Source organism: Macaca nemestrina, chromosome 6 (assembly GCF_043159975.1).
Source record: "Macaca nemestrina isolate mMacNem1 chromosome 6, mMacNem.hap1, whole genome shotgun sequence".
Taxonomy (NCBI): Eukaryota; Metazoa; Chordata; class Mammalia; order Primates; family Cercopithecidae; genus Macaca; species Macaca nemestrina.
The window spans coordinates 56643474-56715562 of record NC_092130.1 but is presented as its reverse complement, the minus strand read 5'-3'; the positions used below and the strand labels follow the sequence as shown (position 1 = coordinate 56715562).

The window sequence follows — 72089 nt, the reverse complement described above, 5'->3', positions numbered from 1 at the left end:
ATGAAGTTGGAAATACTGTTAAGAAAAAGGCAAGGAAAGTGAACTCTAGTTATGGGAAGAAAATCTCAGCTTTGGGAAGATGCATTTTCTTCTTCCCTTCCTACCCACAGTGCAAACAGCGGTCATTACTGTCTGTCTCTGTAGTATCTATCAAATGGATGAGGAAGAAAGAAAACATCTGAAGTGACTGATTAGTCATTGGGGATAATTTGTGCAACTGCTTGGCTGTAGATATGACTTTATCATATCTTTATCATGTAGATAATTTTGTTCATCCTTGGGCAAGTTGCTTAATAGTTGTGAGACTGAGTTTCCTTACCTGTGAAATGAAGATAATTAGACACCAAGATTACATAATATTCATTATATTTAATTAGAGCAGTGACTGGCACATGGTAAACACTAATAAATTCTATCTATGAGAGTAGGGTCAAAATTAATACATAATGATTGATGTGTGTGTGTGTTTTAAGGTAATTCTATTATCTTTAATTGTAATTTTTTATAATTCCATTTTGTCCTCTACTCTCCCAGTCTGTCTTGACCAGACAACTTATTCCTTTTTTCTAATTCCAGTATTTTCAGTCCAATCAGTGCGTTTGCAGTGACATTAAAATATTATTACAATAATAGTTCAATTTCTATCTAAGCTACTTTTGCATACATTCTCAATCTTTCATATTTTCTTTATTTCTCCCTTATGTCCTTTTACTACCACTCAAGAGTGGTCTATTTTCACAGGACAGCTTACATATTATTCGTCTGCTCTTGTTTGGACTTGGGCATCAGTCTGTCACTGTGTTACCTGCAGTGATGTTCCGTGGTGTACCTGTTCCCTGAACATCCTGAGCTGGTATCCACCAAGGTGTGGTGCATATTGGCAATTGGCTTTTGCCTCCAATTGCAAAAGCTCTGAACTTTGCAGCTACCACCTCCTGACCTCATATATCTTCCTGTTCACCACCTCCCATAATATTTCTGCCCCCTCTAATTGTTGTTGTAGGTGGGGTACTAAGAACTCTTGATTATTCTTTATATATACTTCTAGAGTGGAACTCTACGTAGTTGTCCTGACACCCATCTGCCCTCAGCTATTGCTTACTCCATCTCTCTCATGTTGAATACAGCATCACGTTAAATGTGGGACTTTTCTTATTTTACTTTATTTTACTTTAAGTCTGGGATACATGTACAGAACGTACAGGTTTGTTACATAGATATATATGTGCCATGGTGGTTTGCTGCACCCATCAACCCATAATCTAGGCTTTAAGCCCTACATGCATTAGGTATTTGTCCTAATGCTCTCCCTCCCCCTGCCCCCCAACCCCCTGACAGGCCCCAGTGTGTGATATTCCCCTCCCTGTGTCCACATGTTCTCACTGTTCATCTCCCACTTATGAGTGAGAACATGCAGTGTTTCATTTTCTGTTCCTGTGTTAGTTTGCTGAGAATTATGGCTTCCAGCTTCAGCCATATCCCTTCAAAGGACATGATCTCATTCCTTTTTTATGGCTGCATAGTATTCCATAGTATATATGTGCCATACTTTCTTTATCCAGTCCATCATTGATGGGCATTTGGGTTGGTTCCAAGTCTTTGCTATTGTAAATAGTGCTGCAATAAACATACATGTACATGTGTCTTTATAGCAGCATGATTTATAATCCTTTGGGTATATACCCAGTAATGAGATTGCTGGGTCAAATGGTATTTCTAGTTCTAGATCCTTGAGGAATTGCCACACTGTCTTCCACAATGGTTGAACTAATTTATACTCCCACCAACAATGTAAAAGCATTCCTATTTCTCCACATTCTCTCCAGCATCTGTTGTTTCCTGACTTTTTAATAATCACTATTCTAACTGGTGTGAGATGGTATCTCATTGTGGTTTTGATTTGCATTTCTCTGATGACCAGTGATGATGTGAGCTTTTTTTCTTATGTTTCTTGGCCACATAAATGTTTTCTTTTGAGAAGTGTCTGTTCATATCCTTCACAAACGTGATACTTTTCTAAAAGGGTTGCTATCGGCCTAGGTTAGGAGAGAAGGGCACTAGCCCTACTATTTATCAATTCAGGCCTCAGCTATCTGGGTGTCTCTCCCTCCACAAGTTTTTATTTTTCCTTCTGAGCTGTGAGTCAGGAACCTTGAGTCTGGATATTTTCTCTCTTGCCTTATGCTCAGTCCTCCTTTTCTGGCCCCAGGAAAGGCTTACTGGGTCCAATGTGGCACCATGCTAAGGACTTGACCCTGGGTCTTTGATTACTACTGCAACAGAGAAATTAGTATCTTCCATGGCTGTGCTCATCAACAGAAAGAAGCAGCACAAGTTGAGGTTCTGCCTCTGGCCTTCCAAATCACATGTGGGTGTGTCTACTTGGTAGAGACTGGGTCATGGAAGGAGCCCAAGCTATGCCAGTGCCTGGGAGCCCTAAGCTTTCCTGCCCTAATTGTCAGTGGAGTATATTCCAAAAGAGTTGGGCTGGAGTTGTGAGACAAATTCTACAATTGTTGCCACAGGGAGGAAAGTTAAAACATCTGTATATGCAGCATGGTTGGCTAGAATTCTTGTTGGAGGTTGAGGATGCAAGAAAGAGTAAGGTTTTAGAAAGCAACTGCTATTTGCTCTCCTTTTAGTTTTTTTTTTTTTTTTTTCCTAAAAGGTGGCACTAATTAAATATTCATGAACGTAACTTCTCCTTTGGATTAGAGCAGGAGCAAATCTTATTCAAAGTCAAATAGTGGAGATGACCTGGACCTTAATGAATAACTTTTACATTTATTTGCCTCAAACAGATGTTGATTAAGCAAAGTTTGATTCCACAAACATTTATGGAACATGTATTTAAGGCTCTCTGGTTGGTAATGAGAGGCTTTACATTTCTTCAATTATTCTTATAAGGCCATTAGATTCTGCAGTCGGATAAGAAACTTACGGGAAAGGAACTATTTACTTATCAAACTTGCAGAGATGAGGAGGAAAAAAATAATACTCTAAGCAAATAGCATGTGTGTAAGAGCTAACATTAAGGGTTTGGCACATTAGAGAGCAGGCAATGCTGTCATTCCAAGTTTCCATTGTTGTGCTTGTTGTGCTGTATGAACTCCATGGTGATATCTCTTCAAGTCATCCCCACAATGACCCACAGCAGAAAGAGGAAATCTTTTCATTCTCTAGCATCTGACTCATGAAATTGAAATGTTATTACCTTATTTGTGGCTTTCCTCTGCCAGGGAAGAGGCAGCCAGGTTCTTTGAGCTGTTTGCTTATGTCTAAATCACCTGTTTTCTGGCACTTAGGAAAAACATTCTTTTGCTTCCTGAAACACTGGTCCTAAATGTATTTGCTCCACAACATGGTCATCTTTGAGAAAGAAAGACTATTTGATTTGCTGAATGAAATGGCTGGGATTCTCATTGCATCTTGGTATACAGAGGCACATATTTTAATACTGAATTATCCAGCCTCCTGAAACATAACCCATTGTGCCTGCCTGGATCTATTTTATTCCACTCATATTAGTGCGGTTTTGTTGCACTTAGTTTATTCATCACTGCAGTGTAGAAAGTAGAGCGGGGTGATGATGCTGTTCGGTTAGGGAAGAACCAAATACAGATCTTAAGGGACTTATTCCATTCAGAACAGATTTTCTGGTCTAGTTGTCCTAAAAAAAATTGTGGACAGTATACCATTTTAGAGGTACAATAAGTAGTTTTCAATGGGCAGTCCCTCCACCCTGTGGCTGAAGCCCACTCTCTTTATACATGAGAGAGAATCTGAAATTTGGTGTCACAGATGACATCAGATGCATTCTTGCCTGTTGTAGGATTTTGCTGTTTCTATCATCTGTATGTGTCACATGGGTTATTTTTGTGCCTGACATTTCCCCATAAGACAAAGTTTTCCCATGTAGGAGATTCTCTGGTTTCAACTCTTATGGATTATGTGTTCTAGAAATCCTGGCAGTGGTTAACTTTTCTGTTTTGCTACTCTTTGCTTGTTCTGCTTGTGGTGCTGCTTTCCTGATGCTTGAACTTCATGGTAGGTCTCCAGGTATGTTTTACATCAGTGCCACATGATTTGAAGCCAAGTCTGACAAAGTCCAAGTAAGTGAAGAATTGAAGTTATAATCCTGATAGTTCAGGAAGCAGAAAAATTGCCTTAATCTTTTAGAGTAAATACTTGGTTCCAAGGGGATGTAATTATTTTTGGTCAGTTTACTTTTTTTCCTCTGTTACTTAAGAATCTGCAGTTTAGGGGTTGACCCATACTGATTCTGCCTTTCTGGCATCGTGCACATGCCTAGAAATTCTCAATGGAATACATTTCCAAGGCATAGAGTGAAATGAAGTGTTAGAGATTGTGGACTAGAAGAGCAGACTGAGTAATACGTAATCAAAATTCAGTGTATCTATTAATCTCCAAGTGGAAACAAACCTACTTAGTATATGCATGAATGCATGAATTCAGTTTTCAGTATCATAATGGATTTAATGTGACTTGGATAAGAAATTTTTGCTTGGAGCCTTGGTTTTTCCACTCAAGATACTGATATACTCTGGATTATTACATGGATATTCTGAGGATTAGTTCTTAAATGATATTTTACCTACCTTGCATTCACAATTTATATTACAGCTGAAAGCCAAATACAGCCAAGAGTTTGATAAACAACCAAATTAAGTAAGAGTACCTTGCACTTTTCATAGGAACATCTTCCAGATTCTCCCATGGGGGCTATCCACTACCACTTACAGGATGGCTTCTGTTTTCTAAGCTATAGTCCATTAGGGGGTACAGATTTCCAGTTGGTAAAAGAGTTCCTGCATTCAGACATATTGGCCACAGGAAATTCATAATAAGAGACGGGGAGGAAAGGGGCAAGAACAAGATAAGAAATGAATGTGAATTTAAGAAGTATATATGTCTGGGCTGATTTGGATATTCCACAGATGTTAAGGGCATTATTTCATTCTTGCATGAAGGTACAGAAATTGGTATTCATCATAACAGTCCCAAATCTACCAATAAGATATCACATTATGTCTGATGTCTTTTGAATTAGAACATAACATTTATTTTTGCAAGTTTTTTGATTTTAAAGTAAAAATCAAAGCTTTTTGATATGCAAAGGGCTATACTCTCTATTATGTGGTATTTGGAATAGCTCTTCTTCCTCAAAAAGGAGGTTGGAAGCTGTAGCTGTGGGTGGCGTTTGACTTATAGATGTGTGGATGCAGTGGAATGATAATGGAAGCTTTGAGTATGTCAGTCAGTCCTAGCTCTAGCCCACATCTGTGTCAGTAGAGAAAGAAGACTGCATTAGGGCTACATCTGAAAGAAAGAATAGGAGTTTTCCGTATATTCACAAACAGCCCAACAAAAAACAAACTTTCCCTCCTAATTCTTTTTCTCATTAGATTAGCTAGAATTTAATTTTCTGTAAAAGCTAAGAAAAACTATTAGATTTTATTTTGAATTTTATTAATTTCATTTACTCAAAGCTAAAATAGCTATATCCTCAAGATTACAAAATGAATGGAAAATAGCAAAAGCAATTGAAAGAATACAATTCGAAATAATCCAAAGTTTTTTTAAAGGGTTGTTTTTAATGATTAAGGAAGATTAGAAGCATGGAAAATTCCAGAATTAAAAAAATCCAAGTTCTGAATCCAGCTGGGGTGAAAGAAATGTAATACCCAGAAATTCTTGACCTTCATTGGTGCCTTATTCTTTTTGACCAGAGGTAGAGTGTGAGGAGAATGGGAGTGGCAAAAGTTAGAATGGGGGCTGTCCAGCCAGCCAGTTGCACCAAACCTGATGTGTAGATGAGTGGGGTGGAAGATACTGTGGCTTATTCTCTTATTATTTGAAATAAAGAAGTAGGCTGATCATTAAATGTTTTATTTAAAAATAAAACTTGTAAGACATGAGAAATATTCTAGTTTTGTCAAATTATGTGCTCTAAATTCCTCCCAAGTAAATGACTTCATGTCCCTAAAAGACGGATATTTGCCATCAGGGACCTCAGGACTTAGAATGCTTTTCTCTGCTTTCCACATTGATCTCTTCCCCACTGAGTTAGCTGCTGCTTCTATGCTTGTGCTTCACGTTTTGTAATTAAATGAATTCCCAGGAAAATATCTAGGAATTATTTATGCTATAGGCTAAAACTAAATAAATACATTCAGTCATCAGCCAGGAAGTCAAAGGACATGGGACTTTCTAACTAATTCATCCTCACTTCACATGACATAGATTCATAAAGACCAAGGGTTTCTAAAGTTGGGGAGGAGAGTAGGGTGGGCGCGGTGGCTCTCGCCTGTAATCCCAGCACTTTGGAAGGTTGACGCAGGTGGATTACCTGAGGTCAGGAGTTCGAGACCAGCCTAGCCAACATGGCGAAGCCGTGTCTCTACTAAAAATACAAAAATTAGCCGGGTGTGGTGGCACGGACCTGTAATCCCAGCTACTCTGGAGGCTGAGGCAGGAGAATCACTTGAACTTGGGAGGCGGAGGTTGCAGTGAGCCGAAATATTGCCACTGCATTCCAACCTTGGCGACAGGGTGAGGCTCCATCTCAAAAACAAAAACAAAACAAAAACAAAAACAACAAAGTAGGGGAGGAGAGTGTGAGCATCCCAGGCAGTGCTCAGGATAATCCATATTAGAATACACCCACATACACACACATATGTGTGCGCATATAGACAACTCCTATTTTAAATTTTAAATTTACATTTCTTTCTTCATTATTTTATGATTTTATTTTTTGTAGAGGTGGGGTTTCCCTACGTTTCTCAGGCCAGTCTTGAACTGCTCAGCTCAAATGATCCTCCTGCCTCAGCCTCATCCACTCAAAATGCTAGGATTACAGGCATGTGCCACAGTAACCCCCAACCTAAATTTTCATTCTGGGTGTGCTTTTATAATATACATAATATGTTAGCATTTTGTATATGTGTATAATATTTAATATATGAATAAACATATGTAGTGGGGCTTATAATCCAAAATAGCTTTTTCCTGATCAAACTATAATGTCAATATTTTGGAGATTATTTATTTATATGATCACCTTCACACTTGTCCATAAAGCTATCCTTGTTTTTCAGTGTAGTTCTTACTTAATAAAATTATTCTTTATAATTTCTCCTTTTGATGTCTCTATTCTCACACTCCATCATGGTCAAATGTGTTCTATGTCAGACAGGAGGTAGTTGGCAAGAGATTCTTAGTTGGGCTCTGGGGTTTTGGCCTCAGAGACTTCCCCTTACTTTTTTGTTTTACATCTCAGTTATGCCTTTAAAAGGATGTCAGTTACATGTCACCCAGTATTTTCAGAAAGTTTTAAAAAATATATTATATGTTGTAATTCCAAAAATCGAGTATATTATATTTCAATCAGGGTAAATGCCTTCTCATTACTCTTCTATTGTTTTAACGTACAGTTGAATGAATTTTTCCTTTTTACTCTTTTATTCTTAATTCATAATTATTGTTATCTATTCATTCTTCCAGGTAAATTTAGTATTAATTTTATCAAGTTCAAAAAGAAATTACCATTGAGAATTTCATTTTGGGTGGATTAGTACTATGGATACTACACACCCTCAGATGTAACCATATGGTTACTACACACTTTCAGATGTGTGTAGATGTGTAGTCAGCTGTTTCCTACTGCTCCCAGCTAGAGAGTTACTCAGTCTCACATAAATTAAAAATTTCAGAATCATCATTTTCTGTAGCTCTGGTACATATATTTATAAGATGAGAATATTATGAACATTGTCAAATGGATAGAAAAGTTGAACTAATTTCAGGGTAAACTCCCAAATACATCTTCCTTGGCTGTATCTTGTTTTAGAGATTACTTGCTTTATTACATGCCTATCAATTCTTCTGTCAATCCATCAAATCATAGCTTATTTTTTTGATGCATGGCAAGGTAAATTACATGTACTTATATACTTCCCTGTTAAAACTTCATAATGCATTTTATTAACCAGAATTCAATACTTGTTTATGGCTTTTATTCTTTGAATTAAAATTTAGACATAATTAAATGCACAAATCCTAAGTGTCACATTTACGAAGATTTGAAAAATGCATGTATGATCCTCTATCAAGATATTGAAAATTAACATTATCCTATACATTTCCCTCATACTAAAGAAGGATATTTTTATATGTCTCATTTGCAGAGTTGCAACACACGAAGTGACTCTGTTGAGAAGGAATGCTTTTGGCTGCAAGGAACAAAAAACCTGGCATATGAAAATATCAAGTGGAGTTAAATCTTGTCATATAACAAGAAATATGGAAATGAGCAGCTGTTGATATTAATTCAGTGACACCATGATATCAAGGATGATGTTTCTGGAATTCTCCCGATTTCCTTTTAAGTCTCAAGTAGCTGCTCTAACTTCTGGCATCATTCAAAAATATTTATTCATTTATTCAACAAATATTTATGTTCCAGGCAATGTTCTGATGCTCTGGATAGAGCAACAAACAAAAAAAGCCTATCTCCAAGTAGGAATAAAAAGGAAGAGGAAATCTAGGCCTGATTGTTAATTTAACCATGAAGGCAAAAGCTTTCTGAGAGCATCTTTCAACCCTTTGGCAGAGTTCCTATTTTTTTTCTCATTAAGCAGTAGGAAAATATGAGTATTTTCGAACCTCTATCCTATGAGGGAATTTGGAATAACTGTGGAGTCAGTCCATCAACACTGTCTGTCACAGGAACATTCAGAACAAAGTTGTGGTCTACTCCGTCTCCTTGCAACAATAAATTGTATCAGTACTTATGGTAGCATTCAGATGTCTGTTCTCCCTTAAGTTTCTAAAGTAATGAACTTTATACTCAATTTCTCCCTAATGCCAATAGTAAGAAAGTTACCAAGGATCCTCAGTCACTGGTATGTGGTCTTGTGTAGGAAAATAATCCTGAAATGGGAGTTAAGAGACAGGGTTTTGAAGTCAGTCTCTCACTCACAAAGTGTGAAAATGCAGGTGAGTTTCATCATGCCTTTGGGTATGAGGCTCCTTGGCTGTGGAATGTTGACTTTCATGCTTCAACTTCGGGGTCACATGAGGTAACTTCTGCAGAACAGTCAATAGATAAAGCACCTCTCTATTGTAGTAATGCAGATATTTGTAAGGGCATTCCATTTGCAAAAAAAGTACCTCAGCCATGCACATGCAGGATGAAGAATTGTCCATTAAAATTAGGTATTTTCATTTTCAGAATGACAATGTATAATTCCTTTTTTTTTTTTTTTTTTTTTTTATAGAACAAATGGACTTGTAAAATGTTCTGTGTACTCTTTACTCTTTGGTCTTTTTCTGGCTGAAACTCACTGTTACCTTCTCCCCTTTCATAGTAGGCAGAATAATGGCCATCATAAAATGTCCATGTCCTAGTCTCTGGAACTCGTGAATATGCCATGTTACATGCCAAGAGCGGAACTAAGGTTGCAGAGGGAATTAAGATTGCTAAGTCAGATAACTGATATGGAAAGATTATTTGAGATGGGTCCTTATAAGTAAATGAGGGAGGCAGGGGAGTCAGTGTCAGAGTAATGTGAGGTGGGAGAGACTTGACTGGTCACTGTTGGCTTAGTAGGTAGAGAAAAGGGCCACAAACCACAAAGTGCAGACAGCCTCTAGAAGCAGGAAGAGGTAAGTAATGATTCCCTTCTAGAGGCTCCAGAAGGAATTCAGCCATGCTGACTCCTTCATTTTAGCCCAGTGAGACCAATTTCAGATTTCTCGTATTCAGAACAGTAAGATAAATCTGCATTGTTTTAAGCCACTAAATTTGTGGTAATTTGTTATAGCAGCAGTAGGGAACTGATACACTTTTCCATATTACTATGACAGATGAATTAACATAATAAAGCTAAGTAGAAACTGGCACAAGTAGGATCACATAAGCCAGGGAAAACATAATGGCTGCATTTCAGCAGGCTAGATAATTTAATATTAGAATATATGTTTTTCTACATCAAGACACAAAGGGACATCAAGCCATCACTTCTAGAGAATCAATAGGATCATTCTTCCTCAAAGAAAGACTGTGTTGTGGAGAAAATGCATTATAAGGCCAGGGTTTCAGGAAGAGCAAGGATGCCTTTCCTTTTTTTTTTCTTTTAGACAGAATCTTGCTCTTGTTGCCCAGGCTGGAGTACAGTAGTGCAGTCTTGACAGACTGCAATCTCTGCCTCTGGGGTTCAAGTGATTTTCATGTCTCAGCCTCTGTGAGTAGCTGTGGCATAGCCACAGGTGTGTACCACCATGCCTGCCTCATTTTTGTGTTTTTAATAGAGATGGGGTTTTGCCTTTTTGGCCAGACTGGTCTTGAACACCTGGTCTCATATAATCTGCCCCCCTTGGCCTCCCAAATTAATGGGATTACAGAAGTGAGCCACTGTGCCTGGCCAGATGCTTTTCCTAAGTGTTAGAAAACAAGTGAGTTAGGCATACATGAACTGCCCCAGAGGACTTGTCTGGTTCTTCCATGATAGCGGAGGAGAGCCAAAAATAAGATAATAAGATACCAGAATAATGAAATCAAAATGTAAACGTTGTCTCTTTTTGGCATGGGTCATGGTAGGAATGATTTCAAGCTGAGTCATGTGCCACAGAAGGACAACAAATGAAGACTTGGAGTCACAGTGTTTTCATTTTCTGATCTTTCCAACTCATCATGTATGCTGTTATATCCCTGCTCTTTGCTTTGGGTAGGTTCCCCCCTCCTGTCTGCAATCTTGAGAAATAAATATTTCCTTACAAGTTTTCTTTTAGGCTGTTGAATATTTGTTTTGATAAGAATAATTGAAGACATGGGAAACCCTTCATTACATTGCTGAGTGACTTAAATAGAGTACACATTCCATAAATATTTGTTGAATTGAACTATGTTTAATCACCATCTGTTTAAGGCAAATCAATGGAAAAATTATTCATTGGTGTCCAAGTCACTTCTTTTGTTTGTCTTTGAATGAGAGAGACTCAGGCTGTAGCCTAGGGAAGAAATTATGTTCAAGAATAATATTATCTTCTAAGTCTCATCTTATAGAAAAGAAAATATCTGAAAAGGGAATTATTCAAATGAATTCAACATTTCCAAATATTAAAACAAATGATAAGTTATTACACAGAGGTTGGTTTATGGTCATTCTTTCCTTTTTATTTGGGTTGAAGATGTGAAATATGGGGTTTAGGTGTGTGATTGTAGCTGTGTTCTGGAGCTGGCGCACACCGCTGGTGAGACTCAATTGTACACATCCCTTCCCAAATCTCTGTTCATGATGTCGCATTGCTAACTTGAAATTGGTCATAGTGGAATTATTTACACAAGGGAAATAAATAAATGCTATAAATCAGGATATGCCCCCCCCACAAGATGCTTTTGCAACATTTATCAGCTCACAACTGGTAATACACCGTTCCTGAATAGACCATATGCTGGGGGAAAGGTAGACCAAAGAGGGTTGATTTTTTTTGACAGAGGGATGAGTACAGCAAATCATTTTGATTCTATAAATGGCTGTTTTTAAGGGGTTCATATTTCTCTCTTAATCCTAGAATGTAGTCCTCATACCTCGGGTGTGACCATTTGGGTGCACAGAAATTCCAGCCCCTCTAACATGGCTGGGGCCTTGAACTCTACCCCTGTCTCTCCAGCACTAAGAGGCGGCTCAGCTGGTGCTGACGTTTTTTAACCTGCCGGCTGCTGTTTACTTCTGGACTTGCTGCAGCACAATCCTGTGCACATGCAATTTAGTGTCAGCTGACTACAAAAGAGGAATTTGTTTGTAGATTTTGAGATTCTTTTCTCTGTGGTCCCTGTTCCTTGAGTCTTTGCCCTTACATTTTAATCTCTTTCGCTGCCCTTTGTTGGAGATCGGCTCTGCCAGCCCAGTGAGACCACTGCTTCTGCTTGGGCTCCATTGATTCTTCAGCTCTGTAAACTGGGAAACGTTTTTAGGAGAAAAAGCCAAAGTGATTATGAAGTTCATTTCCCGTGTTTCCTTTTGCTCAAGGAACATGCAGTCCCCTAAATACCGCCTGCAATGACTGCTCTGTAATGCCTTCAAGTAATTTTTAAATATGTTGTTCAGCTTTCATAATTGCATTGGGCATGAGAGTTAGCCCAGTATCATCTACATTGTCACGGCCAGAGCTAGAAATTTGAAGGAAAACTTTTAAGTCTAGAAACATTGTCAAATCTTCAATAAAACTTATTTCAAAATCCATTCGGTGTTTGATAATCACAGTTGAGGGCAGTTTTCACTCAGAAAAGTTCAGTCTTGGCCCTGAACAAAAAAACATAGGAACAAAACTTTACCATGCTAAACCATGGAACTGCTGTATGGTATGATAAGTGAGGCAATTTGACTTCTATGCTGACAAAACAAATGCCACCAACAATGATTTTGTATAATTTTCATGGGTCAGAAAGTATTCTTCTTTGGACTTTTGGAAAAACAAATTAGAAGTTGAAAAACATTCTTAGCTCCTGGACCCTATGAAAACAGACCGTGGGCATGGTTTGCCAAGTTGTGGTATATTACTAAAAAATTTAAACTTTCATTTTGCAACTCAGAAGCCAAGAACTGAGTCCTTTAGCTGAGTGCACCCTGTCTTTAGATACCAGACATTTTAAGTTTCTTTCCCTGTGTCTCAGTTATAAGCTCTGTGATCTTGGACAAGTTACTTCTCTGTGCTTTCCCTCACTGGTGAAATGGAGATAATAGTAGTACTTATAGCTTAGGGCTATGATGATTAAATGATTTAATATGGATAAAGTAATGATGTAGTTTCCCTGGCTACCTTGAGAACTGAGTGCTGGGAAACCCAAGGAGAAATAATAGAAGTTAGAAACAACTCATCAATTAATATTTCATAAGTATTATCCCACTAACATAATTATTCTTTTTCAATATGAGCATTTATAGCTATTAATTTCCCTGTAAGCACTGTTTTAGTTGTAACTTGTAAGTTTTGGTATGTTGTGTTTTTTATTTCATTAAAAATATTTTCTAATTTTTCTTGTGATTTCTTCTTTAACTCATCGGTAATTTAGGAGTATTTAATTTGCATATTTTTGTGAATTTCCCAAGTTTGCTTCTGTTAGTGATTTCTGTTTAATTCCATTTTAGTCAGAGAATATATTTTGTATGATTTCAGCCCTTTTAAGTTTAGTTAGGCCTATTTTATAATGAAGCATCTTGTCTAATCTGGACAATATTCCATGTGCTCTTGAGAAGAATGTGTATTCTGCTATTGTTGGGTGGAGTGTTCTGTAGATGTCTGTTAGGTCTAAGTGGTTTAGAGTGTTAAGGTATTCAATAGCCTTATTGATCTTCTGTTCAGTTGTTGTATCCATTATTGAAAGTGGTAGTGTTGAAGCCCCCAACTATTATTTTTGAATTGTCTCTTTTTTTTTTTAATTCTGTCAGTTTTGCTACGTGCATTTTGGGTTTTGGTTGTAAGATGCATATGTATTTATAATTATCATGCTTTGCTGATGGATTAACCATTTTATTATCATGTCTTTCTTTGTCTCTGCTAACAGCTTTTGTCTTAAAGTATATTTCATTTGATTTTAGTATAGCCAGTAACTCTAGCTCTCTTTTGGTTCTTGTGTGCATAGTATTGTATTGTTTCCCACCCTCTTACTTTCAACCTTTTTGTGTCTTCGGTCTAAAGTGTGATCTCATATAGTTGGGTCATGTTTTTTCTTTTTTAATCCATTCTGCCAATCTCCACCTTTCAACTGGAATATGAAATAGTTCCCTATGGCTTCTATAACAAATGACCACAAATCGGTGGCTTAAAGCCACAGAAATATATTCTATCACTGCTCTGGAGGCCAGAAATCAGAAATCTAGGAGGGTCATGTTCCCTCTAGCTCTAGGGGAAAATCTGTTCTTTGCCTCTTCCAACTGGTGACTATCAGCATTCCTTCACTTGTGGCCATGTTATTCCAATCTTTAATTCACCTTATTTTGGAGTTTGCCATTGCTTCCTTCTCCTCTGCCCTTCTTCCTCTTCTGTTTCTTTTAGGCATACTTATCATTGGAATTAGGGCTTACTTGGGTTATCCAGGATAATCTTGCCTCGAGATCCTTAATTATATTTGCAGATACCTTTTTTTCCCCCAAATAAGATAACATCCAGATTCTGATAATTAGGGCCTAGACATAACTTCTTGGGGGGCCACTGTTAAACCTATTGCAGTTTGTACTCTGGCTTCCCAATATTCATGTAACATCTCACATGCAAAATACATAGAGCTCCTTCCAACATCCCTCAAAGCCTCAACTCATAGCATCAGTCGCATCTAAATGTCATCCACTCAAAGTTACAAGTCTCATCTTCTAAATTATCTTAACCAGGTCTGGGTGAGACTCTGGGTATGAACCATTCTAGGGAAAAATTCTCTTGTTATTTCCTTTACTATATTTTTTGATTTGTTTTCTTAGTGATTGCCCTGGGAATTAAAATTAATATCTTAACCAGAAATAGTGTAGTTTGCATTAATACCGACTTAATTTCAATAGTACACAAAACTTTGATCTAATATAACTTCATTTTCTCCCCACTTATTTGTGTGATTATTATCAGATTACATGTTTATATACTATAATCACCTAAATACAGTTTTATAATAATTGCTTTATACAGTTGTCCTGTAAATCAGATAGAAGAAAAACATTATAAAAATATATTTGTACTGTCCTATATTTACCTATGTAATTACCGTTACCAGTGTCCTTTGTTTCTTTGTGTGAATTCAAGTTGTACTCCTGTGTCCTTTCCTTTAGCTTGAAGGAATCTCTTAGTGTTTCTTGAAGACTGGGCCTCATAGTGATTAATTCTCTCAATTTTGCTTATTTGAAAATATCTTAATTTCTCCTTTATTTTTGAAGGATACTTTTTCTGCATATAGAATACTTGGCTGACTATCTTTTTCTTTCAGGGTGTTGATTTTGTCAACCCACTCTCTTGAGGCCTCTAGTTTCTGTTGAGAAATCGGCTGTTAATTTTATTGATAATTCCTTGTATACCGTGGGTCATTTTTCTCTCGCTGCTTTCAAAATTTTTTTTCTTTGTCTTTGTCTTTAAGAGTTTAATTATGCTTTGTTTAGGTGTGGATATCCTGGAATTTATTCCACTTGGAGTTTACTGAGCTTCTTGGGTTATAGATTAATGTTTTCAGCCATTATTTCTTCCCATACTCTTTCTGCCCCCTTCTCTTTTTCTGTTCCATCTGAGACTTCTTTTAGGCATGTCGGTATGCTTGATGGCTTCCCAGAGATCTCTGAGGCTCTATTTATTTTTCTTCATTATTCTTTCTGTTTCTCAGACTGGATTGCCTCAACTGACATATCTTAAAGTTTGCTGATTCTGTCTTCTGCCAGAATAAATCTGTTGTTGAATTCCTCTGATACATTTTTTATTTCAGTTATTGTACTTTTCAACTCCAGAATTTCTGTGTTACTTTTATAATTTCTAATTCTCTATTGATATTTTCTATTCTGTGAGATATTGTTGTCATTATATGAGAATTGTTGTCATTCTTTCCTTTAATTTTTGAATATATAGATCTCATTTTTTAGACCAGTTTTAGGTTCATAACAAAATTTAACAGAATGTACAGTTCCCATATACAAACCTCCCCACACACAGCCTCTTCTACTATCAACATCTCACATCAGAGTAGTTACATTTTTTATAACTAATGAACCAGCACTAACACATAATTATCACTCATAGTTTGGATTCACTCACAGTGTTGTACATTACACAGGTTTTGACAAATGTATGACATGTACCCACTATTACAGTATCATGCAGAATAATTTCACTGCCATAAAAATCCTCTCTGCTCTGATTTATTCCTCTCACCTGCTAGGAAAGTGGAAACCACTGATTCTTTCTATATCTCCATAGGTTTGTCATTTCCAGAATGCCATAAAGTTGGAATCAAACAGATATAATTGTTTTCAGATTAGCTTCTTTCACTTAGTTATATGCAATTAATGTTTTGATATGCTTTGACTGTGTCCTCTCCCAAATCTCATCTTGAACTGTAGTTCTCATAATCCCCACGTGTTGTCAGTATTTCACTTAATTATATGCAATTAAGGTTCTGATATGGTTTGGCTGTGTCCTCACCCAAATCTCATCTTGAGCTGTAGCTCCCATAATCCCTATGTGTTGTGAGTATTTCACTTAGTTATATGCAATTAAGATTCTGATATGATTTGGCTGTGTCCTCACCCAAATCTCAACTTGATCTGTAATGCCCATAATCCCCAGGTGTTGTGGGAGGGACCTAGTTGGAGGTAATTGAATAATGGAGGCAGTTACCGCCATGCTGTTTTTGTGATAGTGAGTTCTCTTGAGATCTGATGGTATTATAAGGACTTTTCCTTCACTTCACTCTGTACTTTGTTGCTGCCACATGAAGAAAGACATGTTTGCTTCCCCTTCCACCATGATTATAAGTTTCTTGAGGCCTCCCCAGCCCTGCAGAACTGTGAGTCAATTAAGCCTCTTTTTTTTAGAAAATAAACTACCCTTGGATATGTCTTTATTAGCAGTGTGAGAATGGACTAATACAGGTTCCTTCATGTCTCATCATGGCTTGACAGCTAACTTCTCTTTAATGCTGTATGATATTTTGTTTATATATATTGTAGTTTATTTAACCATCCACCTACTGAAGGATATCTTGGTTGCTTCTGAGTTTTGGCAATTATGAATAAAGCTGCCATAAACATCTGGGTTCAGGTTTTTACATAGATATAAGTTTTCAACTAATTTGGATAAATATCAAGGAGTGTGATGGCTAGATTGTACAGTAAGAATCTGTTTAGATTGTAAGAACTGCCAAATTCTTCCAAAATGGTTGTACCATTTACATTTCTGTCAGCAATGAATGAGGATTTCTGTTGCTCCACATCCTTGTTAGCACTTAGTGTTGTCAATGTTTTGGATTTCACCATTTAATGATGTGTAATGGTATCTCAGTGCAGCTTGGATTTGTAATTCCCTGATGAGGTATGATGTCAAGTCTCTTTGCATATGATTATTTGACATCAATATATCTTCTTTGGAGAGATATCTGTTCAGTTATGTGGATGTTTTTCAGTCTAGTTGTTCATTTTGTTGTTGAGTTTTAAAAGTACTTTTGTATATTTAGCACAATAGTCCTTTATCAGATATGTCTTTTGCAAATATTTTATCTCAGTTTATGGCTTGTCTTCTCACTTTCTGGCTTTAATTATTTTTTAAAATAAATTTTATTGTGCATATTTAAGGTACACAACATGATGCTATAAGATATACATAGTAAATGGTTACTATAGTGGGACAGATTAACACATGTGCCATTTCATATTGTTACCAATTCTTCCCCCCATGGTAAAAGCAGCCTTAATCTTAAATATAATACACTACTATTAATTATAGTCCTTATGTTGTACATTAGGTGCTTTCAGTTTATCCTACATATTGCTACTTTGTTTACTGTAATTGTTTAAACACTGGTTTTTTTAGTCCTTTTAACATATTCATAGTAGAAAGATTTTTATAAGTTTGAAAAAAATTATTAATTTCAAATTAAAAATTTGTGACCAAATTAAGTGAAAGTAGAAATACATCTAGACATATTCTGACAACATTTTGAATTTGTATGACTAAAAAAACCTCCTTCAAGTTTCCAGACAGAAAAAATAATTGGTCCCGTATTCTAAGGGGCTCATAGAAAGTAATCCTCAATATTCCCTGCAACGCAGAATGCTGGAAGATAATAAAGCATCTAACCAAAGAGATTTGGGGCAAAAGTCTATGCTTCAAGTATTCTATTCCTAGTGAATGTGTTATTCATATGTATAGACAATAGAAAGACATTCTCAAATATGCAAAGGTTTGGGTGATTTACTATTTACCCATCCTTGAAAAATGTACTTGTGCTTCTTGCTGCTCAAACATAATGCATCAGCATCACCTGGGAGCTTGTTAGCAATACAGAATCTCAAGCCCCACCCCAAGATCTCCAGGTAATCAATATGCACATTAAAGTTTGGGAAGCACAGTCCTAGCTGATTAAACATAAAAAGAAAAAAGTAAAACGTGGAGAAGTCTGACTATAAAAAAAAAGTATCCATTGATGCCAATTAAACATATAAAGATGTCCAAATAATCTTAGTGCTTTAAAAACCATCACTGAAAAATGATATATAATAATGTAATAAAACAAAACTTTGTATTTAAACCTGCATTAGGCCTTTTTTGTGTGTGTTGCTATAAAGAAATACGTGAGGCTGGGTAATTTATAAAGAAAAGAAGTTTAATTGACTTACAGTTCTGCAGTCCGTACAGGAAGTGTGGTGCTGTCATCTGCTCAGCTTCTGGTGAGGGCCTCAGGAAGCTTCTAGTCATGGCAGAAGGCAAAGAAGGAGCCAGAATGTCACATGGCAAGTGCAGGAGCAACAGAGCAAGGCGGCAGATGCCATACACTTTTAAACAATTAGATCTCACACGAACTGAGAACTCACTTATCAAGGGGATGGTGCTAAACCATTCTTGAGGCACCCCCCACCATGATCAAATCACCTCCCACCAGGCCTTACCTCCAGCATTGAAAATCACATTTCAACATGAGATTTGAAGGAGTCAAATATCCAAACAATATAAAAGTCCTTAGGTTTTATTGGCTAGGGATTTCTATATAGTTTGAATGCTTGTCTTCTCTACCTCACTAGGGAGATGAGTATGATGTGGAAAATAAAGATGGCACTAAATTGCTTGCCTTTATAAGGGTGATGTCATTTCACAAAGGAAGTGGTGTGCAGTGCCTAAGACAAGATAATACATGAACCTATTAGCTATGGAAATTAAAACAAATAAATGAAGCTAGTATTTAAAAAAAAAACTTTAAGATAGGATTGAAGAAGGGTAAGCAATGATTTACTATTAGTACTTTGTGTTTCTATTGGCAATGTCTGTTCTCTCTGGGAAAGGTCATATCTTGACTCCTTTTTTTTTTTAATGCAACAAAATGGGAATTACAAAGAAAATGAAACATAGAGAATGGTCAATGAATTGTGTCAGTTTCTTCCCTATAGATTGCAAGGCCAAGTATTAGAGGACGACTTCCTGTTCTTCCCACCCATTCCTGAAGATAGATTCTACACAGGTTCAAACAGTCTGTGGGCAGTGGCTGGCGGGGTCAACGGCAAAGGGGTTTTTCATGCAGGCAGCAGCCAGCTGCCACCAACTGCAGGGATAACCAGTGAATGATCTACTCTGGGAGTTGGGGCAGGAACAAGTGGAAAATAGAACATGGCCGATTTTTAAAATTACTTTCTTCAGAGTAGGTAGTATGAGCCCATGTTTGCAAATTCTATTTGCCTTATTTTAGGTACAAAGAAACAAGTTTCATCTAATCTCATTTTATTTTATTTAAAAATCAATGTTATAAACATTTTACTTTTGTGGGAAAGTAGAGAGGTCAACATTGTGGGCATCTACATATCTACCAATCAGATTTGTTAAACTTTAAGATTTTACATGTTCACTTCAGATATATTTTTTAAAAACCTCAAATCATTACGGTAAGAGTTTAGGACTGCTGTGTTAAATAAAGTTTATGAGAGGCTATTGTTTTGGACTAGCCTCCTGTACTAGGCCCCAGCAGACTATGCCAAACCATAGTAGAGTGACTTATGCTATGTGCCACATAATCAAATTGAACTTTGAAACAGGCCAGTTTTCCAGACAGCTGGAGATTCCATTCAACCTGAGTCAGCATAATAAGGAAGTCCCCTGTTTTAACCCTATTTGGAAAGTAACTTCAAAATAACCAATCTACTTTTTGTTCTTTGATTATGCTTGCTTCTGCTTTTTCTGCCTATAAAGACAACCTGTGCTTGGCTCATTGGAGTATTCATTCTGTTTTATAGATAAGAGTGTTGCTAGATTCTAGAATTGCAAATAAAAGCCTATTAAATCCTTAAATTAAATTTGTTGTAATTTTGTCTTTTGACAGTTGAATACTCCTCCCCAGTCCTATTCCCCTGTCCTCCATACAGAAATAACCACTATCATGGATTTGAATTTGATGTCTTTTATTTTAATGGTTTTTAAAAGTACTTTTGGTACAAATCTATATTCCCGAATTGGTATATTTTTGCAGATTTTGAAAACTTGCTGTACTGTATGTGTTTTTCTACAACTCATTTTTTCTTTTTCTTTTTTTTTTAAAATTTATTTATTATTATTGTACTTTAAGTTGTAGGGTACATGTGCATAACGTGCAGGTTTGTTACATATGTATACTTGTGCCATGTTGGTGTGCTGCAGCCATCAACTCATCATTTACATCAGGTATAACTCCCAATGCAAACCCTCCCCCCTCCCCCCTCCCCATGATAGGCCCCTGTGTGTGATGTTCCCCTTGCTGAGTCCAAGTGATCTCATTGTTCAGTTCCCACCTATGAGTGAGAACATGCGGTGTTTGGTTTTCTGTTCTTGTGATAGTTTGCTAAGAATGATGGTTTCCAGCTGCATCCATGTCCCTACAAAGGACGCAAACTCATCGTTTTTGATGGCTGCATAGTATTCCATGGTGTATATGTGCCACAGTTTCTTAATCCAATCTGTCACTGATGGACATTTGGGTTGATTCCAAGTCTTTGCTATTGTGAATAGTGCTGCAATAAACGTACGTGTGCATGTGTCTTTATAGCAGCATAATTTATAATCCTTTGGGTATATACCCAGTAATGGGATGGCTGGGTCATATGGTACATCTAGTTCTAGATCCTTGAGGAATCGCCATACTGTTTTCCATAATGGTTGAACTAGTTTACAATCCCACCAACAGTGTAAAAGTGTTCCTATTTCTCCACATCCTCTCCAGCACCTGTTGTTTCCTGACTTTTTAATGATCGCCATTCTAACTGGTGTGAGATGGTATCTCATTGTGGTTTTGATTTGCATTTCTCTGATGGCCAGTGATGATGAGCATTTTTTCATGTGTCTGTTGGCTGTATGAATGTCTTCTTTAGAGAAATGTCTGTTCATATCCTTTGCCCACTTTTTGATGGGGTTGTTTGTTTTTTTCTTGTAAATTTGTTTGAGTTCTTTGTAGGTTCTGGATATTAGCCCTTTGTCAGATGAGTAGATTGCAAAAATTGTCTCCCATTCTGTAGGTTGCCTGTTCACTCTGATGGTAGTTTCTTTGCTGTGCAGAAGCTCTTTAATTTAATGAGATCCCATTTGTCAATTTTGGCTTTTGCTGCCGTTGCTTTTGGTGTTTTAGACATGAAGTCTTTGCCCATGCCTATGTCCTGAATGGTACTACCTAGGTTTTCCTCTAGGATTTTTATGGTATTAGGTCTAACATTTAAGTCTCTAATCCATCTTGAATTAATTTTCGTGTAAGGAGTAAGGAAAGGATCCAGTTTCAGCTTTCTACTTATGGCTAGCCAATTTTCCCAGCACCATTTATTAAATAGGGAATCCTTTCCCCATTTCTTGTTTCTCTCAGGTTTATCAAAGATCAGATGGCTGTAGATGTATGGTATTATTTCTGAGGACTCTGTTCTGTTCCATTGGTCTATATCTCTGTTTTGGTACCAGTACCATGCTGTTTTGGTTACTGTAACCTTGTAGTATAGTTTGAAGTCAGGTAGCGTGATGCCTCCAGCTTTGTTCTTTTGACTTAGGATTGTCTTGGAGATGCGGGCTCTTTTTTGGTTCCATATGAACTTTAAAGCAGTTTTTTCCAATTCTGTGAAGAAACTCATTGGTAGCTTGATGGGGATGGCATTGAATCTATAAATTACCTTGGGCAGTATGGCCATTTTCACGATATTGATTCTTCCTATCCATGAGCATGGTATGTTCTTCCATTTGTTTGTGTCCTCTTTGATTTCACTGAGCAGTGGTTTGTAGTTCTCCTTGAAGAGGTCCTTTACATCCCTTGTCAGTTGGATTCCTAGGTATTTTATTCTCTTTGAAGCAATTGTGAATGGAAGTTCATTCCTGATTTGGCTCTCTGTCTGTTACTGGTGTATAAGAATGCTTGTGATTTTTGCACATTAATTTTGTATCCTGAGACTTTGCTGAAGTTGCTTATCAGCTTAAGGAGATTTTGGGCTGAGACAATGGGGTTTTCTAAATATACAATCATGTCATCTGCAAACAGGGACAGTTTGACTTCTTCTTTTCCTAACTGAATACGCTTGATTTCTTTCTCTTGCCTAATTGCCCTAGCCAGAACTTCCAACACTATGTTGAATAGGAGTGGTGAGAGAGGGCATCCCTGTCTTGTGCCAGTTTTCAAAGGGAATTTTTCCAGTTTTTGCCCATTCAGTATGATATTGGCTGTGGGTTTGTCATAAATAGCTGTTATTATTTTGAGGTACGTTCCATCAATACTGAATTTATTGAGCGTTTTTAGCATGAAGGGCTGTTGAATTTTGTCAAAAGCCTTTTCTGCATCTATTGAGATAATCATGTGGTTCTTGTCTTTGGTTCTGTTTATATGCTGGATTATGTTTATTGATTTGCGTATGTTGAACCAGCCTTGCATCCCAGGGATGAAGCCCACTTGATCATGGTGGATAAGCTTTTTGATGTGTTGCTGAATCCGGTTTGCCAGTATTTTATTGAGGATTTTTGCATCGATGTTCATCAGGGATATTGGTCTAAAATTCTCTTTTTTTGTTGTGTCTCTGCCAGGCTTTGGTATCAGGATGATGTTGGCCTCATAAAATGAGTTAGGGAGGATTCCCTCTTTTTCTATTGATTGGAATAGTTTCAGAAGGAATGGTACCAACTCCTCCTTGTACCTCTGGTAGAATTCAGCTGTGAATCCATCTGGTCCTGGACTTTTTTTGGTTGGTAGGCTATTAATTATTTCCTCAATTTCAGAGCCTGCTATTGGTCTATTCAGGGATTCAACTTCTTCCTGGTTTAGTCTTGGAAGAGTGTAAGTGTCCAGGAAATTATCCATTTCTTCTAGATTTTCCAGTTTATTTGCGTAGAGGTGTTTATAGTATTCTCTGATGGTAGTTTGTATTTCTGTGGGGTCGGTGGTGATATCCCCTTTATCATTTTTAATTGCGTCGATTTGATTCTTCTCTCTTTTCTTCTTTATTAGTCTTGCTAGTGGTCTGTCAATTTTGTTGATCTTTTCAAAAAACCAACTCCTGGATTCATTGATTTTTTGGAGGGTTTTTTGTGTCTCTATCTCCTTCAGTTCTGCTCTGATCTTAGTTATTTCTAGCCTTCTGCTAGCTTTCGAATGTGTTTGCTCTTGCTTCTCTAGTTCTTTTAATTGTGATGTTAGAGTGTCAATTTTAGATCTTTCCTGCTTTCTCTTGTGGGCATTTAGTGTACAACTCATTTTTTCTTACAACGTTATGTTTCTGAGGACTTTCCATGTTAATGTGACCCCAATTTATTCATTTTAACAGTCAGAGTTTTCCATTGTTGAATATTCTGTGATATATCTAGTCCCTTGTTAATAAGCCTTTAATTTGTTTCCCATTTTTTTGCTCTTGCACAGTGCTGTGAGGAACATTATTATGCAGTTCTTGTGTATGCATGTAAGTTTCTCCAGAGGAATAGGGTGTAAGCTCAACATCTTTAAGTTTACTTGTTATAACCTAATTGCTCTATAAGATATCTGTACCAATCTTCTCTCTCCCAGGTGGTATATGAGAAGTCCTATTATTCTACAACTTCAACACTTGGTATTATCTGACTTTAAGATGTTTGCCAATTTAATGGGTGTAAAATTGTATCTCATTGCTGCTTTAATTGGTAGTTTCCTTATAACTTTAGGAGTTGAACATTTTTTCATAAGTTTATTTACTATATTCCACAGAAAGAGGGGGGAGATAAAAGTCACTTAACATGTTCAACAATGATATTTCATCTCTTATTCTCTCCTTTTCAGACCTGGATATTGCCACATAATATTTGTTTTTAAATGACTAGGTGATACATCAGTCCCCAACTTTTTGGCAGCAGGGACTGATTTCATGGAAGATATTTTTTCCACAGACAGGGGAAGGAGGAGGATGGTTTCAGAATGAAACTGTTCAGATCATCAGACATTAGACTCTCATAAGGAGTATGCAACCTAGATGCCTCACATGTGCAGTTCACAATAGTGTTTGCACTTCTATGGGAATCTAATGCCACTGCTGATCTGACAGGAGGCAGAGCTCAGGCAGGAATGCTTAAGTCATCCACCACTTACTCAGTTACTAACAGGGTGCGGACTGGTACCAGTCTGTGGCCTGGGGGTTGGGGACCCTTGATGAAATGGATTCCATAGTATCTATTACTTACCTGAAACAATTTTTCCTTTTTGGTAGAACAGATGGATTCATGTTGCTGTTGTTCTTGTATTCTTAGGCATTCTAAGGTATCTGTGACCTTTCAGAGACATGGACTGTCTCTTGGAAAGAAGAGAGAATAACACTAAACACTCTTAGCATGTCTTGATTAAAGTCCCTTTGTTTAGAAATCATGCTTATGTTCTGGTGTACACCAGAAACACCATTCACATTTTCATTAATTCACCAATAAATTTAAATAGCTACTATTTAAGGGGCATAAATACCTTAAAAAAAATCCAGTTGGAAAGACTTGCTTTAATCAAACATTTCCACCCAATGAGATAACTGCCATGATGTCTGAGAAATCAGCATCTTATGAGGAGCCACAGCATACTAGTTTAAATGGCATGTTTCCTCTAGGTACACATGGATGTACATCCCTTCAAGTACATCGTAGCATAAAAAGAGGCACGTCACTGTGCAGGCCAAGCTGCTGCTGCAGCCACTGATGTACCTGTTAGAGGGGCCACCCAATGGGAGGAGGATGGACTGGGCATGAAGAGCCCTGGGCTCCTATCTTGTTTCAAGACAATGTAATTATGACACAAATAATGTTCACAGATTTTAAGTCAACAGTAAGTTGCCCCACCCATTGCAGCAAATGACATTATTTCATCCCCTCAACAATCTTGAGGCAAGAACCTTCCCTTATCACATGCCATGATGAAGTGTGAGCTCCTCTGAGACTTGCTTAACTCTTCATATCCCTCCAGTATCTTCTAAAGAATCAGGTTTCCCTCCTCCCTTAACTCTTCAGATGACCTTCTTAAATCTTCTTATGAGTTTTGTAGAGTAAAGGTTTGTGTTTTATCTTTTCTGTTAATAAACTAAGAGATTGCTGAGGGTAAGAATTTGGTGTTATTCACCTTTCTATCCATGGGTCTAGAACAGTGTCTGGAGCCAAAAGAGAGCAGACACTGTGAAGTGAAATGAAGTGGAACCTTGCTTTGGTCTCCTGAATCTTTTAGGTGGGCTACACCCACTTTTGTGTGACCCACACTAGGAGTCTATGATTAATCAGCTTCCTTTCATTCCAATTTATACAGGTGGTTTTTCAGTTTTGTTTTTTATCTGCCCCAAAAGTTTGAATGTTTATAGAAATTGGTAGAGTAAGCATAAATGTCAGTTCTAAAGAGTGACTATTTAAGGCTCCTAGCTTTATCCTGGTCTGAGTCATTGGCTAAAAATGTCAGGACAATTTATAACATTAAATGAATGGTAAGTTCCAAGTGATAATATCAAATGACATGATGAAAATTGAAAATTTATTAATATATCAGAACTTGTCACCAGAGCTAAGATCTGTCTAAACGATTTGGATTTGTCAGTCTGTCTCTCTTACTGCATTTGTCTTAGGTCAATTCTCTAAATACACACTTCCTGGGATGAATCTTGTGATGCTGGTTATCAGGACTAGTAGCGTTTGAGATCCCTACTCAGCAACATTTTACTGAGTCATTCACTGTGACGGGTGAGAATGGTACTGCCGAGTAGTGATTATTTTTAGACAGGCAGCTAGATACTAGACATACATCAATGTTCAGGACACTCAAAAGGTAACAGTAAATAGGAAGACATTTAATTCTCCTTTTTTTTGCTGATGTGATATTTTTGTTGATGGATTATATTTCTGGGAGAAAGGAGGTTTCTAGATAAGTAGTACATTCTTTCAAATTGAAAAATATGAAATGTGTTAAGAGTTCCTAGGGACTTGACTGAATAATCAGTTCTAGGAGCTTTGTCTGTCTATAAGACCCAAATTTGCTTCCCTGCAAGAGGGTATTGGTCCTTGGAGCCTACAGGAAGGAAATGTTGACAGCAGCGCTTAAATCAGTGTGTCGTTCTTTACTGCAGGCATTTTCGCCTTGTAGAGACATCATGGTCATGCTGTTGTACACTTTTTTTCTTCTCCCTCATTGTAGATTACATTTTCCAGGTGAATAGAATTGAAGCCCTCAGATGATATAACATCCCTGTGAGAAATTATGTAGCTAGTATAGAGACCTATTCCCAAACAATTACCAAATAAAGCAGCCTTCAGAGCCTGCCATTACACTACTGTTGCACTCAGTCAGGCACAGCCATCTGTATCATTTCCTAGGCAGGAAGCACATCATTTTTAGTGTCATGCTGTGGCCCCTTGTGGCAGATAGACTTTGGGTGTAGGGCCTGAAAAAGTCTTTTTTGCTACTTTGGCAATAGCTTATCTTTCATATGCCAAACCGTTTTTAATGAGGGAGTGTGAGTGGTTAACACATGCTCTCTTCCCTTTTCTTTTGGTATTTATGAAGTCAAGAATGCTGTAGCGGTTTGGTTTTCTGTGTGCTCATGGGGATACATATTTTGGTAAGTGCTGACACCTTTTTTCCCCCAGAGTAATCCATTGTCTCCTTTTTGCTTACCTTGCTACACTTTCATTTTTAATACTCTGGTCACTCTTTCAAATGCCTCAGGCACGGAAGTTGCCGGTTCAGTGGGAATGGGGAGAGGAAGAAATTTATAGAAATGTTTTCTAGGTTGTATTTATGAATTTATTGGTGGTATATCATATTTCCAATAGATGGAGAGTTTCAATATTTTTTAAAATGTCATTTTGATATTTTATTCTAAGCAGCAAGCCTAAATCAGGATTTTGTAAAAAAGGAACACTTGAAAAAAAATCTCTAAAATAGAACATTAAGAAGCCTAGCACAAATTCACTGATGTGATAGATATGTTTATTTCTGCATAAAACATAAAGTAAAACTCACAGAAGCTTAGCTCATTTGATAAAATCATATTTGTTTAACAGCAATTTATTTTCTTTCAGCGTCTGCCAACAATTTACCCAATGAGATATTTAATTAGAACAGGTAAATGTTGGCCGGGCGCGGTGGCTCAAGCCTGTAATCCCAGCACTTTGGGAGGCCGAGATGGGCGAATCACGAGTTCAGGAGATCGAGACCATCCTGGCTAACACGGTGAAACCCTGTCTCTACTAAAATACAAAAAAAATTAGCCGGGCGAGGTGGCGGGCGCCTGTAGTCCCAGCTACTCGGGAGGCTGAGGCAGGAGAATGGCGTGAACCCGGGAGGCGGGGCTTGCAGTGAGCTGAGATCCGGCCACTGCACTCCAGCCTGGGCAACAGAGCCAGACTCCGTCTCAAAACAACAACAACAACAACAACAACAACAACAACAACAACAGGTAAATGTTAATTCACTCCCAAGAACTTGAGTCATCACTAAGTGAATGATTTTGTTCACCTCTTTGGTAATTCAGAGTCCTAGTTTGTGCCTCTAGTAATCCAGAATGCTGCTGAATACTTGTGAAATGTTCCCAGCATGGCAGATGCAGCTAGTACCCTTGCTATAAAGCAAATAGGCCATGCTGTGAAAAGATACAATCATACAAAAGGGAAACAATAGGAAAAAGTTACCATCTGAGCAACCTTATGTACCATGTCATTGTGTTACATGCATTACTGTGTAGACAATTCATTTGACCATTTTATAGATGATGGAACTGAGGTTCAAAAAAGGTAAATAATTGGCTGAAGAATGGGAAGAGAAAAAGCAAAACCCTGATCTTCTGATGCCAAAGCCCTCACTCATTCTTTGTTACACCGTTTCCAGAGCCAATTCTGTTAATGGAGAGGTAGAGCTGCAGTTCAAGACGCATATTATTTTGCATTTACAATTAGTTTCCAGTGCAATGAAAGAAGTAGTTCCATACCCCTCGACATTTAAGTTAAGCATCTGTAAGGAGGGAGGAAGACATTTTTAGGAATATTTTCTAGGCTATATTATTTATAAATTTATTTATTAAACTTGTTATTTTCCCAGTCGGTGGAGAGCTTCAGTATCTCAATTGTTATTTTGAATTTTCTAGGGAAAAAAAAATTTAAAACAACTCTTAATCCTCAACTAGAATTAAGACACATGAGTATTCCCCTATAAGACAGAATTTATGCAAAGCATGATCTTTTCAATCTTTGTATTTGAGGATAAAATGTGACTTCTGGCTGGGTGCGGTGGCTCACGCCTGTAATCCCAGCACTTTGGGAGGCTGAGGCAGGCGAATCACGAATGCAGAAGATCGAGACCATCTTGGCTAACACGTTGAAACCCTGTCTCTACTAAAAAATACAAAAAATTAGCCAGGCATGGTGGCGGGCACCTGTAGTCCCAGCTACTCGGGAGGCTGAGGCAGGAGAATGGTGGGAACCCGGGAGGCGGAGCTTGCAGTGAGCCGAGATTGCGCCACTGCACTCCAGCCTGGGCGACAGAGTGAGACTCTGTCTCAGAAAAAAAAAAAAAAAAAAAAAAAAAAGGGGGTGACTTCCAACAGTGTGAACTAAATCTGGCACTTACTTCTGGTATGACTTTTCTGTCTTTCCAGTCTGATTATGTACTGACTCTTACGAAAATGAATCAGCATTTCTCTCAGCTGACATTGATTATAAGGGGTTCTAAGTAAAATTGGGCCTTGGCTATTCAATAACATGTTAGATGCTGTTTTCTGGATGCTTTTATGATTGTGTTAATTTATCATCCGCACTATTATTGTTATGTAGGAACTTAAGCATAAAATGCACAAGAAAATTTTGGTTCAGAAATAGTAAGTGATGATGGATAGCAAATAAGTGGTAAACATTGAGTGACTTTATTTAAAAGAAAAAAGAATTTGAAGCATGTTTACTTCAAAATAAACCAGAGAATTATGCCTATTTTTTTCCTCCTAGGTGTCTGTGCTAATCTTAACATTTGCAGTTGCATCACATTCATTTTTAATTGGAGCATTAAATAAAGATAATTAGTTTTAACTGGAAATTAAAATGAGGCTTTAAAATTTATAACTTTCAGATGCCAGGTTTAAAAAAATCTCCCCATTAACTTTTTAAAATATATTCTCTTTGCCATTCTCCAACAGAAAATTTAGAATCTAGAGTTTTGCAGCCTGCAGATAAGAATGTTAGATTCTAAATCTGAATGCGAACATGGGAACAATGAAATTTTAAATGCATTTGGTCTCCAAATTTAATGTGTTGTCAACAGGAAATGTAAGAATGAATTATATTGAATATCTCTGTATTCAGAGATTTAAACTCATGTTTAGATCTACTCTATTCACTTTAGGCTCTACACAAACATTAGTCAACTTTCAAGAACTATGTTGTAATGTAATACAAGACAAGTAGAAACTGCAGTACATTTACTAAGAGAAACAAAAAGGTAAACCTCAATGAACTTGGTTCTTGGGAAATCATTTAATTTTGTCTTCAAGTCTTCACAGCCATGCCCATCAGCATCTAGTCATCCACTCTTCTGGGAATTCCAGGATGTGGAAGAACATGCTGAACCATCTCCAGAATCAGGAGTTAGAAAAAGAAAGATAAAATCATTGTATAAAGGAGGAGGGAATAAGATGGTGGAATAGGAATCTACACTGTTCATACCTTCTGCAGGAACATCAAATTTTAACAGCTGAATACACAGGAAAGCAGTGTCTCAAAAACCAAACATCAGGTGAACAATCACAGTACCCGGTTTTAACTTCATATAATGGAAAGAGGCATTGAGGAGGGTGGGAGAGAAGAGATACTCTCAGATTGCCAACACCATCGCTTCCCCATCCCCCAGCAATGGCCATGCAGCATGGAGGATCTGTGCATTGAGGGAGGGAGAGTGTAGTGACCGGGGAACTTTACATTGAACTCATTGCTGCTCTGTCATAGCAGACATCAAAGATGTGCTGGGTTCAGCCAGTGTCTCTACGTAGAGGGAGCTTTTGGACCTGACCTAGCCAGAAAGGAATTGCCCATTCCATCAATTGAAACTTGAGCTTCTTGGCAAGCCTTGCCATTGCAGACCAAAAGTGCTCTGGGGTCCTAAATCTTGAAAAGCAGTCTAGGACCCAAGGACTGCAATTCCTAGGCAACTGTTAGTGTTGAGCTGGGCCAAGAGGACTAGGGTTGCATGTGACTTAGGGAGATACCAGTTGGGCAGCTAAAGGAGAGCTTGTACCATCCCTCCCACAATGCCCAGGCAGTGAAGCTCACAGGAATAAAAGTATCGTCCCTCCACTAACAAGAGGAGAGCAAAGAATAAAAAGGATTTTGTCTTACATCTTGGCCACAATAGGATAGGGCACTGGGCAGAGTTGTGAGGTCCCCATTCTAGGCCCTAACTCCTGGATGACATTTTTAGACACACCCTGGGCCTGTTGCCTTGAAGGGCCCCATCCTAGCAGGATTTATCACCTGCTGAATAAAAGGCCCTTGGGTCTTGAAGAACCAGCAGCAATGCCCAGGTAGTATATGGTGGACTCTGGGTTCTGATATATACTGACTATGGTAACCCAGCACATTCTCAGCTGTGGTGGCTACAGTGAAAGACTCCTGTTAGAGAAAATCAGAGGAAAAAGTGAAGAGAAATTTGTTACACCTTAGGTACCAGCTTGGCTACAGTAGGATAGAGTAGCAAGCAGTCTCTTGGGTTCCCTGAGTCCAGGCCAAGGCTCTTGGACAGCATTCTAGACACCTGTTCTGGGCCAGAGAGGACCCTACTGCCCTGAAACATGAGTCCCAGGCCTGGCAGCGCTCACCACAAACTGATTGAAGAGCCGTTGGACTTTAAGTGAATGTTAGTGGTAGCCTAGAAGAACTCCCCTGCCATGGGATGGGGGTGGTTGTACCCACAGGGAGTGAAGTGTGGGAGGAACTTTATATTGTGATTTGAGTGCCAGTATAGCCACAGTAGAATAGAACATCCAGCAAATTTCTCAGGTTTTTGGTTCTAATCCCTAGCTCCCAGACAGCATCTCTGGACCTGCCTGGGGGAACTTGCCACCCTGAAGAAGAGGACACAAACATGGCTGGCTTCATAAACTGCTGATTGTAGAGCTCTAGGGCCTTGAGTGAACATAGATGGTAGCCAGGTAGTTGTTATGTTGGGCCTTGGGCAAGACCTAGTGCTGCGCTGACTTCAGATTTGACCCTTCATAGTCCCTGTGGCAATGGCCACAGGGGTGTTTGCATCACCACACCTCAACTTCTGGGTGGCTCAGCACAGAGAGAAGGACTCCATTTGTTTAGGAGAAAGTAAGGGAAAATAACAAGAGTTTCTACCTGGTAAGCCAGAGAATTCTTCCAGATCTTATCCAAGATCACTAAGGTGGTACCTCTATGAGTCTGTAAAAACCACAGTGATACTGGGCTTGTGGTGCTTCTCTAGAGTTGAAAAACGCAGTTGACATACTGAAGAATGCATCAGAGTCACCCAATAGGGGAACTGATCAAGCAGAAGAATTAGCTTGAAGACACACACCATTTGAAAATATACAGTCAGAGGAGACAAAAGAAAAAAAGATACGAGAATGAAGCATACCTACAGGATCTAGAAAATAACCTCAAAAGGACAAATTTAAGAGTTTTTGGGCTTAAATAGGAGGTAGAGTGAGGGGTAGAAATTTTATTCCAAGGGATAATATCAGAGAACTTCCCAAACTTAAAGATAGATATAAACATTCACGTACAAGAAGGTTATAGAACATCATGCAGATTTAACCCAAAGAAGACCACCTCAAGGCATATAGTAACCAAACTCCCAATGATCAAGGATAAAAAGAGGATCCTAAAAGCAGAAAGGAAAAAATAATATAAAATAGAGCTCCAATACATCTGGAAGCAGACTTTTCAGTGGAAACCTTACAGGCCAGGAGACAGTGGCATGACATATTTAAAATGCTGAAGGAAAAACCTTTTACCCTAGAATAGTATATCTGGTGAAAATATCCTTCAATCACAGAGCAGAAATAATGATCTTCCAAGACAAACAATAGCTGAGGGAGTTCATCAACACCAGAACTGTCCTACAAGAAATGCTAAAGAGAGCTCTTCAACCTGAAAGAAAAGGATGTTAATGAACAGGAAGAATCCAAAGGAACAAAACTCACTGGTAATAGTAAACACACAGAAAAATATAGAATATTGTAGCACTATAATTGTGGTGTGTCAACTATTAAGTAGAAAGACTACATGATGAACCAATGAAAAATAACTACAACTTTTCAAGACAGTACAATAAGACATAGAGAAAAAAAGTTATAAAGCAGGTGGACAAAGTTAAAATGTAGAGTTTTAATTGTTTATGTGATCAGTGTTAAGTTGTCATCAGCTTAAAATAATGAGTTATAAGATAGCATTTGCAAACCTCATGGTAACTTCAAATTGAACAACATAGATACACAAAAGGCAAAAAGCAAGAAAGTAAATCATACCAACAGAGAAAATCACCTTCACTAAAAGGAAGACAGGAAAAGAGGAAAGAAGGAAGAGAAGATCATAAAACAACCAGAAAACAACAAAATGGCAGAAGTAAGTCCCTACTTAGCAATAATATTGAATGAAAATGGACTAAACTCCCTAATCAAAATATATACAGTGGCTGAATGGATTAAAAAAATAAGACCCAATAATATGTTGCCTAAAAGAATCACACTCATCTATCAAGATACACATATACTGAAAGTAAAAGAATGGAAAAGAGATCCCATGCCAAAAGGAACCCAAAAAGAGCAGGAGTAGCTATACTTATATTAGACAAAATAGATTTCAGAAGAAAAACTGTAAGAAAATACAAAGAAAGTCATTATATAATGATAAAGGGGTCAATCCAACAAGAAGTCATAATTTTAAATATATATGCACCCAACACTGCAGTGCACAGATATATGAAGGAAATACTAATATTATTAGAGCTAAAGAGAGAGCTAGACCTCAAGACAATAATAGCTGCAACTTCAACACCCCACTTTCAGCATTGGAGAGAGCTCCCAGACAGAAATTCAACAAAGAAACATGGAATTTAATCTGTACTATAGAACAAAGGGACCTAATAGTTATATTACATTTTATCCAAAGCCTGTAGAACACATTCTTCTGTCTAGCACGTGGCTTACTCTCAAGGATAGAGCACACATTAGGTCACAAAACAAGTCTGAAACCATTTTAAAAAATTGAAATAATATCAAGTATCTTCTCTGATTACAATGGAATAAAACTAGAAATCAACAATAGGGATTTTGGAAAGTATATAAAAATATGGAAATTAAACAAAAATGCTCCTGAATGACCAGTGAATTGATGAGGAAAGCAGGAAATAGAAAAATTTCTTGATACAAGTGATACCATAACCTATGAGACACATACCAAAACCTATGAGACACAGCAAAAGCAGTACTGAGAGGGAAATTTATAGCTATGTGTCTATATCAAAAAAGAAAAAAAACTTCAAATAAATAATCTAATGATATATCTTAAAGAAGTAGAAAAGCAAGAGCAAACTGAACCCCAAAATAGTAGAATAAATAATAAAGATCAGAGCAGAAATAAATGAATTTGAATTGAAGAAAACGGTACAAAAGATCAACAAGTTTGTTTTTTTGAAAAGATAAACAAAATTGACAAACCTTTATCCAGACTATGAAGATAAAAAGGGGAATAGACCCAAATAAATCAGAAATGAAAAAGGAGAAATTACAACTGATACCACAGAAATTCAAAGAATTATTAGTGGCTACTGTGAGGAATGATATGCCAATAATTTGGAAAATCTAGAGGAAATGGACAAATTGTGGGATAGAAGATCAATGCACAAAAATCAGTAGCATTTCTATATGCCAACAGTGAACAATCTGAAAAAGAAATTTAAAAATGTAATCTCATTTACAATAGCCACACATAAATACCTAGGAATTAACTTAACCTAAGAAGTGAAAGATCTCTACAACGAAAACTATAAAAACACTGATGAAAGAAATTGAAGAGAATACAAATAAAGGGAAAGATATTCCATGTTCATGAATTGGAAGAATTAATACTTTAAAATCTTCATACTACCCAAAGTAATCTATAGATTCAATGCAATCCCTATAAAAATACCAATGACATTCTTCACAGAATAGAAAAAAATAATCCTGAAATTTATATGGAACCACAAAAGACCCAGAATAAGCAAAGCTATCCTGAGCAAAAAGAACAAAACTGAAGAATCACATTTCCTGACTTCTAATTGTAGTATATAGAGCTATATTAACCAAAACAGCATGGTAGTGGCATAAAAATGAGACACAGACCAATGGAGCAGAAGAGAGAAACCAGAAACAAATCCATACACCTACAGTGAATTCACTTTCAACAAAGTTGCCAAGCACATATGTTGGACAAAGGACAGTCTCTTCAATAAATTTGGTTAGGAAAACTGGATATCCCTATATAGAAGAATGAAACTTGACCTCTATCTCTTACCACATACAAAAATCAAATCAAGATGAATTAAAGACTTAATTATAAGACCTCAAACTATGAAGCCACTACAAGAAAACTTTGCAGAAACTCTCCAGAATATTGGTCTGGGCAAAATTTCGTGAGTATTGTCTCACAAACACAGGCAACCAAAGCAAAAATGGACAAATTTAATCATATCAAGTTAATCTTCTGCACAGCAGAATAAACAACCAACAAAATGAAGAGACATCCCAGAAGATGGGAGAAAATATTTGTAAATAACCCATCTGAGAAGAGACTAACAACCAGAACATAAAAGGAACTCAGATAACCCTATAGAAAAAAAAATTCAATTAAAAATGGGCAAAATATTTGAATAGACATGTCTCAAAAGAAGACAAATGTCAAACAGGCATACAAACAGGTGCTGAATATCACCATTATAGAAATGGAAATCAAAACTGCAATGGGATATCACACCCCAGAGATGATAAAATCTCCATTAAAATGGCTTTTATCCAAAAGACAGGAAATAACAAATGCTGGTAAAGATGTGGAGAAAAGGGAACTCTTATACACAACTGTTGGCAATTTAAATTATTCCAGCCACTGTAGAGAACAGTTTGGAAGTTTCTCAAAAAACCAAAAATAGGGCTACCATGTAATCCAGCAATCTCATTGCTGGGTGTGTACTCAAAAGAAGTGAAATCAATATATTGAAGAATTATCTGTACTCCTGTGTTTGTTGTAGTACTGTTCATGATAGCCAAGATATGGAAGTAACCTAAGTGTATATCAATAGATGACTGGATAAAGAAAATGTAGTACTTGTATATAATAGAATACTACTCAGACATCAAAAAGATGGCGTGTTGGTTTGCAACCAACATGGATTGAACTAAAGGTGATTATATTAGCTAAAGTAAACCAGGCACAGAAAGATAAATATCACGTGTTCTCACTTATTTGTGGGACCTGAAAATTAAAACAACTGAATTCATGGACACAGAGAGTAAAAGGATTGTTACTAGAGACTGGGAAGGGTAGTGCAGGCCTAGATGGGAGGTGGGGATTGCTAATGGGTTAAAAAAAGAATGAATGAATGAATAAGACCTACTATTTGATAGCACAAATGCTTGAGGAGATGGATACCCTATTCTTTATGATGTGATTATTTCACGTTGCATGCCTGTATCAAACCATCTCATGTGCTCCATAAATATATACACCTACCTATGTATACACAAAATTAAAAGTTAAAAACATAGAAAGAATAAATATTAATTAGTATTTAGTAGCACAATAGGGTGACTATAACCAAAATAATTGTAATTTTCTAAATCAACTAAAAGAGAATAATTGGATTGATTGTAATACAAAGGATAAATGCCAGAAGGAATAGATACCCCCTTTGCCATGATGTAATTATTACACATTTTGTTTGTATCAAAATATTTCATGTACCTCATATATACATGTACTATGTACTCACAAAAATTAAAAGTAAAAAATTAAAAATCCTCATATATGATATGGTTTGGCTGTGTCCTCACCCAAATCTAACTTGAATTGTATCTCCCAGAATTCCCATGTGTTGTGGGAGAGACCTGAGGGGAGATAACTGAGTCATGGGGGCTGGTCTTCCCCCAACTGTTCTAGTGATTGTGAATGGGTCTCACTAGATCTGATGGGTTTATCAGGGGTTTCCGCTTTTGCTTCTTCCTTATTTCCTCTTGCCACCACCATGTAAGAAGTGCCTTTTGCCTCCTGCCATGATTCTGAGGCCTCCACAGCCATGTGGAACTGTAAGTCCAATTAAACTTCTTTTTCTTCCAGTTTCAGGTATGTCTTGTCAGCAGCGTGGAAATGGACTAATACAGGAAATTGGTGCCAGTAGAGTGGGGTGTTACTTAAGATATCTGAAAATGTGGAAGTGACTTTGGAACTGGGTAACAGGCAGAGTTTGGAACAGTTTGGAGGCCTCAGAAGAAGACAGGGAAATGTGGGAAAGTTTGGAACGTCCTAGAGATTTGTTGAATGGGAACGGTTTTGCCTAAAATACTGATAGCAATATGGACAATGAGGTCCAGGGTCAGGTGGTCTCAGATGAAGAAGGTAAAGAATTTGTTGGGAACTGGAGCAAAGGTGACTCTTGTTATGTTTTAGCAAAAAGACTGGCAGCATTTTTCCCCTGCCCTAAAGATTTGCAGAACTTTGAACTTGAGAGAAATGATTTAGGGTATCTGGTAGAAGAAATTTCTAAGCAGCAAAGCATTCAAAAGGTGACTTGGGTGCTGTTAAAAGCATTCTGTTTCAAAAGGGAAACAAAGCATAAAAGTTCAGAAAATTTGCAGCCTGATGACGTAGTAGAAAAGAAAAACCCTTTTGTTTTTTGAGAAGAAATTCAAGCTGGCTTCAGGAATTTACATAAGTAGCAAGGAACCTAATGTCAATCCCCAAGACCATGGAGAAAATGTCTCCAGGCCATGTCAGAGAGCTTCATGACAGCCCTTCCCATCATAGGCCCAGAGACCCAGGAGGAAAAAATGTTTTGTGGGCCAGGCGCAAGGTCCCCATGCTGTGTGCAGCCTAGGGACTTAGTGTCCTGTGTCCCAGCTGCTCCAGCCATGGCTGAAAGGGGCCAATGTAGAGCTTTGTCTGTGGCTTCAGAGAGTGGAAACCTCAAGCCTCAGTAGCTTTTACATATTGTTGAGCCTGCAGGTGCACAGAAGTCAAGAATTGAGGTTTGGGAACCTCTACCTAGATTTCAGAAGATGTATGAAAATGCCTAGATGGTCAGGCAAAAGTTTTCCCCAAGGGCAAGGCCCTCATGGAGAACCTCTGCTAGGGCAGTGTGGGAGGGAAATGTGGGGTTGGAGCCCCCACACACAGTCCCTACTGGGGCACTGCCTAGTGGAGCTGTGAGAAGAGGGCCACTGTCCTCTGGACCTCAGAATGGTAGATCCATGGACAGCTTGCACCATGTGCCTGGAAAATCTGCAGACACCCCACACCAGTGAAAGCAGCTGGGAGAGAGTCTGTACCCAGTGAAGCCATAGGGGCAGAGCTGCCCAAGACCATGAGAACATACATCTTGCGTAAGTGTGACCTGAATGTGAGACCTGCAGTCAAAGGAGATAATTTTGGAGCTGTAAAATTTGACTGCCCCACTGAATTATGTACTCTCATGGGCCCTGTAACCCCTTTGTTTTGGTCAATTTCTCATGTTTAGGATGGCTGTATTTACCCAATACCTGTACCCCCATTGTATCTAAAAAGTAACTATCTTGCTTTTGGTTTGACAGGTTCATAGGCAGAAGGGACTTGCCTTGCCTCAGATGAAAATTTGGGCTGTGGACTTTTGGGTTAATGCTGAAATGAGTTAAGACTTTGGGGGACTGTTAGGAAAGCATGGTTGGTTTTGAAATGTGAGGACATGAAATTTGAAGGGTCTAGGGGGTGGAATGATATTGTTTGGCTGTGTCCCCACCCAAATCTCAAGTTGAACTGTATCTCCCAGAATTCCCACATGTTATGGGAGGTATCCAGGGGCAGGTAATTTAATCATGGGGGCCGGTCTTTCCCGGGCCATTCTTGTGATAGTAAATGGATCTTGTGAGATCTGATGGGTTTATCAGGGGTTTCCACTTTTGCTTCTTTCTTTTCTCTTGCCCTTGCCATGTAAGAAGTGCCTTTCACCTCCCTCCATGATTCTGAGGCCTCCCCAGCCATGTGGAACTATAAGTCTAATTAAACCTCTTTTTCTTTCCAGTCTCAGGTATGTCCTTATCGGCAGTGTGAGAATGTACAGTATGTCTTGAGTATAAGACACTTTACTAAAAATCTGTCATTGGTTGTTGTTGCCTCTTTTGTCTGATTCAATACTTGCTGAAAAGTTTTACAGATAATAGAGATGAATGATATACTTGATTGGTGGTTGTTTTGTAGTCATTTCTCTTAAATTTGACATTAAGTTGTTATCCTATGATACTATTTTAGTTTTACCATAAGTAAAACTGGTGCATGGAAACTCCTATGGGAAGGAAATCTGCAGACTAAGTATGGTCCTGTGATGGTTAATATTAGTGTCAACTTGATTGAAGGATGCCTAGGTGGCTGGTAAAGTATTGTTTCTGGGTGTGTCTGTGAGGGTGTTGCCAGAGGAGAATGACGTTTGAGTTGGTGGACTGGGAGAGGAAGACCCACCCTCAATGTGGGTGGGCACCATCTAATGGGCTGCCAGCACCACTAGAACAAAGCAGGTTGAAGAAGGTGGCATAAGCTGGCTCACTGAGTCTTCTGGCTTTCATCTTTCTCCCATGCTGGATGCTCCCTTCTATTCCTCCTGTCCCTCTATGTCAGACTCCAGGTTCTTCAGCCTTTGAACTCTTGGATTTACACCAGTGGTTTGCTGGGGGTTCTCAGGCCTCCAGTCACAGACTGAAGGCTGCACTGTTGGCTTCCCTGCTTTTGAGGCTTTGGTCTTACACTGAGCCACTACTCGTTTCCTTCTTCCCCAGCTTGCAGATGACCTATCATGTGACTTTGCCTTGTGACTGTGTGAGCCAATTCTCCTTAATAAACTCCCTTTCATATATACGTATATCCTATTAGTTCTGTCCCTCTGGAGAACCCTAACCAAAACAGGCCCGTAAATGCTTTTTATAACTTTGGTTCAGACTAGTGCTTACTATAATTTCTAACATGTATATAAAGAGGTATACGTATAAAAGAAATCTCACAGTAAGAGATTTGTATGTAATATGCAAATATTATAAAAAAGACCAATATGGCCTCATATTTATAAGGTGGTCAGATATAACCTTAGATACAACAGTAGAGTACTATTGAACTATATTATTGGAAAGCCATAAGAAATAGGGCTCTCAGTTTCAGCGTTAAAGGAGTATTTCCATCTGGTGGGTGAGACAGAATACACATAGATGTGAATCACTTGGGTCTTATGGTGCATCATGCAAACAAGTGGAGGCCAATGCCCTGTGCTAAGAAGGCTCACGACAAAGTGGTATTCGGCAGTATTCCAATACAGAAGACTTCCTGGAGTTAGTAATTATTTTTGAAAAATTTTATTTAAAAACCTTATAAAACTAATATATGCACATAGGTTCTTTGGACATTCAGACAATTCAGAAGTACATATAGTACCGGATATAAGTTTTCCTTTATATCCTTTCTCAAACTTCCAATTCTATTCACTTATGTAAGGTAACTTCTGTTAGCATTTGCTATATGATATGCTATATTCAGATTATCTCTATTTATCTATCATCTATTTTTCTTTCTATGTATCTGTCCATGAATGAGATCAAACTATATACATATTCTGCAATTTTCTCTTTAATTTGTCAATATTTTTACAATTTTTCTCATGTTAGCATGCATATATATGTATTATGTATATATTTTTTTGAAAAATTTTATATAGCATGTATGTATCCTAATGTAAACTTTCATTTATTGATTTTTACATTTCATCTATCACAAACAGCATTGCAATGAAAATTCTTCCAGTTAATTCATTTATTTATTCGTTTGATAGATGTTTATTGAGTGACTACCATATGTCAGGCATTGCCTTAGGTGTGGCAAAAATGAACAAAAAACACACAACTAACCAACCAACAAACCAATGATAACAAAAATATGTGGTTACTGATAGAGTTGGGACCATGGACTTAGTAATCATGATAAATACTTTAATGCAATATTTTTTAAAGGTCAAAATTAATTAAAAGTTCTATGATAAAATATAGAATTTTAAATAAAAAGAGTCTGTAGCTAGCTCATAGTCTAGTTAAGGAGACGTTAAATAAATACAAAATTATTATTATTATTATTGTTCTTCACAAATTGTGATGAGGGAAAACAATAGGCTATTATAAGAGGATCCTGTGCTAAATTAGATTCAGGTGTCAGAGACTGTCACAGATTGGTTTTCTCTAGAAGCCAATCAGAAGAGAATTAGCAGTTAGGGGGTTTGTTAGGGTGTGTTCTTAAGCCCATCACCTGGGAGAGAAAAGACAGCAGGATTTGGGAGAGTGAGAGGTTGAGCTGCAATGCCTTCTCAGCTGGAACCTCAGGTGACTCTGTGGCAGTTCTGGAGGTAAAATGACTTCTCAAAACTCTACCAAGTTAGGACAAGAGGGATGGGCTGAGTTCTCATGTCAATAAATCACTTAAATGTGGACCACCTTGGGAAGGAGTTGTGTCCTTGAACCAGGTGGCTTTATTCAGTTAAGATAATTCCTGAAGGGGTCTGCAATGGAGTGCTGGCTGCTGACTGCACTCATAGCATCTTGAAGGAGGCCTCCGTGGCACAGCAGAGAGATGACAGCATCCACCACAGAAACCATATTGCAGGGGAAATGAACCTGCAGGAGAAACAGTAATATGAAATTCCTTCAACAAGTGTTTATGAAGCTCCTGTTATATGACAGGTACGACTTCAAGTTCTGGAAAGTACTGCAGAAGATGAAGAAAAGTTTTTTTACTAAAGGCTTATGAGGTGCCATGACCTGTGTTAAGCCCTTCCCAAGAATTATTTAATCGTTCCTTTCCAAGGAATTTATAAGCTGGGTCCCATGATCATTCCCATTTTAGGTAAGAAAATTGAGGCTCAGAGATTTTGCAGCTTGACCATAATCTGACAGCTAATGAGTCATAAGCAGCATTGAACCTAAAGTCTTTATACTACAATGTCTTTGAGTGTCCTTTATCTCAATTTAACATTGCCCTATTATTGTGTGCATATTAGACAGTTCTGTATTATAGATTCCTAGAAGTAAGGTTGTTGTGTCAAAGTGTATATGCATTTTTAAATGTTAGTAGATACTACCAAACTGATCTTCAAACAGTACCAATTTATACCTTTACTCTGGGCCTATAGAAATGCATATTTGCCCACAGCCTTGTCACCTGTGGTTATTAACAATTCTTTTCATTACTGTTAAAATAATAAGTGAAAATTTAGTATAATTGTTATTTTAACTTGGCTTTTCCAAAGGACCAATGAGGTTGAGTCTTTTTTCATACTTACTGGCAATTTCAGGGCTTATTTCTTGTGAATATCCTGTTTATAATTTTTCTGAACTTTTATTGTGATACCTTATTTTCAATAATTAGTAGTTCTTTGCCTATATGTTGCAAATATTTTTCACAATCTCCTGTTTTTTAAATGTTTTTATCCATCTCTCATTGCATAATTTGTTTTGAAAAATTAAGTAGTCAAAGCTTTCAATCTTTAAGCTTTCTGGATTTTATGTCTTGCATAGAAAAGCTTTTTACATCTAAAATATAAAAAATGTTTTATATTTTAATGTGCATACATAAAATTGTGGAACAACCCACGTGGAATTTATTTTTGTGAATTATGTGAGATAGATGTTTAACTTAATTTTTTTTCCAGTGGATAGCTAAAATTCTATTGAGTTTTCCTGAATGATTTTAAATGTTACTTTTATTATCTCTCATTGATACTATCTCTGCTTCTAGATTCTATTTAGTTTTATTATTTTATTTTTCCATTCCTGAACCAATTTGATACTAATTATTGCTATATTATTGTAATTACTGTATTTGGTAGGGCAAGTCTCCTTTCTTTGCTCTTCTAGGTGAACTTAAGAGTCAATGTATCAAGTCCTACAAATTACCCCATTGGGATTTTGATTGGGATTGCACTGAATTGTAGATTAATTATAGATTAATTTCTAGATGACTTTACATGACTTAAATGCTTATAAAACACCTTGATAAGGTTAAGACTTGAAATCTAAAATATAGTTACCAATTTGTTCAGTTTTTACTTTGTCCTTCCATAAAATACAGTTTTCTTCATGTGTCTTATAACTTTCCTCACATACTTCTAGCACTTAGGACTAAATCATGAGACATTACAATATTTGCAGGTATTGTAAGGAGTACCTTTGTTCATAACATCTTTGAATTATTTATTGCTCTGACATAAGAAAAAATAGCTAACACTTAAATATACTTTACTGTATGCCAGGCATAGTGCTTTACATATATAAAAACATTTAATTCTCAAAGCAACTCAATGAGGATGGTGCCATTATTAATCTGATTTTACAGAAGAAGATACTGAGATATGGAGAAGTTGAGTAACTAGACTACACAATTATAATATATCTGGGAAAAAGTGGAGCCAGAGTGAAACAAGGCAAAGAATTTCTCCACAGTCTGCTCTTGAACCACTATGTTTTGATCTGTGTGATGGTGGTTCTGGTCATCTTACTAAATCCTTTTATTACTTCTGATCCTTCTTAAAGTTGTTTGATTAGGTAGAAATTGCATAATCAGCTTATGGCAATTTAAAATATTACATTCGCATACTTATTCTGTTTATGTCACTTTTTTCATATTGCTTGAGGATCTTGCTCTGCGTTTCCCATCATCTAGAGTACCTCCCACACCCTTCTTTGAGAAGGTCTCAAACAGCATAATTAATGTATGTTTCATGCATGCAATCATTTGTAGACTACTTAGGATTTTCTACATAGAGAACCATCTTATTCACAAAGAATGTTCTTTCTACTTTTTTCCTTTTCTATCCATACATATTATTTCTTTTTCTAGCTGTATTGTTCTTGCCAGGACCTCCACTGAAATGTAGACACCTTTCCTTTGAGAAGGAAAGAGTTCATTGTTTTACCATTATGTGTGCTGTTACCTTTAGATTTTCAATAGATGTTATCAAGTTTTAAAAATTTCCTTTTTTGTAGTTTCTTATTAGTTAATATGACTTGATATTTTGGATTTTGTCAAATGTTTTAATGCATTTATGAAGATGATCACTTTTTTGTTGTTATTGTAATCTGTTTATATAGTGAGTTACATTGGTTGATTGTATTTTGTTAACCCAACCCTGAATTTCTGTGATAAACCCCACCCGATCATGAATTCTTATTCTTTTTACATAATGTTGGATTCCATTTAGTAATTTTTTTGTTAAGAACGTTTGTTTCCATATTCATGATTGCTCTGTAGTTGCTTTTTCTTAATGCTTGATTACTGGTCTTAGTAATAGAGTATTTTTGGATTCATGGGAGAAGTTGGAAAGTATTACCTTCTTACATGTTTTCTAAAAGAGTTTGCAAAAAAAATGGTATTCTTTAAAAGTGTGATAAAATGCATCAACAAAGCCACTTAGGCCTGGAGTTTCCTTTGTGAGAGGTTCTTAAGTACAAAGTCGTATTTTTAAAAAATAGGTAAAAGGCTATTAGAGTTATGTATTCTTTCTAAGTGAGCTTTCATTCATTCTTTGTTTCAATAAATTTATTTTATCTAGACTATGAAATTTACTAGCATAAAGTTCTTTATAATATTCCTTCATTATCTTTGTAATATCTGTAGGATCTGTAGTTATGTCTCCTCTCTCTTCCTGCTGTTGGTAAATCAATTTTTTTTTTTCTGATCACTCTTTCTAAAGACTTATTAGATGTATTAAACTTCTCACAGAAACAGCTCTTTGGTTCACTGATTTTTCTCTAGTTTTTTTCTGTTTTCAATTCTATTGGTTTTTGCTTTTATTTTTGTAATTTACTTTCGCTTGCTTACTTTGTGTTTGATTTTTCTTTCTCTCTTTCTTTTTTTTTTTTTTTTTTGAGACGGAGTCTGGCTCTGTTGCCCAGGCTGGAGTGCAGTGGCATGATCTCAGCTCACTGCAAGCTCCGCCTCCCAGATTCACGCCATTCTCCTGCCTCAGCCTCCCAAGTAGCTGGGATTGCAGGCATCCACTGGTACCATGCCTGGCTAATTTTTCTGTATTTTTAGTAGAGATGGGGTTTCACCGTGTTTGCCAGGATGGTCTTGATCTCCTGACCACCCACCTCAGCCTCCCAAAGTGCTGGGATTACAGGCATGAGCCAGCCTGCCTGCCTTCCTTCCTTCCTTCCTTCCTTCCTTCCTTCCTTCCTTCCTTCCTTCCTTCCTTCCTTCCTTCCTTCCTTCCTATTTCTCTCTCTCTCTCTCTCTCTCTCTTTCTCTCTTTCTCTCTCTCTCTCTCTCTTTCTCTCTCTCTTTCACAAATGGAGTCTGTTGTCTAGGCTGGAGTGTAGTGGTGTGATTATAGCTAACTGCAGATTTCTTCCTCTTTTTTATTTTCTTAAGGTGGATACCTAGCTCCCTTTCTTAACTTCTAATAAAGACATTTAAAGTTATACATTTCTTTTTAAGCACTGCAGCATACAAATTTTGATATCCTGTGTTTTAATTTTCATTCAGATACAGACTTTCTTATTTTGTATGTGATATCTTCTTTGATCAATAGGCATTTAGTAACGTGTCATTAGATTTCCAAATATTTTGAGATTTCCTCTTATCAATTCCTAATACAATTCCCTGTTACCAGAAAACTTACTTTGCATGACTTGAATCCTTTAAAATTTACTGGGACTTGTTTTGTGGCCCAGAATATGGCCTATTTTAATAAATATTCTGTGTACACTTGAAAAGAATGTGTATTCTGCTGTTATTGGATGTAATGCTACTTAAGTATCTATTAGTTCAAATTTGTTTATGGCAGTGGTTAAATGTCCTATATACTTACTGATTTTCTGCCTACTTATTCTATCATTATAGAGAGAAGTGTGCTGACATCCCTGACTATTGTTGTGAATTTTTCAACTACTTTTTCAGTCCTATGTGTTTTGTTTCATATATTTTGAATCTCCATTATCAGGGACATGAAAATTTAGAGTTGTTATGTCCTTTTGATTTTTGTCTCCTTTGTCATTTTAAAATGATCTGATTTATCTCTGATAATATTCTTTGCACTGAAATTTTTGTCTAATATTAATAAAGCTATGCTAGCTATTTTTAGTACTATTGGCTGAGAATATTTGTTTTCATTCTTTCATTTTCAACCTCTCTATAATTTTATTTAAAGCCATTTATTGTAGACAGTATATAATTGGCTCTGGCTTTTTTTTTTGTGCTTCAATTAGGCAATTAGCACATATTTTCAAGTTTACTGATCTTTTATAGTAACTAAACTGCTGCTAATCCTATTCACTGAGTTTTTTAAATTTTAGATAACATGTTTTCTACCTCTATAGCTCCATTTGATAATTTTATTTTATAGTTTCCATTTTTTATCATTTCCTTCTTGTATTTCTTAAAATCCTTGAACATATTTATATTACCTGTTTTTAAATCCTTGTATGAGAATTCTGTTATGCCTATCGCTTTTGGTTTTATTTCTATTGAATGACTTTTCTCCTATTTATTTGTCACATTGTTCTGCTTCTTCACACATATAGTAATTTTTCATTGGATATTAGATGTTTTATTGACTATCTGGTTTGCTTGTTTAAGCATAACCCTTAAATAATTTAAGTATGACCCTTTTGGGATCTTCCCTCAATGTGCTGGGCTTTTAATAAGGTCCCTTCACTATGACGTATTAGAAATTGAACATCTCTCAGCTCTTTGTGAACTTGGAAATTGTTCAGATTAGTTTTCCATTGTGCTTTGTTGCTTGCCTTTGTAGAGGTTCACATTACTTATTAAGTGTAATTTGTTTGGAACCTTCCTTAACCATGATCCAAAAAGTGCCTTCAGTCAAAAAGATAGAGCAACCATGAGGCTTATCTTAATCATTTACCTATTCAAAGATTGCAGTCATATGGGACCTGTTATCTAATGTCTGAAAACATTACTTCTTGCATTTGTCTAGGTTTATTTTTATTTATGGGGTGACATGAATAGGTCTGGAGCCACTTACTTCCTCATTGAAGAAGTGGAAGTTCTTTCTCTAGTTTTTATTTATATTAATGTACTGAATTTTATTGCTAAAAATTACATCGATATTTGGAACCCTACTTTTCATAATATGTTACTCATGTAAAATATGTTACATTTTTAGGTACTTTCACTAATATTTTAATTAGAATTTTTATATTTGGATTCATAAGTAAGGATGATTGGGAGTATCCTTTAATCCTATCTTTCCCTGATTTTGGTATCAGAGTTGTAATTTGTAAATTTATTTAGAAAGTTGTTAAACTTTTTACATGCTCTGTAATAGTTCTAAAACCAGAATTTATACTTTTCATCTTACATTTCTAATGAAAATATCTGTATTAGATCTTTTATTAGGAGATAGAGGGAATAATTTTATTTCTGGAGTGCCTTTTAAATTTCTTTTATAATTATTGATATATTAGTGTTTCCTACCTCTTAATTTTGTTTTGAAATAGAGACAAGGTCTTGCCATCTTTCCCAGGCTGGTCTTGAACTCCCGAGGTCAAATAATCTTCCCATCTCAGCCTCCCAAAGTGCTGGGATTACAGGTGTGAGTCACCATGTCTGGCCTTCTACCTCTGCTTGTTTGACTTTTTATTTTCCTAATCATGTAATCTAAGTTGTATGTATTTACACCTATAATTCCCTCATGATTCAGAAACTCCTTATCCTTTTCCTATATATGGCATTTTCCTATATATGACATTTCCTATATATGACTTCTAATGTTTTAAAATTTGTTTAATCTTTTTTCTTTGTTGCATTCACCAAACTTTTACCTATTTTGCCTTTTCAAATCATATTTTGACATTTTCAAAGAGTGTATTTTTAGTGAAGTTTAGGAAATGAGAGGGCTAAAGAGAGAAGACAACATTATATTACACAAGAAGAAGAACACACATAAAGACAAAGCAAGAATGTGTGTGGAAAGGTGTGTGAGATGATGAGATGGAAGAGGGGGGTGGGATGAAGGGTCTTGAGGAATATCCTAAGGGCTAGGCAAAGAACTTCTGAGTTGAAACAGCTGATGATGAGAAATGATGCCATGTTTATAAGCTTTGGAAACATATAATTGAAATAGACTTGGAAGAAAATTATTTCAACAGCTTTGGTATGTTGACATGCTCGGATTTTGAAGGCAGAGAGCTTTTCTTGGGATGCTGCCTCAGAAAGGCTTAAGAGAACACAAGGATGATTTAGATAAGTTGTTTTGAAAATGGAAAAATGAAGTGTGAACCCAAAATATAATATTGAAGAGAATATGGTGTATATTGACTCTGGAAATACATGCGTGGTTTTAGCGGTGGGAAAAGGTATGAGAAGGAAAATTTTAAAAAGGAGAATGTTGCAAAGTTGTAAGATTTTGAGAACTGAAAAAAGCTGGTATAATAAATGTTGGTAAAGAAATTGGGTTGAGCTGCCTAACAGGGTGGAAGGGGCAAGCGGGTATCTGCTCAGGATACATAATAGATATGTGATATTAAATAGATGTTCTACAGATGTTCTAGACACATGAATAAAATACAAAAGCATATTCAGGGTCACCAAAGATTTCAGGGGTCTGGTTTCCTCAGGCTTCAAAAAGCACTTTCAGTTGGACAGGTTTCTCTTTTTGGCTTTTTACAACCCTTAAATGAGAGTTAAATCTGGTGTTTTCAGTTGAGTCTAACAATTTGAGCAGGATAAACATCAGGTGGCTGGGCGTAGTGGCTCATGCCTGTAATCCCTGCCCTTTGAGAGGCAGAGGCAGGCAGATAACGAGGTCAGGAGATGAAGACCATCCTGGCCAACATGGTGAATCCCATTTCTACTAAAATACAAAAAAATTAGCCAGACGTGGTGGCGCATGCCTGTAGTCCCAGGTACTTGGAGGCTGAGGCAAGGGAATCACTTGAACTTGGGAGGCAGAGGTTGCAGTAAGCCGAGATCGTGCCACTGCACTCTAGTCTAGCAACAGAGCAAGACTCCATCCCCACAACGCCAAAAGAAAAAAAAATCAGGTAAATTCATTATTATTATTATTATTATTATTATTATTATTTAGAATATGCTGGGGGATAATAGAAGCCTTCGCCAGGATTGCTTAAGAATCAAAGAGGTTATTACAGGCAAAACTCAGAAGCAAGAGAAGGTACAATATAGTTCTGCAATTCCTTTTTGCCTTCTGATGCTTGACGAGAGTACTCAATTTTGAAAAGAGGTCACTATGCTCTGATGGTCCTTTCTTGTATTTCCTGCTATGGCTCTTTATAGGAAGGCCAGAAACTATCACTATAGCAGCTGTATATATAAACATTTAAGGTCCAGAACGAGTATAGTCCATTATAACACTTTGACCTTACTGTTTCAGGCCTAGTAATGCTGTTTTTCAAAAAAACAGCATTTAACAGCAGTTGTTTTCCAAATAATGTAGCATGTTTTCCCCTACTCTAATAGCTTATATAAAGAACCATTTTCCCAAGTTACCCATGGATGTTGAAAATAATTTCTGCATTTCCCCTGGCTTACATTCTAGTTGTCAAAAAGTCAAAACACAAACACTAGCTGAACAGACTCAGTTACATCTCAACATGGTAATTGTTAAATCACTCAGTAGGAGGAAAAAAAAAGTCACACAAGGAGTTATTATTATGCATATGCATTTTTAATGTCTGATTCTCTGTATAACCTTAAATTACAATGCAAGTTAAATTTCCCTTGCTGATTTATAAACATAATGTAAACTCTAGACACAGTTAATGATATTGCAATGTAAAAGTGTTCCGTTGCAAACTAAAGACCTTGCTTAGTGCTAGAAAGCTCCAGGTTTATTTCAATGTGATCATTGAGGCACTATGCAGAGATTATGCATTTATTGTATTTTTTTCATGAATACATGAATGAATAATAAGTTCAACAAACAAGAGTTTCCTACTGGGAATGTCAAACAAATCATTCTGCCAAGTGCTCTGAATTTCAATCAATCACTCTCCGTAACACTTGCCCCACTGCGATCTTCAGCTTCAGCAGAGTCAGCACTTGGAATCACTACAAGCAATCTTGGACAGGAGGCATAAGGTGCAAGAGTGCAGAAAGAGCAGGCCATCCTCCTGTTCTTCTCACCCAAGCAGGAGTTCTTTGCCAAGACACATACTTGTTGCCTTTATATTAGTGGGGGGCTAGGGTAATGGTGGCTCATATTCCAATAGCCTTGATTCTACCACACCCTTGCTGTTTCCCATAAGTTGGAGCCCACAAGTTCTAGTGAATGGCTCAGTGGAGAGAAAGTGTCCATTTGAGGTGCACGGAAAAAACTGAACAAACACTAGTAAACAGAACTGCACAGCTGTAGCACTTTTAGGACCTGAATGAATGGGAACAGTGTTATTAGTGTAAAGACACCATGCAAGATTTGGTTTGTAGAGCATGGAGTCTTTATTTTAGGAAGAATTATTTGAGGTTTTAATGTTGAATTTTGGTGTCTGTCTTCAGGAATCACTATTTTCACCTAAAAGAGTTCAACACCACTATTATGGTAGCCTCGATTCATATTGAGGTGGGAGAAGAAGTGTGGAGAAGAGAACAATTCTTTATTTGCATTTGTTTGTCCAAAGGTAGTTTTAGGACAAACAACTCTTTAGATGGAGCTGTTACCTCCTTCTGCCCCTTTACCTACATTGTAACCTGAGGTGGATTCTGGTACTGAAGTTGAGAACCTTATTGGATGCCAGTTTGAAGTGAATTTCCTACAGCTTGATGCAGCATGCTTAGTCTAAGGAAAGTTGCCCATATACTGGTTGAATATCTCTTAGCCAAAATGCTTGGGGCCGGAAGTATTGGGTTTCAGATTTTCCCTGATTTTAGGATATATGCATACACATAATGAGATATCTTGAGGATGGGCCCAAGTCTAAATATGAAATTTATCAGAGTTTGAAGCATTTCAGATTTTAGATTTTCCAGTTAGGGGTGCTCAAGTTGTACCAGGAAAGCTTGCTACTCATCACCTACCAAATTAATGACTACTCAACAAATTTTGAGTGAATTCCAAAGGCTGTGATAATCAGATTTCTACTTCAGTATAAACACATAGTTTACCTCCTCCCAGTCAATTAAATGTTACCAAATAATACAACTGCTCATGTTTTATTTATAGCCTTCAGAATGAGAATCTTATTTTTACTAACTCTAATTAGACTCTCCTGGCCACAGGACCTATCCTGTATCTGTGTGGATCAGATGTTGGCTGTCTGTTTTCATAGCACATGAAGTACAAAGCATAGCTGTTACTTAATAGAGGTTGGTTCCCGTCCTCTCTATTCCTTAGTATTTATCATAAAAACAAATACCACAAGTTGCAGATTTATCAAGTTTTGTTACAAATATGCCTTTTCCACTATGAATATGATATAAATAAATACAGGTTTCATTGCATTTTTAATAGAGGAAAGTGGCTGGATAAAATGTGACAATTATTTTAACCTTTAGTGGCAGGCCCTAGATTAAACATTTGGGGTTGGGAAATGATTCCAATAGAAACAGGCTCTTAAATTCCTCTACCAATGGTCCTGGCTGGCTGTGCAATGCAGGATAAATAACATCACCATTGTAAGCCTCAGTTTTCTCATCTGTGAAATGCAAAAGTTGTACAGATTTGTTCCAAGCGCCCTTCTGATAATGTAACGTAGTTTTTAAAGGACAGAGTGGAGCTGAACTACTTGAGGTTCAATTCCTTAGTAAATTACTTACCTTCTCTGTGCCTCGGGGTCCTCATCAGTGACAAGGTTGTTATAAGGATTTGAGTTGATATGTATAAACTACTTACCCAGGTAAATTCTGTAAGTAAGCTATTATTCTAATTCTGACTTCCATGGTTTTAATAACATTTATTAGTTATTGAGTAGTTAATGTTATCACCACAAATGGGCTAAATATTATTTATCTTTTGTGAAAAATATCACAACAAACCGACTATGAACATACTATAATCATCTCTATTTTACAAACAAGGAAAATTAGGCCAAATCCTAAGTTAATTACTAAAATTAGGATCTGAACACGAATCCCAGGCCAGTTCAGTATGCTCCAGCATCAGCTATTGTCCCATCCCCTCTCTCCTGTTGGAAATAGACTAGTCTTCAAGGATTGCTGGAAGACAAAGGCAGAAAAGCAGGAAGGAGACTTTTTTGATGCCTCTGCTTAGCTTGGTGTCCGACTCTGAAAAATGTTCTCTGTTGAATTGATTTCTGCCGGTTTCGTTGCTGACTTTGGCACTTTATTTCACATTTAGTCGGTGTTTATCTAAATGAGTTCAAGCTACTTTCTTCTTCCACACTAAATCCATAATGACCTCTTGCTTCTGAATTAATTACTGGTTCAGTTCGCTGGTATTGCTGCATTCCTTTTCATTTTTTCCAGTTGCTTTCACTGTACTGTTAGCTTTTCCAACCTGCGTTTCTTCTCTACTATTTCCTATCTCTCTTCCTTCCCAGGAAGAAAGGCAAAAGCAGCAAACTCATATTGTGCCCACAGAACTTCTCCCGTGGTTCCAATTCCTCTTTACAGTGTATGTGTGTGTGGGGGGGCGTGGGGGAGAGTGTGTGTGTATGTGTGTGTGTGTGTGTGTGTATGCTTCAGAAATGTTAGCCTCAGTACTTCTGGGGCTTGTGGTAGGTGCCAAAACATCCATTTCTCACCTGAGAGTTCAAGATGGCCCTGAATGCTGGTAAGCAAGAGATAAAGCCAAGGTGTATTTCTCTATCAGTCCACTTAAGCCACTTATTTCCACCAAATCTTTGAAGTCAGAATCTGATATCCCAGGGACAGTCCCTTACATTCTCTGAGGGACAGGGCAGTCCTGCTGCTCCAATGCTTGCTGAAGCAAGCGTGTGTATATAGGTGGCGGATTTACAAAAGCAAACACACAATATTGATTTTTTACAATAGTGTTCATTTTAAATAAGATTTTGTATTTAATGCTTTATTAGCTCAAATCTTCTGCAACTCTTTTAAATACTCACCATAAGATTGAATGAGAAAGCAGTTAGGAGCTGCAAGAATGTGAGATTAGCTAAACTGGGTTTACTTTTGAATCTCGAAATCAAATAGGCTAAGTATTCTAACAATCTACCCTCCCATCTCATCTACACATGAGGGAGAAGCCTCTTCTGGACCAGCGATTGAAACAGCTTCTTACCTTGCTTTGTAGTGTTCTCTCCCATTTTTCTCTAGTTATTGATGTTTCGTACAGTTTATGTGTGTGTAATATTCATAGTGGTGTGTATTAATCAACATAGTGAGAGCTAACGGACAGGGTACTTTACTGGAAAATGGGTTTATTGAGCATTCTGGATGTGTTTCATTACTTACAAAGAGGAAAACATCTAATATCTTGTGACCTCACACCAAGAGATCACAGATGATCTCTTGTAAAAGTGAGATATATTGTGACTATATACCCCTTAAGTCTAGAAATGATAAACAAAACAAAACAAAACAAAACAAAACCACAGGTCATTATTGAACAGAATCTAGATATAAGAAAATCTTTCTATAAGTCCCTCTTTATGTCTGTAGAACATATTTGTGTTCTTTTGCAGTTTGTTGAGTAGCTATTAGCTGCTGCTGCTGGCGCTCTATGCTCCTAATTTTGTCTCCTCTGTCTTAGTTTCATACTTTTCTTAGAGTTAAAATAATCCAGGCTAATTGCACTTCTAAATGTTCTTTCTGAAGTGGCTGTACGTATACACTATCATCAGAAGCCTTTCCTTCTATATATATGCCCTTCAAAATGTCAGCACTTTCCATTTTGATACTATGGATTTACTAGTTTGTCCTTTATGTGTCATCTTGTTTGAGGAACAGATCTTCATTCCTTCTAGTCTATTGATGTTACCACTTAGATGTCCTCAGGCTTCTCAAATCTGGAGTGCTCAAGGTAAAACTCATTATCTCTTTCCTTTCCTTGTTCCAAACCTACTTCCTCCCACCATGTTTTCTCTCTCAGTAGCCTCGTCATTTCCTTCAATTGCCCTACAAAACTTAGGAGCTATTCACAACTCCTTTCCTTCCCCTCATCACACAGCACATGTGCATGCACATTCATACATACACATGCATGCACACATGTGCACACTTCTGTGAGTTTTAGTCCTACCAGCTCTGTCTGTGCCACTTCTACTGCTTCAAGTTTTTATCATCTCTTTGCTGGCCAACTTCAACATCCTAACTGGATATCCTGCGTTCAGTCTGTTTTTTGTTAAATCTATCCAATGCCAGATAAATAGTTCTAAAATTCAGTTCTCATGTCTCTCCTGTCCTCACACACTTGAGATGACTTCCTTTAGCCTGAGACCAGACTTCTAAACAAAGTGGACTGTTCTTCTCTGTCAAGTTACTCATTATTCTTTAAAATTACCATGACGGTTTATATATATGTATGTACTAATTTTTTTTTTCTTAAAATGCTCTTTCATTTATAGATGGGAAACTGAAGAAAAGAGATTATATCTCTTTTGTCCCTTGTTGAATCCCAAGAACCCAAACATGGAAGGGACATAGAGAGGGAGACTGACTTACCCAACGACACACAAATACTGGCTGGGGTTTGGAGCTAGTGTTTGAATGTTTTGGCTCTCAGTCTTATATTTTCTGTTCTTATATTTTCTGTTAAAAAATATTTGATAATTTGGAGATTTGAGAAAACAAATTACTCAAGTGGTGTCAAGCAAATCCATTGGCCTTTACTTCTTTAGCCGTGAGACTTTACAAAATTATATCAAATGCAAGTTGGCATTTTCTAGGGGCCACAGGAAAGAAGTACAGGTACTATATTGGTTATGATTCTTCTCTTTGGTTTTAACATCCTAAAGATAATTATATCAGTGCTTCTCAGAATTTAATATACATATAAATCACCTTATATTAAATTCTGAGAAACAACATATATAATACATTTTATAAATATACTATATATACTCATATATGACATATATTTATTAGTAATAATATATAATATATAGTATATTATATATCATATAATATATACTAATATACTATATATAATATATAATATATAGTATGATATATAATATACTTATATATCAGTATATATTATATATATTATACTGATATATAATATATATACTATATTATATACTACATATAGTATATAGTATAGTATAAAATATAGTATGTATAGTATATATACTATACTATATTATATATTGTATATTACATATACTGATATATAATTTATATATTAGTATATTATATATACTATTATATATAATATATAACATACTAATATATTATACATGATAATATATACTAATATATATTATAATATATACTAATATATAATGTATAATATACTATATATACTAATATGTAATATATACTGACATATAATCATATATGTATATAAATATAATATATAAAATTATATATAGTATATAAATATGAATATGATATAGTATATATAATCTATGTTATACTATATATACCAATATATAAATATATAAAATATATAAATATATACTCTATAAATATATAGTATATAAAATATATATTATACTAATATAAATATATTACTATATATACTAATTAGTACTATATATACTAATATATACTTATGTATACTAATATATACTATATACACTAATATATAATATATTATAGAATATACTATAGATACTAATATATAATACACAATATATGCTAATATGTAATACACAATATATACTAATATATAATACACATATAATATGTACTTATACATTATATACACATACAATATGTACTTATATACACGTATATGTACTTATATACACATATAATATGTACTTATATATATTATATACACATATAACATGTACTTATAGTATACATATTGTATACAATATGTATATAATATACATGTAAATTTTGCTTTATGAGGTCCAGTAGTATCTGAGATTCTGCATTCCCAACAAGTTTCCAGGTGATGGCCATTGTGCTAATCCACGGATGCATGTCAATAGCAAGGTGCTAGATAATTATGTACTGACCACTTCAAGCTACCTAGTATTTTCTTCTTTCACTAAGAAATGTGGTGCATTAAAAAAATTCTCCTCTTTTTCCTATTGCAGTCTACAGAAATAAAAGTTGGTTATTATAACAATATTCGGAACAAATTATCTTAATGCAAATCATATGACTCAATCTCTAGTACAGGTAAATGATGAACATGGTGGAGGTTGGGAATCAACACCCTATATCCACAACAGCTCTCTTCTTGGGTCTTATTTCAGAGGAGTTTTTCTAACCTGCCAATTCTCCATGCCAAAGCAATGATTATTGGTCACTATTTCTGCAAGGAAATCCTCAGTATAATTAATCAGAAGGTGTATCCAAACTGATCTGGAGAATACACTGTGCAGATATTTGTAATTGAACTTCAATGAAGGCATGGCTCCTTCTCTTTCTCCAGGGGACTGAATTCAAGTGGTAACTCCATCAGGGTTGACATCATCTATCACTTGTCCTGCTGCATTCGTGTAGCTGAACCCAGACCCATAAACTAACTGTCATCTTGAAGACTTTGATTTTAAAGAATCCAGAGTGTAACATCACATACCATGTCAAAAAGAGGACATAACAGCTATCACTGATCAGTGAAAACTCTGGGCCTGGACTGCAGTGCCTTTTTGCTTTGAACCTGTCATGCGAACTGACTAGTGTCTCAGTATTAAATTTGGTTTGTGTAGCTATTGCATTGTATTAGTGATAAATTGGGCACATGTTTTAGTCGTATAATTTCTACACATCCAGGTTTATTAATTTTTTAAAGGAAACTAATAACACAACATGGCTAATAAATAGCTTGGTTGGTACAGATATTTCTGGTCGGGCGTGGTGGCTCACATCTGTAATCCTAGCACTTTGGGAGGCCGAGGTGGGCGGATCACAAGGTCAGGAGATCAAGACTAGCCTGGCCAGCATGGTGAAGCCCCATCTCTACTAAAAATAGAAAAATAAGCCGGGCATAGTGATGCGCGCCTGTAGTCCCAGCTACTTGAGAGGCTGAGGTAGGATAATCCGTTAAACCTGAGAGGAGGAGATTGCAGTGAGCCAAGATTGCACCACTGCAGGTAGGATAATCGGTTAAACCTGAGAGGAGGAGATTGCAGTGAGCCAAGATCGTGCCACTGCACTGCAGCCTGGTGACAGAGCGAAACTCCGTCTCAAACAGAAAAAAAAAAAAAAAAGGTATTTCTATGTATTACATTTAATGTATTTAGAAATGTGTTGAAAGTTAAAATAACATAGGATAATTTTCACTATAATTGGATAGGTGGGAGAGTGGGGATTTACTGAGCCAGGGAAGGAATTAGAGTGATTGATCTGGGAGCAGAGTCCTTTTCTATGTCTAGTTAATTACAGTGCTCAGAACCTTATGAACAATGCTGAATGTGGAATTATTAAATTTGATGGTTGGGGAATGATTTTAAAACTTACTAATGAATCCTCTTAGTTTTATAAGGGATCCCCAATTTCAGTAATCCACAGAAGACGAAGCACTTCCAGGACTAACAGAAATTTCTTGTTTTGGTGATTAAAAAATTAAATCTCTCCCTGAACCCCTCCCTCAAAGAAAACATGAGTTTTCTGGCATGATTTTTCAAGTTGAAACACTGAATTCCTATTTTAATCCTGGTTTTGAGGGAATGTTTTAGGCTAGATCTGTCTGCCTTGAAATGAAAAAGCTGATATTCAGGGAGAAACAGTGATTGCACTGTTTTAATTTACTAAGAACCTGTCTAGATGTTTAACATTTAAGTGTTCAGAAAGTTCTCAAGGTCCTGTTGGGGGAAAATACATGTTTAGTGATTGGCCAGATTTTCTTAAAGTTGTTGTTTTATTTCTAGGTATATATCTGGAAGTTCACTTGAGTGATTTAACAGTTTTCCACAGTGGTAGGGTTGGGGAGGCTCTTCTCTGAAGTGGTAAGAGAGGGGGTGGAAAGTTACAAAATATTGAAGTGTGCAGTTGAGAGCTACATATTCCACTTTAATTTTCAGTCCTTTTCCTTTTGCCTTCCAGTTATGGCTGGTGGCAGAGGAGAGGAGGCTTTGGCACACATTCAGTGTATTTCTTAAAGTGCTCTGGAGGAAGAACAAAACATCCTCTTCAAAGGCGTTCTCTGTGGGGCTGGTTTCAGGATTAAACAGTTTTAGGCTCTGTTATGACTTTCATGGAGTCATGGCTGGTTTTTTTTTTTTTTTTTTTTTTTTCATTGAGGTCAACATCTCCTTCTGTTCCCCAGCAAATCCCAGGGCAGTGTGAGTCAGAGTCAATGAAATCACACTGGGAATGGAATGGTGGTGGTACACTGTCAGACCCAGAGTTGGGTGTTTCTGCAGATGATTGCTGTGCTGGGCAACAGAGCAGACAATGGAGATTTTAAAATATATATGTGTTGTGAGTTAAAAGGAGCTAATTAGGATAGCTTTAATTTGGGGTCTGGTCTGAGAGCCAGGAGTTCTGGAATTCTGCCATGAACGGACTTTGTAATCTTGAGCAAGCAACTTAACATTTCTGGGCTTCAATTTTCCCACTTAAAAGTAAAACTGCATGATCTCTAACATTTCTTTGGCAAGATGGTTCTATAATTTTCCTTTAGTTTACCACAAAGAGCCCTGGGCCAGAAAATTTCCTGGAAACTTCTTTTTAACATAAGATCAATCTGATGAATACCACCAATGTAAAAAATAAATCATTAACAGGTGCATATGTTATTTGTAGTAGTATTTGTTTCTTAAATGCTAATCTTTGGTAAATTGCTTGATCATTTGGTATGCAACATACTGTAAGTGTATTACACATTGTATTTGTATTTTATATTTGGAAGTGCCACTGAGCGTTACATATGGCTGTTCTGGATTTGTCAATAATGTTCCCTGTGCATTCCATATGGGAACAGCTATGCAGTCCTTATATGGTAATATCCCTTTTACTTTATATAGTGCTGTTTATGATTTGTATAATTAATGCATATGTGTTTTATAGTCTTGCACATTCTCAAAATATACCTTTAAGAAGAAAATAATTAGAGCAGCTCTGTGTAATAAAATTCCCTTCTCCCTCCCCTCCCCTTCCCTCCTCTCTCCTCCCCTTCCGTCCCCTTCTGTCCCCTTCCTTCCCTCCCTTCCCTCTTCCCTTCCCTCCTCCCGTCCCTCCCTTCCCTCCTCCCGTCCCTCCCTTCCCTCCTCCCGTCCCTCCTCCCGTCCCTCCCTTCCCTCCTCCCGTCCCTCCCTTCGCTTCCTCCATCCCTCCCTCCATCCATCCCTCCCTTTTTCTTTTCTCTTTCCCTCATTAACTGACTCTAAGGAAGATTATTTTCCAGAGGAAAATCTGTAATTATGTTAACTTTCAGGAATCCTTTTGGATAGCAAAATCATATATATTTAACTTGTATATTATTTAATCTTGGTTAAATATAACTTCAAATTTTATTTCAAATCTTTAAATCCCATATTTTCATAAGGACACATAATGGTGACTATAGTTCTTTATATATTTTACATATTAATATCATTTATATTGTGAAGGCTTAAAAAGAATAAAGATTATGCCTGCGAATAGTTCACTTTGTTTTGATTCAAACTTGTATGCCTTAATTGAAATGGCATATAGCAAGAAATACTCTATTTTGTGTAAAAAAGCATCACTTTTTATTGTCATGAATTAGCTATGAAATGGTCTCATTTTCAAAAAGATATGCAGGACATATGCTTGCACATTCTGTTAGCAGTTAGTGATCCAAGTGGAGAAAACATTTCCATGAGAAAAGCAAGTTACATAATGAAAGAACACTAATAATCCAGAGAAGACTATCAAAAAATTCCATATCATCCACATGAATGATACACATTTTGAAATGTTTAAAATAAGAAGTGTTCTCTTTGTTGATGATAATTTGTATTTAGTTAATGACCTAACAAGATCATCCAGGATATTTTCTTTAGTGAAATCCTCCCCCTGCTCAGAAAAGCATGTTTCAGACAAAGAAGCCCTTCTTTGTTGCTGTTGGTTGACGTGCATACTGTGTGTGCTCTGGTGGTACATTCATTTTCCTGACTCATCTTCAGCTTCAAAAAATTGCATGTTTGTTTGGCTGTTTGAAAAAACCTTCCAGTACTTTTTTTTCTCATGTCTGAAATGGTTCGTATTAAAGCTTTCATAATACCCTTCAGTTTCTGTGTTAAATTGATGTTTAAATTGGAAAGAAAGTGGGAACCTTGGCAGTTTAGATAATTCACTTCATCTGGTGGCCAGCTATGTTAACAATCACATCATATGCCAGCACTTAGACGAGATGAAAGGAGCCCCCGGGGCACTGAAGCTACATTTTAGGAGCAGAGGGAAAATACAGTTAGAGTTCTTTGTTTCATCATTTTATTCTATAAAATGGTAAATTATTTTGACCAGAATTTTAAAATGTTAAAAGAACAATTTAAAGGTTATGTGATGGCTTAGCTGTGAAGCTGAATGCAGATTGTTGATCAGTATGCTGGACAGAAAGTGTTGAGCCTCATGTCAGCAAATGATGTCTTTTATTCTCTGTGTATTGAGTGCTGTGAGGAAATGGTGATATTGTTAGCATATGAATAACATCAAAGCCCTCCACTGGAAGATAAACCTCCATCTTCTGAAATAGAGTGCACAGCCTCTCCTCGTGTATTGAAGTACCTCCTTTTCTAACAGTGTGTTCTGTCCAACCCCAGAGCAGTTTCATCCAGAACAGGCAAGTTGATATTCAGCACTGGGTTGCTGGTGCATGACTGCACATTCCATCACTTAGGAGAAAACATTTTCGCATCAAATTGCCTTTCTACGTGAAGGGGAGGAAGGTATCAGCTTTTTTTTTTGTTTGTTTGTTTTTGTTTTTGTTTTAGTTTTTTTGGAGGGGAAAGCAACACTTTCTTTTGAGGTCCTGCAAGATGTTCACAATTTGTATTATTATTTGTCCTAAAAATGAGGGACTGATCTAACCAGTTGATAAGAGAGTGGATAACGTAAATGCCTCTTCTTCTCTGAATGCAGACATGACTGTTTTCACTGCTGCTGGATTCTTCAATCAATACTGACATGCTGGCCAGACACAATTTTAAAATAATGCATTGGTCCCATTCTTCTCTCTGTGAATATTATTAGAGCATGATAAGTAGTTCTCTTCACACACCTTCTCTTCCCAACTGTCCTGATCAACAAATGCTACTGCTACTCAAAATGGAATTTCAGTTCAGCAGCAGAATTACTGGGGCTTTTAGGAGTAACATCCATGTCAAATGGGTCCTGGGATGATAAACGGTATGACAGCCCATAGCAGAACAAGTAATTCCAGATGCCTTGGATGTTTAGTCTATTAGTTCATGGGGACATGTAAGAAATAGTCAGTTTCCATTAATGTTCAATTTATTATTGGCCAAGATGCTTAGGATATGATGCTGCTAGTCATTTTCTGTAACAACTTTATGTATAGAGGAAGTCTTTTCTGAAAGGTGCATGACTGGAACTTCATTTCTGAGCTCATATGTTATGCTGACCAAAAACGTCTGTCAAAACTTAGATCAATGTCATGTGTTATATTTTCATTTTCATTACTCTTGGAATCCTTTTTAAAAAATTCATGTTGCCAGCTGTTATATTAACATTCAGTTAAGTTTAGGTTAGCTGAACTTCAGCCTATGGTTTAGAAATAAGCAGAGCATAATGCTGACATGATTGATTTCCAGTTACTCTGTGTGGTTTCTCTTGCATATTTAAAGACGTATCTGTGTACAAAAGCAAAGCAACAACACATTTGTTTTATAAAGACTGAATGTATGAGACTGATGGAGAGCTGTTTTGGTGTTATTGTAATAGAATAGCTTTTCTCAGTTTTTGTCTCTAACACAGTATAGCAAGTTACTGTTCTCATATTCTCACTGAGTGATATACTTTGAGAGTGTGAATCTTGGTTAGTTAAACTTGTTTGATTGTTGGATTCTGGGCTGCTTCCAAATGGGAGGTTGGAATCAAAAGAACAAACACAAAGGTTTCCCGGACATGTTAGGAATACCAAGTACTATCTCTAGATTTTGTAATTAGTTTTCAAGACAAATGCTCAGGAAATTACAACAATGGACCTGATTCAGCTCACATTTTAAACCTAGTGGATTTTAATAAGAATTAGTATCCTTTTAGATGATTTTCCACTTTAGGTTTTAGTTTATTTAGTTTTAATATTTTAAGTCCTAGATTCCTTTTTTTTTTTTTTTGACCCATATATTGATCAGCAAATGTCATTGCTCTAAAGTGGATTTTCCTCTCTGAAGAAGAGGCAGTTTCATTTATATCTATTCAAGGAAGATGAAAAAGACATCTTAATTCAATAATGGATAGGTTCACATGCCTGGCAGAACATAAGAGCCTGCTAGTTACTCTTCTAATTATTTTTTAATAATATCCCTTGGTAATAATTTATACATTTTAAAGAACACTTTACACAGAAGTTAGGAGGGCAGAGGTTGGAATGAACCAAACGATTTCACTGATAAAAAGAATAGTCTTATTTAATGATGTCAGAGTTGGATGAACTGATGGTTTTATATGTCAAAGATTTCAAAGCATCTAAATTACTCTCAAGTTATTGTCAGCTATTCTGATTGTTTGGGATAACTATGAAACATCACACACAATCATTAATATCCAAGCTGGCAAAAAAATAAAAGATGATTTAAGACACCGATAGAAATAAGAAATACCATGCTAGCAGAATTTTTAAAAAATCAACTGGTCAAGTATTATTTTGAGACTAAATAGAGTATGAAAACCTTTTTGCCAGTGCAGTTTAAAGCAACTTATTCCGTGAATAATGATTGAATAAGGTTGTGTATCTGTACTAGAATCAGGACCGTTGCCAGAGAGTCTAGTGGCTAAATATGTTTCTTTCTGGAATATTAATAATAATCTCACCTCCCCAAATCCACACTTCACAGGTTGTAGTCGAATAGTAATTTCTAAGGCATCTTCAAAGTATATTTTTACTTAAAAGTCTGCTGAGTTATGTCTAGTTCTAAGTATTCTCTTTCTATCCCTATGAAACATTACTGTCTAACAAGGACTTAAAAATAATTTTATTTCAAAATGAGATGGTAGCCTTTGGGGTGGCATACTATAATTGTTCAGGAGCAGCTGTTTTATTTATCTTGGTCTTTTAAAAATTAGATGGATATATTTTTTCTTTATTAGAATTGTATGTTATTTGGTCAAAGGAATTATTTGGAGGAGTTAATGATCAGGAAATGAGTACAGATATATCACTGTACTCTTATATAAGTAAATTAAAAATATTTTTAATCATGGACACACAATAGTTGTTATAGTACATATTTATGGGGTTCATGTGATGTTTTGACCCAGGCATGCAATGTGTAATGATCAAATCAGGGCAATTGGGCTATCCATCACCTCAAACATTTATCATTTCTTTGTGTTAGGAACATTCCACTTCAACTCTTCTAGTTATTTTGTAATATACAATAAATTATACTTAACTATAGTTCCCTGTTGTACTACTGAACATCGGATCTTGTTCCTTTTGTCTAACAGTATGTGGTACCCATTAATAATTTTCACTTTTTCTTCTCCTACCTACTACCCTTCCCAACATTTGGTAACCTTCCTTCTACTCTCTATCTCTATGAATTCAAGTGTTTTAAATTTATTTTTTATTTTTTAGTTCCCACTTATGGTGAGTACATATGACATTTATCTTTTTGTGCCTGGCTTATTTTACTTAATGTCCTTCATTTCCATCCATGTTGTTGCAAATGACAGGATTTCATTCTTTTTTTTGTGGCTGGATAATATTCCGTTGTGTATATATACCACATTTTCTTTATTCATCTGATAATAGACACTTAGGTTCATATGTTGGATATTGTAAATACTGCTGCAATCAACATGGGACAGCAGATATCACTTTAATATACCGATTTCCTTTCTTTTGGATATATACCCAACAGTGGGATTGCAGGATCATATAGTAGTTTGATTTTAAGTTTCTTTTGAGAAACCTCCATACTCTTCTTCATAGTCGCTATACTAATTTACATTTCCACCAACAGAGTATGAGAGTTCCCCTTTCTCCACGTCCTTGCCAGCATTCGTGATTGCTTGTCTTTTGTATAAAAGCCATTTTAACTGGGGCGAGGTGATATCTCATTGTTTTAATTTGCATGTCTCTGATGCTTAGTGATGTTACACATTTTAAAATATACCTGTTGGATATTTGTATGTCTTCTTTTGAGAAATGTTTGTTCAGATCTGTTGCCCCTTTAAAAACTGGATTGTTTATTTTCTATTAAGCTGTTTGAGCTCCTTATATGCTCTGGTTATTAATCCCTTGTCAGATGCATAGTTTGCAAATATTTTCTCCCATTCTGTTGTTTGTCTCTTTACTTTGCTGATTTCTTCTTTTCTGAGCAGAAGCTTTTAAGCTCCATGTGATCCTATTTGTTAATTTTTGCTTTGGTTGCCTACACTTTTGAGGTCTTACTCAAAAAAGCTTTATCCAGACCAATGTCCTGGAATGTTTCTTCAAGAATTTTGTCTAATATTAATAATTTCATAGTTTTAGATCTTAGATTTAAGTCAGATTTAAGTCTTCAAACCATTTTTATTTTTTCTTTGTATATGGTGAGAGATAAGGGTCTAGTTTCATTCTTTTGCATATGAATATCCAGTTTTCCAGCACTGTTTATTGAAGACACTGTCCTTTCAGCAATGTATATTCTTGGCACCTTTGTCAAAAATGAGTTGATTGTAAATATAAATAATTTATTTCAGGATTCTCTATTCTGTTCCATTGGTCTATGTGTCTGTTTTTATGCCAGTACCATGCTGTTTTGGTTACTATAGCTTTGTAGTACAATTTGAAGGCAAGTAGTATAATGTGATGCCTCTAGGGTTTTTCTTGTTTGTTTGTGTGTTTTTTTGCTCTGAATTACTTTGTTTATTCTGGGTCTTTTGTTCTACATAAATTTTATGATTATTTTTTCTATTTTGTGAAGAATGTCATTGGTATTTTGATAGGGATTGCATTGAATCATATGATCTATAAATTGCCTTGTGGAGAATAGACATTTTAACAATATTGATTCTTGTAATCCATGAACATGGAATACCTTTTCATATGTTTGTATCCTCTTCAATTTCTATCAAGGTTAAATTTCAGGGTTCAAAACCTTGAATTTCAATGTTTTACAATTTTCAGCATAGATGTATTTCACTCCTTAGATTAAGTTTATTCATAGGTATTTTTATAGTATTTGTAGCTGTTGTAAATGATACTACTGTCTCGATTTCTTTTTCAAATTGTCTGCTGTTGTTATATAGAAATGCTATTGATTTTTGTATGTTGATTTTGTGTCCTGCAACTTTACTGAATTTGTTTATCAGCCTAATAGTTTTTTGTTGACGTCTTTAGGGTTTTCTAAATACAAGATCATATGATCTGCAAACAACACTAATTTGACTTCTTCCTTTCCAATTTGGATGCACTTTCTTTTTCTTGTCTCATTGCTCTGGCTAGGACTTCTAGCACTATGTTGAATAAAAGTGGTAATGGGGGCACTGTTGTATTGTTCCAGATCTTAGAGGAAAGGCTTTCAGTTTTACCCTACTCAGTATAATACTAGCTGTAGATATGTTGTGTATGATTTTTATCACATTGAGATATGTTTCTTCCATACCCCTCTCCATTACCTGCAGCTGGACCTGTCTTTGATTCTTGGCACCTGCTCTTATTAACCACACCTACGTTCAATACTCTGGCCAAGCATAATACCATAAGGTGTTAATTAATTCATGCTTGTAGGACATAATAACAATTAATGGATAAACTCTCAACTGCTCCCTATACCAGACCTTACAATAAAATTCCACAAACCTCCCCTCCCCCATCTCTGACCTCACCAACCCAGGAAAAAGGCACCCTTGCCAAACCCCAAAAACAAAAAAGTCTTAATCTAATTCAGCCAGAGCCTGAATATTTATATTTAGCTATGGGTATTCTCAACAGCTACCCCTCAACTAATGCATTTATTTTTAGAAACTCCACTCCATCACCCTCCCAAATCTAATTCTGTTTTTATAGTAACTTCATCTAATGCATATACTCATCTATTACTAAGCCCATACCCTAAATTGATATACTCCCAAAAGAATCATCTATCCCCCCACCCCACTCCCCCAACCACTCACCAGTACTGGCAACTACCCCACCAACTCCTGCTAACTCCACTTTAAACCCCTAAGCCCTACAACTCTGAATAATATTTGTCTCTTCTAGGCTCCAAGTTTTCACTTAACGTATATACAGTTTATATAGCTTAATTATTAAAAGCATGACCCTGAAAATGTCTAGACGGACTTACATTACCCCATAAACACATAGGTTTGGTCCTGGCCTTTCTATTAACTCTTAGTAAGATTACACATGCACGTATCCCCATCCCAGTGAAAATACCCTCTAAATCATTACAATCAAAAGGAGTAAGTATCAAGCACACACAAATGCAGCTCAAAACACTTTGCTCAGTCACACCCCCATGGGAAACAGCAGTGATAAACCTTTAGCAATAAACGAAAGTTTAACTAAACTATACTAATACCCAGGGTTGGTTAATTTCGTGCCAGCCACCATGGCCATATGATTAACTCAAGTTAATAGAATTTGGTGTAAAGAGTGTTTTAGATTTATTGTCAGTAAAGCTAAGCTTCATCTAAGTTGTAAAAAACCCTAGCTGATATAAAATAAACTACGAAGGTGGCTTTAATATTTCTGAAGACACAATAGCTAAGACCCAAACTGGGATTAGACACCCTACTATGCTTAGCCCTAAACTCCAATAGTTAAATCAACAAAACTATTCACCAGAACACTACAAGCAATAGGTTAAAACTCAAAGGACTTGGCGGTGCTTTATATCCCCCTAGAGGAGCCTGTTCTATAATCGATAAACCCCAATTTACCTCACCATCTCTTGCTCAGCCTATATACCACCATCTTCAGCAAACCCTAGTAAAAGCTGCAAAGTAAGCACAAGTATCTACATAAAAATGTTAGGTCAAAGTATAGCTCATGAGGTGGTAAGAAATGGGCTACATTTTCTACTCCTAGAAAATCCCATGACAACCCTTATGAAACCTAAGGGCCCAAGGAGAATTTAGCAGTAAATTAAGAGCAGAGTGCTTAATTTAATAAGGCCATAAAGCATGCACACACTGCCTGTCACCCTCAAGTATATTTTAAGGACATGATTAACTAAACCCCCTATTAATCCCCCAGGTTTTTGAGAATTTTTATTGTGAAAGGATGTTATATTGTGTTGAATGTTTTTTGGCATCTCTTGAAATAATCATACAGTTTTTGTCCTTCATTCTGTTAATTAGATGTATCACATTTATTGATTTTTGTATATTGAACCATCCTTGCATCCTTGGGATAAGTCCCACTTGATCATGATGAACGATCTTTGTAATGTGTTGTTAAATTCAGTTTCTAGTATTTTTTTTTTTTTTTTTGAGATAGAGTTTCACTCTTGTTGCCTAGGCTGGAGTGCAATGGCGTGATCTTGGCTTACCACAACCTCTGCCTCCCGAGTTCAAGTGATTCTCCTGCCTCAGCCTCCTGAGTAGCTGAGATTACAGGCATGCACCACCATGCCCAGCTAATTTAGTATTTTTAGTTCAGATGGCATTTTTCCATGTTGGTCAGGCTGGACTCAAACTCTTGACCTCAGGTGATCAATCCACCTCAGCCTCCCAAAGTGCTGGGATTACAGGCATGAGCCACTGCACCCGGCCAGTTTCTAGTATTTTTTGAATATTTTTATATCTATATTCATCAGGGACATTGGCCTGTAGTTGTGTGTGTGTGTGTGTGTGTGTGTGTGTGTGTGTGTGTTTGTCTAGTTTTGATATCAGGGTGATACTGGCCTTGTAGAATGAGTTTGGAAGTATCACCTCCTCCTTGACTTTTTGAAATAGTTTAAATAGGATTGATATTAGTTCTTCTTTAAATGTTTGGTAGAATTCAGTAGTAAAGCCATCAGGTCCTGGGCTTTACTTTCATGAGAGACATTTTATTACTGCCTCATTCTCGTTACTTGTTGTTGGTCTGTTCATAGTTCAATCTTGTTAGGTTGTGTGTGTCTAGGAATGTATCCATTATTTCTAGATTTTCCAATTTATTGCCTTATAGTTCCTCACTATACTCTCTAGTGATCCTTTGAATTTCTGTAGCGTCAGTTTTAATGTTTCCTTTTGCATCTATTATTTTATTTGGGTCTTTTCTCCTTTTTTCTTAGTCTGGCTAAAGGTTTGTTGACTTTGCTGATCTTTTCAAAACTTTTTTTTTTTTTTTTGTATTTTTTAAACCTCTATATCCTTTAGTTCTGCTCTTATCTATCTTTCTTTCCTACTAATTATGGATTTGGTTTGCTCTTTTCTAGTTTTTTAAGATGCATCTGTAGGTTTTTTATTTGAAGTTTTTCCACTATTTTGTTGTGGGCATTTGTTGCTATAAACTTCTTTCTTAGTACAGCTTTTGTTGTATCCTCTAGGTTTTGGTATATTGTATTTACATTTTTATTTGTTTCAAAAAATTTTTAAATTTTCTTCTTAATTCCTTTATTTACCCAATGGTCATTCCGGAGCATACTGTTTGATTTCCACGTGTTTTTATAATTTTCAAACTTCCTCTTGTTATTGATTTCTAGTTTTATTCCACTTTGATCAGAAAAAAATACTTGATATGTTTTCAATTTCTTTGAAATTTTTGAGACTTATTTTGTGGATTACATATCATCTATCCTTGAGAATGTTCCATGTGCTGAGGAGAAGAATGTGCATCCTGCAGCTGTTGGAGAAAATTTTCTGTAAATGCTTATTAGGTCCATTTGTCTACAGTACAGATTAAGTATGAAGTTCCTTTGTTGATTTTCTATCTGGATGATCTGTTCAATGCTGGAACTGGGCTGTTGAATTCCCCAGCTGTCATTGCATTGGGGTCTATCTCTCCCTTTAGCTCTAATAGTACTTGCTACAAATATATCCGCATGCTCCCGTGTTCAAGGCATATAAATTAACACTTGTTATATCTTCTTGCTAAACTGACCCCTTTATCATTATATAATGAAGTTCTTTTGTCTTTTTACAGGTTTTGCCTTGAAATCTGTTTTATCTGCTATGAATATAGCTATTCCTGTTCTTTCTTGGTTTCCATTTGGATGAAATATCTTTTCCCATCCCTTTATTTTGAGTCCACCTGTTTCTTTGTAGGCAAAGTAAGTTTCTTGTAGGCAAAATATGGTTGAGTCTTTTTTAAAAATCCACTCAGCCACTGTATGCACTGTATGTCTTTTGATTGGACAGTTTAGTCAATTTGCATTCAATGTTATTGACAGTTTAGGACTTATTACTGCCATTTTGTTATTTTTTTTTTCTGACTGTTTTATTTGTTGGTCCTCTCCCATTTTTCTTCCTTTGTGTAAAAATGATTTCTTTGGGTAGTATCTTTTAATTTCTTGCCTTAAATTGTGTATTTGTTATGAATTTTGATGCTTGCAAATAACATTCTATAACCAATTATTTTAAATGAATGAAAGCATAGCTCTGATTATAAATAAAAGAAAAAGCAAGAGAGAAAACTAAAAAAAAAAACCAAAACTACAATTTAACTCCATCCTTGCCCCCTACCTTTTTGACTTTTTGTTGTCTCTATTTATATCTTTTTATATTGTCTGTCTCTTAAAAAGTTATGGTTATTATGTTTGATAAGTTTGGCTTTTCATCTTTCTACTAAAGATATGAGTGGTTTATACACCAAAATTATGTCAAAACATTCAGTTTTTCAGTGTTTGTGCACTTACTATTACCATTGAATTTTATACCTTCAGATTATTTGTTTTTGCTAATTAATGTTCTTTTCTTTTGGATTGAACATTTTCCTTCAGCATTTCTTTTTTTATCAACGTTTATTTTAAGTTCTGGGATACATGTTCAGGATGTGCAGGTTTGTTACATAGGGAAACGTGTGCCATGGTGGTTTGCTGCACAGATCAACCCATCACCTACGTATTAAGCCCAGCACCCATTAGCTGTGCTTCCTGATGCTCTCCCTCTCCCTGCTCCCACAACAGGCCCCAGTGTGTTGTTGCCCGCCATTTGTCCATATATTCTTATTGTTCATCTCCCAATTGTAAGTTAGATCGTGTGGTGTTTGGTTTTCTCTTTCTGTATTAGTTTGCTAAGGATAATGGCTTCCAGCTCCATCCATGACCCTGTAAAGGACATGATCTCATTCCTTTTTTGATTCCATGTGTACCATGTTGTATATGAACCATGTTGTCTTTATCAATCTATGACTGATGGACATTTAGGTTGATTGCATATCTTTGCTATTGCAAACAGTGTTGCAATGAACATATGCATGCATGTATCTTTATAATAGTATGGTTTATATTCCTCTGGGTATATAGCTAGTAATGGGATTCCTGGGTCAAATAATATTTTTGCCTCTAGGTTTTGAGGAATCACCACAATGTCTTCTACAATAGTTGAACTAATTTACATTCCTGCCAACAGTGTGGAAGCATTCCTTTTCTTCCACAACTTCAAGAGCATCTGTTTTCTTGACTTTTTAATAACTGTCATTCTGACTAGCATGAGATGGTTTCCCATTGTGGTTTTGATTTGCATGTCTCTAATGATCAGTGATATTGAGCTTTTTTTCATACGTTTGTTTGGGCGCACAAATGTCTTCTTTTTAGAAGTGTCTTTTCATGTATTTTGCCCCGTTTTTTAATGGGGTTATTTGTTTTTTTTCTTGTAAATTTGTTTAAGTTCATTGTAGATTCTGGATATTAGGCCTTTGTCAGATGGATAAATTGCAAAATTTTTCTCCCATTCTGTAGGTTGTCTGTTCACTCTGATGATAGTTTCTTTTGCTGTGCAGAAGCTGTTTAGTTTAATTATTAGGTTGTTGCAAAAGTAATTGCTATTTTTGCCATTAAAAAGTAATTAAAAGTAATGGCAAAAACAGCAATTACTTTTGCACCAATCTAATAGATTCCATTTGTCAACTTTTGCTTTTGTTGCAATTGCTTTAGGCATTTTTGTAATGAATTCTTTGCCCATGCCTATGTCCTGAATAGTATTGCCTAGATATTCTTCTAGAATTTTTATAGTTTTGGGTTTTACATTGAAGTCTTTAATCCATCTTGAGTTGGTTTTCATATAAGGTGTAAGCAAGAGGTTCAGTTTGAATTTTTTGCACATATATAGCCAATTCTCCCAGTACCATTTATCAAATAGGAATTTCTTTCTCTATTGCTTGTTTTTGTCAGGTTTGTCAAAGATCAGATGGTTGTAGGTGTGTGGTCTTATTTCTGAGTTCTCTATTCTGTTCCATTGGTCCATGTGTCTGCTTTTGTACCAGTACCATGCTGTTTTGGTTACTCTAGCCTTGTAGTGTAGTTTGAAGTCAGGTAATGTGGTGCCTCCAGCTTTGTTCTTTTTGCTTAGGATTGTTTTGGCTACACAGCCTTTTTTTGATTCTGTAGGAATTTTAAAATAGTTTTTTCTAATTATGTGAACAATGTCAATGGTAGTTTAATGGGATTAGCATTGAATTTATAAATTACTTTGGGAAGTATGGTCATTTTCATGGTATTGATTCTGCTTATCCATGAACATGGAGTATTTTCCCATTGTTTGTATCCTCTCTGATTTCCTCAAGCAGTGGTTTGTAGTTATCTTTGAAGAGGTCCTTCACTTCCCTTGTTAGCTGTATTCATAGACATTTTATTCTTTTTGTAGCAATTGCGAATGGGAATTCATTCATGATTTGCCTCTCCACTTGTCTGTTGTTGGTGTGTAGAAATGCTAGCGATCATGTTCTCTGCAAACAGGCATAGTTTGACTTCCTCTCTTTCTATTTGGACACTATTTCTTTCTCTTGCTTAATTGCCCTGGCAAGGACATCTGATACTGTGTGGAATAGGAATGGTGAGAGAAGGCAACCTTGTCTTGTGCTGGTTTTCAAGGGGAATGCTTCCAGCTTTTGCCTATTCAGTATGATGTTGTCTATGGGTTTGTCATTGATGGCTCTTATTATTTTCAGGTATGTTTCTTCAATACCTAGTTTGTTGAAAGCCTTTAACATGAAGAGATGTTGATTTTTATTGAAGGCCTTTTCTGTGTCTATTGAGATAATCATGTAGTTTTTGTCTTTAGTTGTGTTTATGTAATGAACTACATTTATTGATTTGTGCATGTTGAACCAACCTTGCATCCCAGGAAAGAAGCCAACTTGATCGTGATGGATAATCTTTTTGATGTGCTGCTGGATTCAGTTTACCAGTACTTTATTGAGAATTTTTTTCATTGATGTTAATCAGGGATATTGGCCTGACGTTTTCTTTTTTTTGATGTGTCTCTGCCAGGTTTTGGAATCAGGGTGGTGCTCGCCCATTAAATGACTTAGGGAGAAGTCCCTACTTTTCTATAGTTTGGAATAGTTTCAG

General features: G+C 36.4%; 1 long non-coding RNA gene across 1 annotated transcript; it reads right to left on the bottom strand.

Annotated features, from left to right (window-relative positions):
- Positions 1–18372: 18372 nt before the first annotated feature.
- Positions 18373–24904, bottom strand: LOC139363576 (uncharacterized). Its single transcript, XR_011624226.1, has 3 exons — positions 24671–24904; positions 24397–24503; positions 18373–18460 (listed from the first exon to the last, which is right to left on the bottom strand). It is a non-coding gene; the product is annotated as an uncharacterized lncRNA (long non-coding RNA).
- Between the last annotated feature and the right edge of the window lie 47185 nt (positions 24905–72089).